This window comes from Mauremys reevesii, linkage group 3, assembly GCF_016161935.1.
Source record: "Mauremys reevesii isolate NIE-2019 linkage group 3, ASM1616193v1, whole genome shotgun sequence".
Lineage (NCBI taxonomy): Eukaryota > Metazoa > Chordata > Testudines > Geoemydidae > Mauremys > Mauremys reevesii.
Window position 1 is genome coordinate 156,604,544 of NC_052625.1, and position 72,089 is coordinate 156,676,632.

The following is a 72,089-nucleotide window of genomic DNA, read 5'->3' on the forward strand; positions in this document are numbered from 1 at the left end:
CTCTGTGATTTTGACCAGAAATTGCATCCTAAAATGGAGAAAACTTTTCTGAAGAAAGTTTTGTTGAAACTGTTACATTTCTACTAAAAGCTTGGGTTTCAACAAATTGTCTTTGTCTTACACACACACACACACACAAAATTGTTGCCAAGAAATCCCCAACTGGCTCTAATCTGCACCCTGTAAGAGATTAACTGCACTGGGGGGGAGGGAGAGAAATACATATTCCCAGGCAACTGACATTCTCACATCTTCTGAATTTTTCTCTATGTTTCACAGGATATTTCATTTCAGACTGTTGTCAATTTCACTGCTGCTATTATTAATTATTTATTTTATTGCTCAGTTGTATTGTTAGAGCTCCTAAGAGCTCTAGTCATGGACTAGAACTCCACTGTGCTAAGGGATGTGCAAACACAGAACCAAAAGATGAGCGCTGCCCCAAAGAGTTTATAATGTCAGTGTAAGATGAGAGACAACAGATGGATACCAACAGATGGGCAAGTACAAGGAAATAGTGAGGTAATATTGGTCAACATGATAGACAGTGGTCGTGGCACACCAGTCACCTAAGAGAACTGGATTGACTTTCATAATATATGCATGTTTAGCAACTACTGTCAACCCACTTTAGAGGATGACTAATTTATTTGTGCTGCTCCACAAATACACACTAGCCAGTATCGTTATTGCCTGTACTCACAGCAAGTACTAATGGTAATTTGTCATGTTTGGAAAGGTAGACTGTTATTTTGTATGGGACAATGAAGTTGGAACTGGGTTTCTCTTAGGCTGGACAATGAAGCATGAAATTGGACAGAGATGCCAGTGCAATCAATGCAATGCTTACAGAAGACAGTGATTCTTTACTGAAAGCTGTTCTAAGATGGTTTTATAGCAATGGAGAATTCTTTATATAAATAATAACAAACAAACATTGCACTGATATTCACATGAAATTTTGGGCCCAGATTACGTAAAGCTTGGGAGAACCATATAATCTCCTTTTTTTCCCCATCAACAGGGCATTCCAAGTTCATAATCACCTTACCCTATCTCTTTTTCTTTCTCATCTGCAGAGTCACAGTCACATCCCTTTCTTCCTGATGTTTAGTTTCCCCCATCTCCTATTCTTGCAGAGGAACATAGATCACATGGCCATTATCTTTGAAAACTCATGGCAAACAGGGGAGGTCCCGGATGACTGGAAAAAGGCTACTGTAGTGCCCATCTTTAAAAAAGAGAAGAAGGAGGATCCGGGGAATTTACAGGCCAGTCAGCCTCACCTCAGTCCCTGGAAAAATCATGGAGCAGGTCCTCAAGGAATCAATTCTGAAGCATTTAGAGGAGAGGAAAGTGATCAGGAACAGTCAGCATGGATTCACCAAGGACAAGTCATGCCTGACTAACCTAATTGCCTTCTATAAGGAGATAACTGGGTCTCTGGATGAGGGGAAAGCAATGGATGTGTTATTCCTTGACTTTAGCAAAGCTTTTGATATGGTCTCCCACAGTATTCTTGCCAGCAAGTTAAAGAAGTATGGGCTGGATGATTGGACTATAAGGTGGATAAAAAGCTGGCTATATCATCGGGCTCAACGAGTAGTGATCAATGGCTCCATGTCTAGTTGGCAGCCGGTTTCAAGTGGAGTGCCCCACGGGTCAGTCCTGGGGCCGGTTTTGTTCAATATCTTCATTAATGATCTGGAGGATGGCGTGGACCAGGGCCGGCTCCAGATCCCAGCGCGCCAAGCGCGTGCTTGGGGCGGCATTTTGCCGGCAGGGCGGCAGGCAGGTCCGGCGGACCTTCCGCAGTCATGCCTGCGGGAGGTCCGCTGGTCCCGCGGCTCCGGTGCACCTCCCGCAGGCATGACTGCTTGGGGCGGCCAAATTCCTAGAGCCGCCCCTGGCGTGGACTGCACTCTCAGCAATTTTGCAGATGACACTAAACTTGAGGAGTGGTAGATACGCTGAAGGGTAGGGATAGGATACAGAGGGACTGGGCCAAAAGAGGACTGGGCCAAAAGAAACCTCATGAAGTTCAACAAGGACGAGTGCAGAGTCCTGCACTTAGGATGGAAGAATCCCATTCACTGTTACAGACTAGGGACCAAGTGGCTAGGCAGCAATTCAGAAGAAAAGGACCTAGGGGTTACAGTAGACGAGAAGCTGGATATGAGTCAGCAGTGTCGAGGGATGTGATCATTCCCCTCTATTCGACATTGGTGAGGCTTCATCTGTAGTACTGTGTCCAGTTTTGGGCCCCACACTACAAGAAGGATGTGGATAAATTGGAAAGAGTCCAGCGGAGGGCAACAAAAATGATTAGGGGGCTGGAGCACATGACTTATGAGGAGAGGCTGACGGAACTGGGATTGTTTAGTCTGCAGAAAAGAAGAATGAGGGGGGATTTGATAGCTGCTTTCAACTACCTGAAAGGGGGTTCCAAAGAGGATGGCTCTAGACTGTTCTCAGTGGTAGCAGATGACAAAAAAAAGGAGTAATGGTCTCAAGTTGCAGTGGGGGAGGTTTAGGTTGGATATTAGGAAAAACTTTTTCACTAAGAGGGTGGTGAAGCACTGGAATGGGTTACCTAGAGAGGTGGTGGAATCTCCTTCCTTAGAGGTTTTTAAGGTCAGGCTTGACAAAGCCCTGGCTGAGATGATTTAGCTGGGAATTGGTCCTGCTTTGAGCAGGGGGTTGGACTAGATGATCTCCTGAGGTCCCTTCCAACCCTGATATTCTATGATTCTATGATTCTGTGGCTTTCCAATTCTTCTGTTCATGATCTCTGCAAGAATATAAGGTATATAACTCTCCTCCCTTGGTTTTCACACCTCAGCTGCTGGAACAGGGCCTCATCCTCCCTGATTGATCTAACCTCGTTATCTCTAGCTTGCTTCTTGCTTGCTTATATATACACCTGCCCCTGGAAATTTCCACTGCTTGCATCCGAAGAAGTGGGTATTCACTCACGAAACCTCATGCTGCAAAACGTCTGTTAGTCTATAAGGTGCCACAGGATTCTTTGTTGCTTCTACAGAACCAGACTAACACGGCTACCCCTCTGATACTAGGTATATAACAGAATGTGGAAGTAGAAAAGCCAGATTAAACTGAGAATATCAGATAGCTACCTGCCTACCTGCTAGCCATGGAAAGCGCTTCCAATGTGCTATACTGAATAGTCTGTGTAGCACAGAGAAGAACAGTGTGTGAACAGCTGTGGACACCAGAATGAGATGCCAAGTGAGATGCTGCTAATACCAATCCCAGCTGGTATTGGCTCCATATGAGTCCTATATTCTGAAGTGAAATTTAACATTTAAAGAGGGCTGACTATTTGCAAAGCACTGATGAATTCAGTGGCTAGGTTGAATTAGAAACAAAGTAGGTTTTATTGGAGTTGGGCCATTCGCTTTTATTGATGCACTTCATATGTGACTGAATTTAAAGTGCATCTACCTTTCTTCAGCTGTTGTGCTACCAGTGCTTTGTATGCTGATTTTTTCCATAAGAAACCACACTGGACACACTTTAGACAGCTAAATTTAATAATACTTATAGGAATCTCTTGTCCATCTCAACAGCTGAATGGGGTAGGATAAAAGAGAAGTCTCAGAAGGGAAGCAACAGAATAATTCTGGGCTTTGATTGCTTTTGCTGTTAAAAAGCTATAACACTTTTTTCCCCCCAAAAAAAATGTAGTAGGGGGACAAATCATTGTTTAAATACTATATATGTTTTACCATCTCACTTACCTAACAGATAATGTAATTATCTTACCTTCTATCCTTTTTTCACTTTTATTCGTATCATTGCATTGGTATATGACACATCTCTTTCATCACTCCTGCATTCCAAACTTTTTTTCAATCATCTATTAGCCTCTTGATCAGTACAGTTGATAATACATAGAAAAACAGCCTCAGGTAGATTCTTTGTGCTCTCTTTCTAATAATTCAGGGTGCTAGTAAAATATGGAGAGAAACACCCCGTACCCCCTAAAATCAAATTCGCTAGCTTCAATAAATCTGCTTCTGCTTATGTTTCACTTCAATCAAAATCATATCAAATTCATCTGATTCTAAACAATGTATAGTGCCTGGCACATGAACAGTGCAGTAACAATTTACTTTGGATAGAGAAGATGTCCTTGGATGGTGGTCTGTGAGCACCATACAAAAATCAACACAGGCAAGAGGAAAGGGAACTTCCTGTTTAATCACCAAAATAAAAAGTTTCATCTAGTTTCTGTAGAGACAGTTCTAGAAATACTCATTGTAGTGGAGACACAAGAAGAAGGATGGGATACATAAAAGGAAGAAAAACAAGATCAACCATCCTTTAAGCACCATGCAGTAAAGGAAAATCAATTTGCAGGGTCTCATGCTGAGTTAGGGCTGTTCTACACATAGTTTTTTGTACTGATTTAATTACACTTATTTAGAAAGTGCTATAGTTAAATCATGAAATACCTGGTGGGGAGCAGTTTTACCAATATAAACACCTTTCTATCAGTATTGCTTAATTACCCATAGGTTGTCTCAGAAACACCTAAAGAACAATATACATGTTTAATGACAAACCAATATTGAGATATTAATCAAGATGATTTCCATATAAAGCTCTAAACATAAATTTGAATACTCTCACCTGCAGCTATACTAAAATTCTTTGAACTCATCATTAAAATATCTTTTCTGTAACCTTACAAACTAACTAAAAACTACTGGTCACTGGCTGCTTAGCCAATTTTTTTAGCAGAGCCAGAATACGAACTATTCAAAAAAATAAACAAAACTCTGTTTCCTGTGGTGTAAAGTCACCATTCATCACACAGGCCCCAATTCTACTCCCCCAAAGTCAATAATAAAACTCCCATTAACTTTAATGTTTCAGGATCAGGTCAATATTGATTTTTAGAGACATTATTAATATTTATTTGAATATTCTCAAATATAGCAGTGACGGCCACCTCAGAAAAGTAATGCTAAGTAATGTCTATAGAGAGCAGAGCATCTCTGAATAATACACACTCCGATACTATTACCATACGGCCAAGCTGTTCTGATCTTTTGGTATTGTTACAATAATGTAAATAATGAGTTAAAGATCATCAGTAACTTAGTATGCTAAATAATTTATCCAAACTCAGCTCGTTAAAATTATATATGTAAAAGAATTTGCTCCTTATGTCTTTTATACATGCCTCAGAGGTAACTAACTGTTTTTAGTCATCATTAGTTAAAAAGCTACTTGTGGCCACCTAAACTATTCTTCCTTGTTCTTTTAATGAGTCATTTCTCCAGTACTTGTAATCATCATTTTTATGTGGGGTTTTGTTGTTTTCTAAATGTAGAGGCAGATGTATCATCACTTTCACTACAGCAATCAATCAGTCAATGACGTTCAACATCTTTTGAGAAGCATTTTTCCTTTCTTCACTGCAAGACAGGATAAAGTAGACACTGAAGTATATACAATACCTTGTCATCTCCTGGCCGCTCTCTTTTCATCTCCTTTATATCATGTATTCATTCTTTTCTATTTAATTTTGAATTAAAATAAATTACTGAAAAAGGAGGAAGATATTTGTGAGACCCTATAAACCAGTGATTTGTCCACATGTATTTTTCTTCCATTTCTGAGGCAAGTGTATAGAGAGTACTTACTCCCCTAGTGCCAAAGAAGTGCCACTAAATAGAGACCTGATTTCCAACAGGTAATTTTATCATATGAATCTTTTTGATGCTCTTTAATTCCAGGAAAACAAGGATCAGTCAAAGGAAATGAATGATGAATTAATAAATGTGGGCATTCACAGTGGGAACATGATTTAGGAAACGTATGGCTAAGCAAAACTTTTAGCTTAAGGATTCTGTTAAAGTAAAGAGCTACTGAGTTAGACCAAAGTTATAAGGTGATGAACATTAATGGCAACTCAAAAACGTATAAAAAATGTAGGTCCTCTGGTTTACAGCAGTATAAATGAGACCAGAATTTGCCTATTAACTCTTTGTGTGTGCATATTAGTATATTGTAAGACCAAATTTTGCTCTTACTTAAAATGATGTAAACCTGAAGAAACTCCACTGACTTTACTGAAAATTCCACTGAAGTAACTGTGAACAGAATCTGGCAAGAGCATCTATTTTTTCTCATCTCAATGTGTGAGAATTTGTTTCTGAATCTCCCCACGCATTGAAATGAGAACATAGCCCTTAGAATTTCAACAAGCTCTATTACAAAGAGTAGCTAGACAGAGTATAATAAAATGTGGGAAGTCTAAGTGTCTCACTTGTAATCACACACTATTAATGTCCAAAAAGCTAGTTTTATGTTCTTGTCATATTGTGAATGAATATGCAGCTGAGTTTACTTAACAGTAAGGGATCAAAATCCTGCTATTTTTATTTTGACTCAGAGCTTTGAAGACATATTACCATACAGTATGCTAACCAAAGCTAAAACACTTTGCTTGCTGAGAATAAAATAAAATGTGGTCATAGTTTGTTAATTACTTTTAATTCATGGCAAAAAAACTAATGAGAAATCATTTAGGATAATGCCATCCAATGTAGGTTTTCTCTTGAACAGTTTATCAAGGAACCTGTTTAAAGCTAGGTGAGTAACACATCTTACTTCACTGAGGGGAAAAAACAGACTGTCTGTGCATCTACAAAGGATCCAAAATCCTGCAATATTCACAAAGTCAAAGCCCCTTAGTGATTTTCTCTTAAGGCTGCCTTGCATTGCATGATATCCTAGTACATTTATATTTATAGAAATATTTCTTGGCTTATATGGTACTTACAGAATAGTTTAATTTTGTTTATCATAAAGACAGTCATCCATGCTCAGACTTCTCAATTATAATCTTCAGATCACTTCTTTTCTATGTTGTTTTCGGACAGTATTTTGCAGTAAAAAAACAACCCATTAATAATGAGTAGGTCAGATCAGTCAAGTAGGTTATGCCATGTGTTTTCTTTTCTGCATTCAGAGACGTCAATAATATTTAAAGTTGCTCTAGAACAATAGGACTATTAATTAATTTTTCTATCAGAGTTAACAATTCACAACATATTTAATGAATTTCACCACATTTTTGTTCTAAAATTGTCTACAATTAGTGTATTAGTTTCTCAAATATATGTGCTATCTGAAATGTACTGAATAATTCCAGTGAATAATTCTTGGGGTTGTAGATCATTTGAGTTCAGTTTAGTACTCAGAATTTGACATACATTGGCTAATTTGATTAGACATTAGGCCACGTGGCATATTTCTCTTCCCTAATTTGATTAGCATAACTCTTAGAAGGGAGTTTCCATTGCAAACACAAATTGATGAATTCAGTATTCACGTTCCTTGCACAATATTTAATAGTTGCTTAAAATTCACTATATCTGTGAATAGTCCTTCAAAAGGGGACATGGCCATTTACAAATTCATGCTAATACTCGCAGAAGACATTGTTGAATATGCACCCAATTCTATTAATTTCCAATTGACTAGATTGTGAGATTATAAGTTTTACAGTGAAAGGCACATCACATTTTTGCATTGTCCCCGGAACTGCCCAGGAGGGAAATTGTGACTTGAGATTTTGATCACTTTCCTAGCTGCTCTGTGGAGAGAGTAAACATGGACAGGTCTATACTCAACACAGTGTGTGCTCCTTGATGTGTCATTGCAGCGACATTGACAGGTACATTGGGGAAGTTACACCAAGGCTCTTCCCCACTGCTGCCTGCCACCTGCCCAGGGAGGGAAACAGAGCAGCTTGGCCTGTGTAGCTACCTGTGGACATAAGGAAGCCATGCTAGGTAGGCTAAAATTAGCACCACATGAATCAGGTAATAATAGCAACAAGTTATTCTCCATATCTCACCATACAATTTTTAAAATGTTCTTGCTTAAATTCAGTATGACATCTTTTGACCAGATTTGATCCTTTTGCTCATATTGACTAATATATTACATCAAGCAGCAGCCTGGCTGAAGTCAGGTGGATAATTTGTGTAGTAAAGTATCTCTCCTTGTAGTCTAGTCCAACCTTTACATTCTTCATGATGTTTTCTTGTGTGTATCTTTAACTATACAACATAAGCAGTGCATAGGCCAACAGGACTTCCAGAATGGTATAGTGCAGTTATAATCTAAAAAGGGACTAGTGCCTTAGTGACTTCCAGTCGACATTCTAGTGACTTTCCAGTGACTTCAGAATTTGCTGGGTTTTGAAGTACATCCCTTCCTTTTCAGCTTGGTTAACAGAGTTACATGTATTCACTTTTTGTAAATGAAATAAGAAAAATGAATATTCCACTTTCCTTTACTTTCTGCCCATATTTTTCTTTCTTTTTTGTACTCTCAGACCATTGCCACTTCCTTCTTTCCATCTTCCTCTTTTAGTTCCCAATCACTCTTTCTGTACTCCTACAAGTCTTCCTCCACCTCGCTCTCAGATTTCTCTTTCTCTTTCCATCCAGTTCTCCCCAGCTGTGTTTCTTTTCCCCATGTACTTTCCACACAATTCTACTTCTTCCCAGCCTACCTCAACTTCCATTGTAGAAGTTACTCCTATCATAGAGGGAAAGAATGGGGCCCCACATGCACTTTTCCCATTATGTCTCATGATCAGTTAAGAAGTATTTTAACATCATTCAGATACTGAAATGCTTCTGAATTTGTATAGACCATGAGATCAACTGTAAGCTCTTTGGAACAACAACTCTCTTTTGTACAGTGCTTAGCACAAAGGAGACCTGGTCTACAATGAGGGTGCTACTAAAACACAAATAATACATCATAAATTGAGAAACATTTTTAAGACTAGTTGTATTAACTCATTATATTAAAGAGCAGTTGTATGTTCCTGTTAATGTGTAGAGTGTCAACAATATGTGCTGCACGTGTCAGGTACTCAGTGTTACACTTTTGTACTATTTTAATTATTTTTTTCTCTAAGTCTTTGTAGTGGGAATTGTAACAAATATATTGTCAAAAGGAGACCCTGGTCAAAAGAAACTTAGGAAGGAAGAAATGCTTAAAGAATCAGTAAAAGTGCATTATTTTTCTCTGACAAGAGAGTATTAGTATGGTTTGAGAAACTGGGAAAGTCAGACTTTGAAGTTTTGTTTCTGAGTAAGTCTGACTTTGATGTGAAGATAGCTCTTAGATGATTCAGGATGGATTTGTAGCCTGCTTGAACAAGAAAAATGTGTCACAAACCCGTTTATATAAAGCTGAATGCAAGTAAAACATGAAGAAAAATATTGATCAAAAAAGTGAATCATTACCCAAGGGCAGGGATTGGAATAAATGCTTGCAATGAAATAAGTGATGATATTTAAGACATTCATAGTATACATAGTATACATTTATTTAATTTAGTGATGCTAACTTGTCTGTTTTCCATGATCAAAATGTTGCAGGGCACTGTTACTGTTGTCCTGCATGACTCATGAATGCTAATGTATTTTTGGAGGCATTCAGTTGCTTCCCACAGTTCCATGCAGTACATGTCACTTTATTAGTAGTTAATCCACTGTCCTGAGTTTTGATGACCTTACTTGCTGCTGGATTCTACTCTCAAAGACACACTGAGGATCTCTGAAAAGTATAATGAGGAAACATCCAATTTTTACTAGATAGTATATAGCTTCTAGTAATAGCTTACAGTAGCTTCTTTTTATGAGAGTCAGTTTAGGTGGCTAAGGTTAATGATTTTAGAATAAGGAAAGAAAAGGAAGACACCAACAGAAATCCAATTATAGAACTCATCTTCGAATAGACTCAAGACAAAAAAAGAAAATACCAAAAGACAGTTGAGAAGCATATAACAATGTTCCAGGCTCTTTTGAGCAGAAATAACATACAAGCATACATCTCTATGCATTAGCCATTTTATCAGGGCTATAAGCAGTTCCACATGCAAGGAAGTATTACAGTATTAGTTAGTTGACCCAGATGTTTCACAAAATCACCCCCCCACACACTGCTTTTTTTGTTCTAAAGTGATGCTGAGGTCCCAAACTTTCCTTAACTTTTTGCAAGGCTACAATGTACATTATACGTTTCATAGAAAAAATAAAAATGGGTTGTCAAATTTATTTTCAATATCTTCTGTAGCAGGGTTTCCTTTTCTTATGTAAAACTGGAATTAATCATTTCAAAATAATTTACTCCAGATCTATACTGATGTAACTGAGATTAAAATATGATCCAATCTCTCTCATCCAAATAATACTGGGACACTATTTTTCTCCTAAAGCATAATAAATGGCCATTTATGCATAATATCATTCATTGTTCCCTTGCTTAGTTACCTGTTATACAGAATAGGTTTGTTATTAAATTTAAGTCTGGAGAGTTCCCATAGTAAAACCCAATGAAATGTGAAAGTTTTGAAGTCAAACTGATTAGCTAATTACAACCCACTCTGGAGGTGCCCCATTAGTGGGGTGCATCAAATGTAGAAATGGATAAATAATTTATAATTTATCATTTATTCCATGAAATTTCCTTATTTTTCAGCTTGCAAACTGTCCATCAACAACTTGAAACAAATATATAAATTATTGACAATTATTTGCTTGATAATTGTATTATAGTATATAATAATATAAAAATATTTTGTGTATATTCAGAATTCAGGCTTCATTGATTTGTTTTGAGAGGTCACATGTTATGTCTGTGGTTCGACAGGGTGAGTTTACCCTTAAAATCAAATTTTCAGGTCCAATGTATATGGACTCGTGTCACTTTTCACAATGAATTTTCTCCAGTGTTTGCTTTCAATACCTTTTTGCCATGAACATACCCGTGAGTAAACTGTTTACTGGAGTACTCATGGAAAATCGATACAAAGGGATGTGAAAAGAAAATTTGTTTAACAAGCTAAATTACTATTTTTAGATTTTCTTTTTTCAGGCAAAGAAAGGACAAAAACAGACACAATCAAAATTAAACAAACAAACAAAAGTACTTTGCCCATTTAAAACCCCTTTGGAACCAATATTTTATAATTCAGACAACTTTGGTTTTCCAAGAGGAAGGCTGTCATTTTGTTAAAGTACATTTCATACCAGACAATTCTGGCAATATATCCCCATATCCACCCACTCTTCTAGAGTTTAATTCTGATATTAATTAATGAATTAAGTGGATATACTCCTGATTTACTTTGAGTTATGTTTGATTAGAATCAGAGTAACTAAGTCCAGATAATCACATACTGTGTATGCAAAATGAATTTGGTTTATTTGTTTTACTAGCAGCAAGTGTCCTAATTTATGTAATTTATAGCAGCATCCTATTAACTGCCAAAAAAGTTCTAATTACAAATTTAGTTGACAGACTACTTTATTATATATATATATATACAGAGAGAGAGAGAGAGAGAGATAACTGCCAGAACTAATATATTTAACCATACTATTAGACGGATGTCTTGGCTCATCAATGTATTTGTGTGATGGACGATAGAATAAGGTGAAGTTGGTTTACATTTTTGAAAACTGCAATTCAGACTTTTGAAGTTTAATCTCCAATCCTGTTATGAGCTCCATACAAAGAGCTGCCCACAAGAAGCCATTTGCAGTGCACAACAAAGTATATTGGTCCTCCCAACCCCTAGAAAAATACTACATATTCTTGAGCCCCATATATTGACAATTTAGCTGTTTACATACAGACATAGAACATCCTGTAACACCCCCCAAAAGTGCTAAATCATATAGATGTAGGTAGGTGAAGACCTGGCTTTCTGTCTGCTATTGTGGATTGGTGGATTATAACTGTTGAGAGTTTGCCATATATACACAATACATTGTACTCTAGATCTTTGTAAGTAGGGTGTTTTTTCTATAATAATAATATCTGCATCTAAGTCATGGCCAAATTTTCCTTTTGCATGTTCTTCACTTGTTTCAAGCTTATAACTCACGCTGACATCAGTGGAGTGTCCAACTAACATCCCAAAAATAGAAGCCCTGCTGGCATCGACTGAAATGGTGTATTCAGAATGAGCACAGACTATGCTCTACACACTTATAATAGGGACAAGAAATGCACAGTGTGGATCAGAGAAGAGGTTTGTTCCCATTGTAACAGATTCCGATTCCAGCTGTTTCTCTGCTCTCGCTTCAGTGGAGTTACCCCAGATTCATACCAATGTAATACAAGTCTGAATCAGGTCCAAAGTATCCAAACTATACAACTTTATTTTATATAGTGTCTTACACATAGACTCTGTAATAATATTCCGTACAGAAGTAGGTCCTTAAATTCAGGCTGTGTAAAACTTGCCAATATTTTCTGCATAACATCTTTAAGGTAGAGCCATCTTACTCTCCGCATAGCTAAGTCTCTCATCTAAGCTCTCATTATCTTGTGTCTCACTTAGTGCAACTCCTTCTCTCTGACCGTGGCAAAGGCAGTCTTGCTCTGCTGATATCCATTCAGAATACTGTTGTAATGATCATTTTCCTAAGACACCACTTTGACCATATCATCCCTCTTTTTGCATTCCTTCACTGGCTCCCTCTTCTCTATTGCATCAAACTGCTTGTCTTCACTTTCAAGGCCCTTCACAATCTGTCACCACTTTTACCTATCACCTCTCCTTGACTATCAAGTTGTCAGGTCTTGCCTGTGATGCCAGACTATCTCTGACTCATTAAATTGTCAAACAAGCACCTTTGTGTTTTCTCCCATGCTGCTACTCAAGCCTGGGAGGAGCTCCCCATAGACATCTGTGAAATTCATTCATTATCCTCCTTCAAAACCTTCTGCAAAACTCTCCTCTGCCATGATGCCAGTAGCGTGCTGACATCACTGCCTATCATGCTGACCAATATTGTCTCATTGTTTCCTCATACACCCCTATCTGTCTGGCTCATTTATTATTCTTATCTTATACTTAGACTGTAAGCTCCTTGGGGCAGGGACCATCTTTTTGTTTTGTGTTTGTGCAGCACCTAGCACAATGGGGTCCTGGTCATGACAAGAACTTATAGGTTCTATGGTAATACAAATAAATAATAAGTAAAATAATAAATAATGGCAGAGGAAGAGAGCATTATAAGAAGTATAGGTAAGTGAGAAACAACCTTTAATAAACTGTTATTGTTTTCTATACCCTATTGTGTCCCCACCTGATGATAGCCAACTAGAAGGGCATCACTTAAGTAGTTATAAGGATGCTCAGATAAATAGACAGGGAGATAGCTATTTAAACATGCTACAAATCATTTATGCAGTCGATGCACTTGAATTTTGCAATTAACTCCTATGGTAGCACAAAGGAACCTTAGAAGTGTCTGAGGATCTAGTCTTGGGTTTCTAAAAATAAACTGGAAGATGTAGGTAAGCCTGTGTGTGCAGTGAGTTCTTTTCTCCCGTGCTTTGCAAGTGATATAGGTGGTTAAAATATACAATAGTTTGCCCAGTATGTGTGGCTTGACCCCATTTTTCTGTCTCTGAGTGACTTCTTTGCAACAAATAGTTGCTGATAGTTAGGCTCAAAGGCCATCTTCCTTTATAGTCCCCAGTGCCAGTATATGTGAGTGCCTCACAACACCTCTGCGAGATAGGAAAGTACTATTATCCCCATTATACGGATGGATAACTGAGACACAGATAAAGTAAGGTTCAGATCCTCAAAAGTATTTAGGTGCCTAACTCCCATTGAGTTAGACCTAAGGAAGTGTGTGGCAGAACAGGGCCTAGTATGGGCATCTCCCAAATACCAGGCTAGCATTGTAACCACTGGACCATCCTTCCTCTGTGGGGAAAGCTGGGGCTTTCAAAGGAGCCTACTGGAATTAGGCTTGCATCCAAAGAAGTGGGTATTCACCCACGAAAGCTCATGCTGCAAAACGTCTGTTAGTCTATAAGGTGCCACAGGATTCTTTGCTGCTTCTACTGGAATTAGGCATCCAGTCTTTTTGAAATTCTATGGGAATGAAGCATCCAGCTCCCCTAGGCTCCTTTGAAAATTCCAGCCAAAATAAATGAACCCAATTGAGGAGCTCTAGTAGTCTCTTGTACTGCAGGCCAAATTCATATGTGGTGTAGTCAGGTGAAACGCCATTAATAGATAGCGAGTCTGAACTGGGACTTTTGTGTCTGCTCTGTAACTATCTTTAGGAAGAATGCTATGTTGAATGTCAATGCTCATTTGTTATTTCCCTCTTTTCTATGTAATTTAAGTTGAAATTAGGATTCCCATATACTCTAAAGTGAAAGAATGCTTTTGAACGTTTTGTTATTCTAAAAGAATCATAAATATCAGTCAATGTTGGACCTGATTAGTTAGTTAGTTAATTAACATCTACAAAGTACTAGAAATATGTAAAATTTTATGTAAATGCTAAATATTATGACATTTTACATGGCTGTATTATTAACTATAACAACAAACATATTTTGAGGCCTTAAAATGCTCACTACCATAAAGAACAGGAGTACTTGTGGCACCTTAAAGACTAACAAATTTATTTTAGCATGAGCTTTCGTGAGCTACAGCTCACTTCTTCAGATGCATAGAATGGAACACACAGACAGGAGATATTTATACATACAGAGAACATGAAAAGGTGGAAGTATGCATAACAACAGGAAAAGTCTAATCAATTGAGATGAGCTATCATCAGCAGGAGGAAAAAATTTTTTTTGAAGTGATAATTAAGATGGCCCATAGAAGGTGTGAGGAGAACTTAACATAGGGAAATAAATTCAATTAGTGTAATGACCCAACCATTCCCAGTCTCTGTTTAGGCCAGAGTTAATTGTATCTAATTTGCATATTAATTTGAGTTCAGCAGTTTCTCTTTGGAGTCTGTTTCTGAAGTTTTTTTGTTGCAAAATTGCCACCTTCAAGTCTGTCACTGAGTGGTTAGAGAGGTTGAAGTGTTCTCCCACTGGTTTTTTAATGTTATGATTCCTGATGTCAGATTTATGTCCATTTATTCTTTTGCGTAGAGACTGTCCGGTTTGGCCAATGTACATGGCAGAGGGGCATTGCTGGGACATGATGGCATATATCACGCTGGTAAATGTGCAGGTGTACGAGCCCCTGATGGCATGTCTACCATAAAGCTTTCCTCCAATAAAATGCTGATTTTCATACCCCCTCCTGTTTATTTGACTGCTGTTAAAAAAATCTTTCAAAATGACTGGTGCAAGCCAGAAAAGTTGAAGCTGGAGTCAAAAGTCCATGAACCAAAGCAGATGCCAAACTATAGGGACTGACTGTACACAAATGAAAAGAGGGGAAATATCAAGCAATCTGATCACCATGACTGCTAAGAAGTTATGCCAGGATATTTTCATTGGCATAGCTGTTGCTTTGTTGGCCCTCATACATGGATTCTGAATGAAAGTTACTTCAATAAAACCCCCATACATTTCTGTCCAAAAAAGAAAAGTGAATTGTCTTTGGCTATGATTGTGTCCCAAGCATATTACATTTCCATGAACATTCAGGAAGTCAAGTTCTTCTCACCGATATATAACCAGAAAGAAAATAGCACATTTGCACATGCAAATATTTTTTAAAAGATCCATTTGAAACAGATCAGTAAATGATCCAGAGAGGCATCTGGCTGTGACATTCCCAACTTAGGGAATACCCACTGTAATGGTGTACCCCATAAGACTTCATGGGAATATGCTTATGAATGTAATCTTGGTAGTCCATCGATCTGATGATGACAAATCTGTGCAGATCATCTATTGTTGGTCTCGTGGTGTGCCCTCTGATGACTGTACAAGCCATTTCTAGAGGTGCACATTTTGCTGCAGATGGTGCATGGGAAGTTCACGGTCAGCGGATTGTGCGCTGCTGATGCTCTGTGATGTCGTTCGCGTGCCTCTTGTAGACGCCAGCAGCGGTCTTCCTCAAAGGCGATGCAGGTATTTCTAACTGTTGCACGCCACTGTGTTCTGTTGCTGGCAGCGTCCTCAAGGTCCCTAGGTTTGATACTGCTGTGCTGCAGATTGGCTTTGATGGTGTCCTTGTAACGTTTCCATTGACGACCTATATGCTGGATGCCCTGGGAGAGCTCACCATACAGAAGCTGGCGGGGGATTCTGTTGGCATCCATGTGACTGACATGACCAGTCCAACGTAGCTGGGACTTCATGATCATCATTTCGATGCTTGTCATCTGGGCTCTCTTGAGGACCTCGAGATTGGGCACTTTGTCTTACCAGTGGATCTTCATGATGTTGTGGAGGCAGCACATGTGGGATGCTTCAAGCTGCTTGATGTGACACCTATATAGTTTCCATGTTTCACACCCGTACAAAAGAGATGAGAGAACAACAGCTCTGTACACGAGTTGTTTTTGAGAGATTGATGTGTGGTGGTTTAAAAAAACTTGCAGACAGCCAAGTGCCTGGCTTGCTTTGGATATTCGTACGTTGATCTTATTATCCATTGATCCATCTGGATATGACACTACCCAGGTATTTAAAGTTCTCCACTACTTTAAGCTGAGTGCCGTCAATGGAGATACTCGGGACAGAAGCATTTGATCCAGGTGCAGGTTGATGAAGAACTGTCTTTCCGAGGCTGATGGTTAGTCTGAAGAGTTGCGAGGCCTCAGCAAACTTGTTGATAATGTGCTGAAGATCATTTTCAGTGTGAGCCATGAGGGCACAGTCGTTGGCAAAGAGTGCCTCAAGAAGGAGTTTCTGCACTGTCTTAATCTTTGCATTCAGGCGACGGAGGTCAAAAAGTGAACCATCGTGCCGGTATTTCAAGTATATACCTTGGTCCAGATCTTTCATTGCATGGTTAAGGACACATGCAAAGAACAGGTTAAATAGGACAGGAGCGAGAACGCATCCTTGTTTCACGCCATTGGTGACGTTGAATGGGGCTGATGTGGCTCCATCAGACAATACTTCGCCTGTCATGCTGTCATGAAAAAGGCGTATAATCTGGACAAATTTTCTTGGGCAGCCAAGTCATGTTAGAATGGTCCAAAGGGCTTCCCTGTTGATGGTATCAAACGCCTTTGTCAGATCTATGAAGACAGCATACAGGTGCATATTCTGTTCAATGCACTTCTCTTGTATTTGTCTGACAGCAAACACCATGTCAACTGTGCTCCAGCCAGGTCAGAAACCACATTGACTTTCAGGTAGATTTGCCTAGGAAATACTGGTTATTAGGCGGTTCAAGATGATGCGGGCGATGATCTTCCCACCAACGGAGAGGAGGGATATGCCTCTATAGTTTCCACATTCTGCTTTGCTGCCTTTGTTCTTGAAAAGAGAGACAATAGTAGCGTCACGGAGGTCCTGTGGTATGTTTTCCTCCTCCCAGATGCTGATGATCACTCTGTGGAACGCTGCTAGTGCTGCTGGATCTGCTGCTTTGTATATCTCTGCTGGTATCCCATCTTTTCCAGGAGCTTTTCCTGAACTCATCTGGTTAACAGCTTTCTTAATCTCATCTGTAGTGGGCAGAAAGTCAAGATCTGTCAGAGCAGGTTGTTGTGGAATTTCACTGAGGATATTATTATTCACGGTTGATGGTCTATTGAGAAGGTTGCTAAAGTGTTCTCGCCATCTTTCGTTGATGCCTTCGTTATCTTTAATCAGCGTTGTGTTGTCTGATGAGAGCAATGGGGTGGTCCTTGGTTTAGAAGGACCATAGACAGTCTTAATAGCACTGAAGAACATCTTTGAGTTGTGAGTCTCAGCATAGTGCTCAATTTCTTTGGCTTTGCTCTCCCACCAGTTGCCTTGTATCTGACGGAGGTCTTTCTGTGTTTTGCTCTGAAGGTACTTGAAATGGTCCCGTTTAGAGACTGAGGAGGGGTCATTCTGCCATTCGATAAAGGCTTTTCTCTTTACTTCCAGTGCTGAGCATATTTCTTCTTGGTTCTCATCAAACCAATCCTGATATGTTCTTTTCTTTGGTCCAAGAGATGTTATTTCTGTCTCAGTCACTATCTGCTTGAACTGGTCCCACTTTTCGGTTACAGTACCGATCAATTGTCTGTGGGATGTTAGTTTGTCATGAAGATTCCTCTGGAAATTGTTGAAACACTGAGCATCCTTCAGTTTGGCTATGTTGAAAGCAGGTCGCACATGCTTAGGGCGTTTGTGCCGAGAGGGAGCGATGTGAAGTTGAAGAGACATCCTGACTAATCAGTGATCTGTCCAGCACTCTGCGCCTCGCATTAGTCTGGTGATCAGTACGTCTCGGATGTCTCGCCTTCTGACAATGGCATAATCTATCAGATGCCACTGTTTGGACCTAGGGTGCATCCACGTCATTTTGTATTTGTCCGCTTGTCGGAACAGAGTGTTGGTAATGGTCAGGTCATTTTCAGAACAAAGGCTCAAAAGGAGTAGACCATTGCTGTTCATTTTGCCTACACCATGTGGCCCGGTTACTCCTTTCCAGTTCTCGCTGTCAGCCCCGACTCGGGCATTGAAATCTCCAAGTAGGAGTAGTTTGTCTGTTACAGGTGTGGCCTTGATCAGTCTGTCGAGATCTTCATAGTATTGTTCCTTTGAGTTGTCAGAGCATGTTAGAGTGGGTGCATATGCACTGATGATGGTGGCATGACGTTTGACATTTAGTGGGAAGCGTAGTTTCAGCAATCTTTCATTGATACCCACAGGAAGGTCTGGGAGTTGATGCATCAATGAGGTTTTTATTGCCATACCAACTCCATGTATTCTGTCCTCTGTCTCAGTCTTACCCTTCCAGAAGAAGGTGTAACCACTTCCTGGTTCACTCAAGGAACCTTGCCCAGGCAATCTTGTTTCACTTAATGCCGCTATATTGATGTTGTAGCGGGCTAGTTCTCGAGCAATGAGAGATGTCCTTCTCTCAGGTCTTGCAACAGCTTCTCGATCCATGAGGGTACGAACATTCTATACCCCAATGGTAAGTTTCCTCAAATTTTTCTTTTGGTTTCGGCCGCAGGTTGGGTTAAACTGGCAGCCGCGGCTTGCTGGCCAGTTGTTGTAGGGCAGGCAATTTTTAGGCCACCTTTTCTAGGCCCCTCCTTTACTAGGGTGAGCAGTGCTGTCCTGAAGAGGGCTGCTCAGACGCCTGGGATGCTGCCAGGCAACTCTGCTGCCCCAGGTACAGAGCTGGATGACCACCTACCCACAGGCCGCCTGCGTGCAGGATTGGGACTACGACTCCCAGTGGTAACCTCCACCTGTCGCTTTTCCCCTCCCCCATCGCCGCAGGACTTGGGTGGTATGATGATGACGTTTGATGATTTGCACAGGATTGTGCGTGAAAGCTTTTTAAGTAGTAGAGCCGTTGCACGGGAGCAATCCCACTCTCTCGACCTTAGAAGCCAGACACCAATGGTATGAAAAATCATCACGACTGGTAACTTCTTTGGTTGCAGTGGATGGCCTTGACATCTTTCATGCCTCGTCAAGCCCTTCACTGTCCACAAAGCGTTGCAGAACCGCCTTCTTGGCCGTTGGATCTTAGTGATCTCTTTCACCCAGTCCGCCGGAGCTGACGTTGCATGCAGGGTAGGCATATCCCTAATTCACTGAGGGTTTGAGTCCCATCAGTTACACTCACCTGGTTTAGCCGGCCTGTCGAAGCCGTTGCCTGGGGTGTGGCCACCGCGAATGCTGCAGCTACTTGGAGCCACAAGTGAGAGCTGAGTGACAGGTGGGGACCAAAGTGGATGGACCACCCCCAAAGGGGTACGACAAGTCCCCCCATCAGAGGTACTATCCCTCCCTGGGCACCCCATACACCCCGCTTATGAATGTATATATAATATAACTGGAATATGTTTTATGCTACATATACCATGTAACATATCTATGTAAAGGTTATGATCTACTGAATATATTCCTCCCATTTGTATGCATGTATCATTTTTGTACTTGAAGTTATGAATATTGGCTGTATACTTGCTTGATTTCTATTGAGAAAGGAATGTGCAATTTAAATGCCCAATCAAGAACCACTTAAGCCAATAATTAACTTGAAGATGCCAATCCACATCTGAGCTTTCTCAGGAATGTGGCTTGGCTGGTAAGAAACTCAGTCATGCATGGACATGTGACTTACCCATGTGACTCCAAAATTCCATCTTGAAGCTGGACTTTGCATAGGAGAGAGGAGAGAGTCTTCCCCCACAAGAGACCCCTGCATTTTGTCTTCAGCTGGCTAAAGAGATAGCCTCTCCACCCCAAGGATACCTGAAAGAAACTGGAACAAAGGACAGTAACTACAGGGTGTGAGTGATTGCTGGACCCAGACTAGAAGAAGACTAGTCTGTAAAAGGAAGCTTACTGGAACTAGTGAGGTTTTATCTATATTCAGTTTTCTTAGACATAGACTTGCGTGTTCTATTTTATTTTGCTTGGTAATTCATTTTGTGCTGTCTGTTACTACTTGGAACCACTTAAATCCTACTTTCTGTTTTAAATAAAATCACTTTTTACCTATTAATTAACCCAGAGTATGTATTAATACCTAGGGGGAGGGGACAAATAGCTGGGCATACCTCTCTATCAGTGTTATAGATGATGAACAATTTATGAATTTACTCTGTATAAGCTTTATACAGGGTAAAATGGATTTATTTGGGGTTTAGGCCCCATTGGCAGTTGGGCATCTAAGTGTTAAAGACAGGAACACTTCTGTAAGATGCTTTCAGTTAAGTCTGCAGCTTTGGTTCAGTGGTTCAGACCCTGGGTCTGTGTTGGAGCAGACCGTGTTGGAGCAGGCGTGTCTGGCTCAACAAGACAGGGTGCTGGAGTCCCACGCTGGCAGGAAAACCAGGGGCAGAAGTAGTCTTGGCACATCAGGTGGCAGTTCCCAGGGGGGTTTGTTATCCAACCCATCACATCCACATGCAATTATTTTATGAGAAAGCCTGTGATAGTGTGACGGAGCGGTTCTGGCGGGACCCAACTGAGAGTGCCAAATCAGGACCAATTGCTTAAACAGGGCAGTAACAGCCCTAGGCTGGGGTTTTTCCACCTCTAAGGCAAACCAAACCAGCCAGACAAAAGGGACTTTGGTCTCACCCCACTGGCTAACCACAAGTCACACAAGCAATTTCCTTAAACACTCCAGTCTCCCAGTATCACCACCAGTGCACTCATCCTGGGGATAAATGGTTATGAAAACCAACACCCCAATAAAAGAAAAAGGTTCTCTCAATCCCAAAGGACCAAGCCCCAGACCCAGGTCAATATACACATCAGATCTTACCCACAAATCACGCTGTTGCCAATCCTTTAGAATCTAAAATCTAAAGGTTTATTTACAAAGGGAAAAAGGTAGAGAAGAGAGGTAGAATTGGTTAAATGGAATCAATTACATACAGTAATGGCAAAGTTCTTAGTTCAGGCTTGCAGCAGTGCTGGAGTAAACTGCAGGCTCAGATTAAGTCTCTGGAACATCCCCCGCTGGGATGGGTCTACAGTCCTTCGTGCAGAGCTTCAGTTTGTAGCAAAGTCCTTCCAGAGGTCAGAAGCAGGATTGAAGACAAGATGGAGATGATGCATCAGCCTTATATAGACTTTTCCAGGTGTAAGAATCCCTTTGTCCTCATGGTGGAAACTTACAGCAAAAATAATATGGAGTTTGCAGTCACATGGACAAGTTTCTGCATACTTTGCTGAGTCACAAGGCGTGTCTGCCTTCTCTCCATGGGTCAATTGTGTAGCTGATGGCCCTTTAATGGGCCATCAAGCCAGCTATGCCGGGCTAACATCAGCTTTGTCTGGGACACTTCCCAGAGGCAGAGCATAATACAAAATACAGACAGTATAGAGCCAATACTTATACTTAAACTACAAAATGATACACAGACATACAGACAGCATAATCATAACCAGCAACCCAGAACCTGGTCTTAGACACCTTATATGACCCCCTTTACTTAGGATTTGGTGCCACCACAGGACCTTGGTTGCAACCCATGTTCTATATGGTTCCCATTTATATCAATAACGTCACAGATAGTGACAGAAATTTACAGACTAATATATGTAATATTTCATGGAGTCTGGGATCCTGCATGGTACCCCTCACCAGGGCTCTGGCACAGAAGAATTTAAACAAGCAATTTAATCGTACTGCACGTTCATAGCTGAGAAAACATACGCATAAACTATTACTCTGTAAATTGGATTAGACAAAATTAAATGTATATTATGGTCTCAGCCAGCAACTCTGGACAATAGCTCTGGGATGGGGTATACAAACCCCATACTGGGCCTGAAGGGATTAAAGCAGCGGTCCCCAACCTTTTTGGCACCAGGGACCGGTTTCGTAGAAAAAAAAATTTCCGCGGACCTGTGGGATGGTTTTGGGACGATTCAAGTGCATTACATTTATTTTTGTACTTTTATTTCTATTATTATTGTAATATATAATGAAATAATTATACAACTGACCATAATGCAGAATTAGTGGGAGCCCTGCCCCCTATCTGTCCCCCACCCACTTCCTGCCCCCCCAACTGCCCGCCCCTCAGAATCCCTGACCCATCCTGCTCCTTGTCCCCTCATCATCCCCCAGAGACCCCCCACCACCCTGGGACCCCACCCCTGCTCCCTGTCCCCTGACTGCCCCAACCCCTATCCCCCCCCGCTGAATCCTGACAGACCCCCCCGGAACACCCACAATCCAACCCCCCCATTCCCTGCCCCCTGACCGCCCCCCCAACCTCCGCCTCCTCTCTGTGCCCTGACTGTCCCCAGGACTCCCTGCCCCTTAGCCAACCTCCCTGGCCCCAGCCTCTTACCCCCGGCTCCCTCCTCACCCGGAGCCTCAGCGCCTCGCCCGACAGCTGTAGCGTGTCTCCGGCGGGGCCTGAGCTCTGTCCTGCTCAAAGCCGTGTGGGGAGGGGGCGGGGCTGGGAGCTCCATGCCGAGTGGAGGCAGCTGAGCTCAGCCCGGAGCTCACAGCCCCGCCCCCTCACCACGCAGCTCTGAGGGGATGGGGCTCAGGGGCCCCGCCAGAGACACGCCACTTGATGTGCTAGGGGTCGGTTCGCGGCCCGGTTCCTAACACCGGTCCGGGCCCAGGGGTTGGGGACCCCTGGATTAAAGGACAATATTGGGCCTAGGTAGACCTTTCCCTATGGACCTGCACAGCATGCTCTGACTGGAAGAGCAGGTTAAAAGAAGCTCAGAGACCAGATGTAGGGGAAAAGAGTGAACAGGCTTGGGGAGAAGACAGGCCTTTCTCCTGAAAGCCACATGTAACATTGAGCCAGAGATGGGATCATGGTGCTGATGAGCCCCATAGGCAGTGCTTTATCCATGCCTGCTCCCTTTTTTTTTTTAAGAGCTGGTAGGTCTGTGATGGGGTGCGACTCACCACTGTGGCATCTCCTGCTGCCTATCCTGGGGATTAGCTCTGTTCACCAATGCCCCCCCTCTGGTGGTGTCTTGCCGCCATCACTTTTGTATCAGGACCCGCACCACTCCCAGGTCTGCAGCATCCTCTTCAGCGACACTGCCCTCCAGCTGTTCTCCCGTACCTGGGGACCTCAGTCTCCCTCCAGCAACTACCTCAATGGCAATTACGGGCCTTTGTCCTGAGGCCACTTCCCATATGGCTCCAGCACCCTCTTCTGCCCTTACCTCAGGTTCTCAGCCTGCAGGCCCTAACAACCAGCCAGGAGCTCTCTCTAGTTCCCCTGGTCCCTGCTTGCAGCCCTGCTTTGTCCCAAGTGCTGGCACTCCTTCCTCCTGGTAGGAGCCTGGTCTTTTCCCCTCAAGCTCCAGTCAGCTATTGAACCATGCTCTGCCCTGCCACCCTTCTTATATGAGCCTGCCAGGCCATGACTGGATACTCCTATAAGTCCTTCTGTGATTGACTGCCTTCTGAGCAGCCGCCATAGGGATCTGTTAACCCCTTATGGGCCAGATGCCCCATCACAAGGTCCTGAAAGGCCCCTTCTCATTTGAACTCTGTTAAACTCCTGATTGTTTGAACTATAGGGGATCATACCCCAAGCTGAAGGTGAGTATAGGTAAGAAGTGGCCCAGGGTAGCAGACCTGGATTCTTGGTATGAAGGACATGGGTGGTGCTGCTTTCCACAGGGCCCTGGACTGGGAATGATGAAGAAGGTAGGTCCGAGTCCTTCCTACCATGCCCCACTTGAGAGCTAGGCCCTGAGGTGGGCCAAGACAGTGATGCCTCTGGCCTATGGGTGGGGCCAGGTACCTTTATCCCCATTACCTTTTTGGGTGGAGAGACTGGAAATCAGATATGCTAACCACAAGCCATTCTGAACCTCTGAACGCCCTATAAGCCCCTTTTATTGTAGAAATGATTCCCGGTGCTAGGGCTGTATGGGCCAGAAAGAAACAGATACATTTTTCTAAACATGTCTAATTATGTCTTATCTGTTACATCTTTATGAAAGATTCAAAGTTCTTATGGCTTCTTTACGTCTTCCTGATTATAAAAGTAATGCTCAGACCCCACTCCAGCAAAGCACTTAAGTATGTGCTTAACTTTAGGCACATGAGTTGTCCCATCAAAGACAATGAAGGCACAGGGACTAACATGATTCAATTTAAGCAAATGCTTAAGTGCTTTGCTACAAGGGGCCAGCCAGGGAATAGAAAGACTAACAACATTAATTGAATAAACTATTCATTGTGAATTATGCACTCAGCTCTATTCATAACTCAGCAAAAGCCAGGCACTTTTACTTAACTCTATATACACAGCGCCTGTTCCATACTTTCCTGCTAAATTGTACCACATCATAATTTTGATGGGCAAATCACTTGAAGTAATTCAGAGGTTTAGTTCAATTCCCATAATTCTCACAAATCTGAGATATCAATCTGTATTTTTGATAATGCTTCTCTATCACTCCTACCTCTCAGTTTAATCTGTTTTCTTACTCTGACTCTAATAATTTCAATTCCCACAACTCCTCCTTCATCCCTGAAATTTATTTTTCTTCTCTCCCTCAATATACTATAATTTATAGTTTCCAGAAGAGACCATTGTGAGCATCTAGTCTGACCTCCCGTATAACACAGGCCATAGAACTTCCCCAAAATAATTTCTAGAGCATATATTTTAGAGAAGCATCCAATCTGGATTTTAAATCTGGATTTTTTGGGGTGGAGAATCCACCACAATCCCTTGGTGACTGTTCCAATGGTTAAACATTTTCACTGTTAAAATGTACTCCTTATTTACAGTCTGAATTTGTCTAGCTTGAACTTCCAGCCATTAGATTATGTTATGCCTTTCTCTGCTAGACTGAAGAGCTCATTAATAAATATTTATTCCCCATGTACATGTTGATAGACTGTAATCAAGTAACCCTTAATTTCCATTTGTTAATCAAATAAATTGAGTTCTCTGAATTTGTCACTATAAGGCATGCTTTATATAGTAAACAATAGAATTATCACACACCAAGATGAAAATGATAACTTGGAAAAGAGTCTACACGGATTTTGTGAAAAGAAATCATGTTTCACCAATCTATTAGAATTCCATATGAGGACAGATTAAGAAGACTGTGAATGTTTATCTTAGAAAACACACAACGAAGAGTGGATATGATACAGGTGTATAAAATTATGAAAGATGTGGAGAAAATGAATAGGGAAATGTTATTCACCCCTTAACACAACACAAGAGCCAGGGTCACCTGATAAAATTAATAGACAGCAGGATTAAAACAAGCTTCAGGATGTACATCTTCACACAACACATAGTCATCCTGTGGAACTCGTTCCCATGGAATGAGGTGAAGGACAAAAGTACAACTAGGTTAAAAAAAGAATTAGAGTATCAGAGGGGTAGCCGTGTTAGTCTGGATCTGTAAAAGCAACAAAGAATCCTGTGGCACCTTATAGACTAACAGACGTTCTGCAGCATGAGCTTTCGTGGGTGAATACCCACTTCTTCAGATGCAAGTGGTGGAAATTTCCAGGGGCAGGTTAATATATGCAAGCAAGAAGCAAGCTAGAGATAACGAGGTTAGTTCAATCAGGGAGGATGAGGCCCTGTTCTAGCAGTTGAGGTGTGAAAACCAAGGGAGGAGAAACTGGTTCTGTAATTGGCAAGCCATTCACAGTCTTTGTTTAATCCTGAGCTGATGGTGTCAAATTTGCAGATGAACTGGAGCTCAGCAGTTTCTCTTTGAAGTCTGGTCCTGAAGTTTTTTTGCTGCAGGATGGCCACCTTAAGATCTGCTATTGTGTGGCCAGGGAGGTTGAAGTGTTCTCCTACAGGTTTTTGTATATTGCCATTCCTAATATCTGATTTGTGTCCATTTATCCTTTTCCTTAGAGACTGTCCAGTTTGGCCGATGTACATAGCAGAGGGGCATTGCTGGCATATGATGGCATATATTACATTGGTGGACGTGCAGGTGAATGAACCGGTGATGGTGTGGCTGATCTGGTTAGGTCCTGTGATGGTGTTACTGGTGTAGATATGTGGGCAGAGTTGGCATCGAGGTTTGTTGCATGGGTTGGTTCCAGAGCTAGAGTTACTATGGTGCGGTGTGCAGTTACTGGTGAGAATATGCTTCAGGTTGGCAGGTTGTCTGTGGGCGAGGACTGGCCTGCCACCCAAGGCCTGTGAAAGTGTGGGATCATTCTCCAGGATGGGTTGTAGATCCCTGATGATGTGCTGGAGGGGTTTTAGCTGGGGACTGTATGTGATGGCCAGTGGAGTCCTGTTGGTTTCTTTCTTGGGTTTGTCTTGCAGTAGGAGGCTTCTGGGTACACGTCTGGCTCTGTTGATCTGTCTCCTTATTTCCTCGTGCGGGTACTGTAGTTTTGAGAATGCTTGGTGGAGATTTTGTAGGTGTTGGTCTCTGTCTGTGGGGTTAGAGCAGATGCGGTTGTACCTCAGTGCTTGGCTGTAGACAATGGATCTTGTGGTGTGCCCGGGATGGAAGCTGGAGGCATGAAGGTAGGCATAGCGGTCGGTAGGTTTTCGGTATAGGGTGGTGTTAATGTGTCCATCAATTATTTGCACCGTAGTGTCTAGGAAGTGGACCTCCCGTGTAGATTGGTCCAGGCTGAGGTTGATGGTGGGGTGGAAGCTGTTGAAATCGTGGTGGAATTTTTCCAGAGTCTCTTTCCCATGGGTCCAGATGATGAAGATGTCATCAATGTAGCGTAGGTAGAGAAGGGGCGTGAGTGGACGGGAGCTGAGGAAGCGTTGTTCCAGGTCAGCCATAAAAATATTGGCATATTGTGGGGCCATGCGGGTGCCCATAGCGGTGCCACTGATCTGGAGATATATATTGTCATCAAATTTGAAATAGTTGTGTCTGAGGACAAAGGCACAGAGCTCAGCAACCAGTTGTGCTGTGGCATCATGAGGGATACTGTTCCTGACAGCTTGTATTCCATCAGCGTGTGGGATGTTGGTGTAGAGAGCCTCTACATCCATGGTGGCCAGGATGGTGTTTTCTGGAAGGTCACCAATGCATTGTAGTTTCCTCAGGAAATCAGTGGTGTCACGGAGATAGCTGGGAGTGCTGGTGGCATAGGGTCTCAGTAGAAAGTCCACATATCCAGACAGTCCTTCAGTGAGAGTTCCAATGCCCGAGATGATGGGGCGTCCAGGATTTCCAGGTTTGTGGATTTTGGGCAGTAGATAGAATAGCCCTGGTCGGGGCTCTAAGGGTATGTTGATTTGTTCCGGTGTTAGTGTAGGGAGTGTCCTGAGTAGATGGTTCAGTTCCTTAGTGTATTCCTCAGTGGGATCTGAGGGCAGTGGCCTGTAGAATTTGGTGTTGGAGAGTTGTCTGGCGGCCTCCTTTTGGTAGTCAGACCTGTTCATGATGACAACAGCACCTCCTTTATCAGCCTCTTTGATTATAATGTCAGGATGGTTTCTGAGGCTGTGGATGGCATTGCGTTCTGCACGACTTAGGTTATGAGGCAAGCGATGTTGTTTTTCCACAATTTCTGCCTGTGCACGTCGGCGGAAGCATTCAATGTATAGGTCCAGACTGTCATTTCGACCCTCAGGAGGAGTCCATGTGGAGTTCTTCTTTTTGTGCTGTTGGTGGGAGGGTAACTGTGTATCAGTGCGCTGTTCAGTGTTGTCCTGAAAGTATTCTTTGAGTCGGAGACGGCGAAAGTAGGCTTCCAGATCGCCACAGAACTGTATCATGTTGGTGGGGGTGTCAGGGCAAAAAGAGAGTCCCCGAGATAGGACAGACGTTTCTTCTGGGCTGAGTGTGTGGTTGGATAGATTGACGATATTGCTGGGTGGGTTAGGGGTACCACGGTTGTGGCCCCATGTGGCAGGTAGAAGTTTAGACAGCTTGCAGTCCTTTTTCCTTTGTAGAGAGGTGAAGTGAGTGATGTAGATCTCCTGTCTTATTTTAGTGAAGTCCGTTTGTATGGAAGTTTGGTTATTGATGAGAGTCTCCAGGTTGGAGAGCTCTTTTTTGATGTTTTCCTGTTTGCTGTATAGGAGGCTGATCAGGTGGTTCCTCAGTTTCTTTGATAGAGTATGGCATAATCTCTCACTGTGGTCTGTGTAGTATGTAGATAGCAGTGGATTTTTTACCTTTAGTCCATTTGGTATGATGTCCATCCGTTTGCATTTGGAAAGGAAGATGATGTCTGTCTGTATTTGTGCAAGTTTCTTCATGAGGTTGATGGATTTCCACTCCATACGGCTAAATGCAGTGCCTTGCATGGTGTCAAGTATCAGAGGTATAGCCGTGTTAGTCTGGATCTGTAAAAGCAACAAAGAATCCTGTGGCACCTTATAGACTAACAGACGTTCTGCAGCATGAGCTTTCGTGGGTGAATACCCACTTCTTCAGATGCAAGTGGTGGAAATTTCCAGGGGCAGGTTAATATATGCAAGCAAGAAGCAAGCTAGAGATAACGAGGTTAGTTCAATCAGGGAGGATGAGGCCCTGTTCTAGCAGTTGAGGTGTGAAAACCAAGGGAGGAGAAACTGGTTCTGTAATTGGCAAGCCATTCACAGTCTTTGTTTAATCCTGAGCTGATGGTGTCAAATTTGCAGATGAACTGGAGCTCAGCAGTTTCTCTTTGAAGTCTGGTCCTGAAGTTTTTTTGCTGCAGGATGGCCACCTTAAGATCTGCTATTGTGTGGCCAGGGAGGTTGAAGTGTTCTCCTACAGGTTTTTGTATATTGCCATTCCTAATATCTGATTTGTGTCCATTTATCCTTTTCCTTAGAGACTGTCCAGTTTGGCCGATGTACATAGCAGAGGGGCATTGCTGGCATATGATGGCATATATTACATTGGTGGACGTGCAGGTGAATGAACCGGTGATGGTGTGGTGATGGAATTAGATAAATTCATGGTGGATAGGTCCATCAATGGCTATTTTCTAAGATGGTCAGGGACACAACCCCATGGTCTGGATGTCCCTAAATCTCTGAATACCAGATGCTGGGATTGGAAGATGGAGGATCATTCACTAATTGACCTGTTCTTTTCATTCCTTCTGAAAAGTCTGGCACTGGCCAATGCTGTAAGACAGGATACAGAGCTAGATGGACCATTGGTCAGACAGCACTTCAAAGCACTTTGAAGCGCTAAGTGTAGTCAAAGCACCAGTGCTGGGAGAGAGCTCTCCCAGCGCTGTCCGTACTCCACCTCCCTGTGGGGAATAACGTACAGCGCTGGGAGCCGCGCTCCCAGCGCTGGGGCTTTGACCACACTGGCGCTTTGCAGCGCCGCAATTTGCAGCGCTGGAGAGGGTGCGTTTTCACACCCTGCTGCAGTGCTGCAAATTTGTAAGTGTAGCCAAGCCCCCAGTATGACCATTCTTGTGTACTTATGTTTCCAGTACTTTAATCATTTGCATGGCTCTTCTCTGAACCCTCCTCCACCATGCTTCTTGAATTATGAACAACAGAACATTATCCCAGCAGTGGTTGCTAAAATAACCTCTATTTTCCTACTCGAGATTCCCCTCTTTATGCACCCCATGACACATTAGCGCTTTTGCCAGAGTCTCACACTGGGAGCTCATGTTCAGCTGACTATCCACTACAACCCCCAAATCTTTTTCAGTGTCACTGCTTCCCTATTTAGAGTCCCCTGTTGTGTAAGCATCACCTACCTTCTTTATTCTCCTAGATGTATACGTTTACATTTAGTCATATTAAAATGAATATTGTGTATTTGCACCCAGTTTACCAAGCAATCCAGATTGTTTTGAATCAGTGGCCTCTTCATTATTTACCACTCCTCCAATTTTTGTGTCATTTGCAAACTTAACAGTGGTGATTTTATGTTTTCTCCAGGTCACTGATAATTTAAAAAAACAACACCACAAAAAACAACAACAACAACAACAAAACATTAAATAGAATAAGGCCAAGAACTGATCCCTGTGGAACCCCAGTGGAAACACACCCGCTCGATAATCTCTCTAGAACAGGGGTCGGCAACCTTTCAGAAGTGGTGAGCCGAGTCTTCATTTATTCACTCTAATTTAAGGTTTTGCTTGCCAGTAATACATTTTAATGTTTTTAGAAGGTCTCTTTCTATAAGTCTATAATATATAACTAAACTATTGTTGTATGTAAAGTAAATAAGGTTTTTAAAATGTTTAAGAAGCTTCATTTAAAATTAAATTAAAATGCAGAGTCCCCCGGACCGGTGGCCAGGATCAAGGCAGTGTGAGTGCCACTGAAAATCAGCTCGTGTGCCACCTTTGGCACGCATGCCATAGGTTGCCTACCCCTGCTCTAGAAGATCTCTACGGCCTGTAATAAATGAATCCTCCTCTCCCTTATGCTTCTCTGTTCTTGTACTTCTCAGTAAGCAGAAACTACAGTCTCATAGAACTGATATAGCCCCTTCATCTTTTCTGATATTCCACAAAGTCTACTTTCTTTGATGTTAGAGCCGCTACTCAGAGTGGCCAATAGGATATATATAGTAAGACAGTAAGTCTATGTAAATAGGAATTAAAGACAGTCTGGCCTACACACCAAGTCCAACTACCCTTTCCTTGGTCTCTGTAATCTCTGCTGTTTCAGCATGCCTGTCAGTGTTTGCTGGATTATCTGTTTTCTACCAATCTCATATTTGGCCATGAAATACAACAACAACACGGAATGTATAAAGTGCCACTCACATTTTGTGCCTTGGAGCACTGCATAATGTAAATTGTCAGTGATCAAGAATACTTCAATGCAATAGTAAACATATCATTCTAACACAGACTGGAAATTACAGATAATAAGAGAAGTCTGTTCCACAGCTGATGGGCATATTTACAAAAAAGCCCTTGCGTCTGCTGTTAGAAGTGCTTCAAGATTATATTCAGGGCATATTAAATAGCCAGTTAACTCAGACCATAGCAATCTTTGGGAATCTCTCTGAAAAGAAGCTCAATCAAATATGATGGGTTATTCCACTAAGGGTCAACTCAAAACATAAAGGCAAATTGCTAGCATGGCCTTTACCATCTGAGTGTGATGTGAGTATTTGCTAGTACATGATTATAAGAATACCAGTGCATAAAGAAGAGGTTTTTGGAACCTAGGGAAAGAGCAGGCATGAAGAAGAGTATATGTGATGGAATAAGAGGAAAATCAGAGTCTGTGGGTTTGGAGATTAGACAGAGAACTACAGTACTGCAGGAAAGAGTCAGAATGGCTAGGTGACTAACCATAAGGGCATAGGTGTAAGAGAGGAAGGGAAAATTGGGATTGGGGTGTAGCGGGATGACCACCCGCTGCAGCCTGGAAGGGGTTGGAAAAACCCTGCAGAGGGCAAGGTAAAACCCTGGCTGATTGGGGGAAGTGGCTGCAGCTGGGGCCACGCCCCAAACTGAGCAACAGGGCCTTATAAGAAGGCCAGGGAAGCAAGGAGCAGGCAGTTTCTCTCTCTGTTTGTAGAGGGAGATGGGCCTAGCTGCAGGGAGCTAGATACAAAGTACCTGAGGGAAGTAGGGCTGGGGAGCTCTACCCTGGAAAGCCCCAGGCTGCAGTCTAGTGGAAGGCCAAGGGGATACTAGGGGTTGCAGAGGGCAGCTCAGGGGTAGGCCAAAGTAGCAGGTCCAAACCCAACCTTGCCAGTGATGAGTAGGCTGATACTGCAGTCTGCCCCAGGGTATGGGGGCTAGATAATGACTGGCTGTAGCCATTACTGAGGCAGGGTGGGGATAGAGGGTGGGGGTTCCCTGGGGAGGGGAGACCCTAAGACTGAGGGGTTACTGGCAGGGGAGGGACATGGGGGCCAGAGGACAGGTGGATCATTGGCCTGCAGAGGGTGCTCCAGAGCTGGAAGGGGCTAATTCCCAGGAGTCACCAGCAAGAGGTGCCATGGGGGTGAGTCTGCTCCTCTACATGGGGTAAGGGGAAAAGATGTTCATATGGAATTATGGGCAATTGATTAGGCTGGATCATTAGATTAATCCAGCTCAAACCAGTGACATTCAAGTCAGCAAAGCCCAAACTCTGTGGGTTGGGGACTGGGGTCAGACCTGTCCATGCTCTAGGGTCATATCTATGGGAAAGCAGGGTGTAGTGAGGCTTCATCATGGGCAAATAGCCCAGAGAAGTTTGCTACCTGTGAGTCCAATGAGGGAAGATTCAGGGGACAGCTTTACAGAGTTGCAGGAAGTTTACTTATGAGAAGAGGCTGAGGGAACTGGGATTGTTTAGCCTGCAGAAGAGAAGAATGAGGGGGGATTTGATAGCTGCTTTCAACTACCTGAAAGGGGGTTCCAAAGAGGATGGATCTAGACTGTTCTCAGTGGTGGAAGATGACAGAACAAGGAGTAATGGTCTCAAGTTGCAGAGGGGGAGGTTTAGGTTGGACTTTAGGAACAACTTTTTCATTAGTAGGGTGGTGAAGAACTGGAATGGGTTACCTAGGGAGGTGGTGGAATCTCCTTCCTTAGAGGTTTTTAAGGTCAGGCTTGACAAAGCCCTGGCTGGGATGATTTAGTTGGGTTTGGTCCTGCTTTGAGCAGGGGGTTGGACTAGATGACCTCCTGAGGTCCCTTCCAACCCTGAGATTCTATGATTCTATGATACTCATCAGTAAAAGAGGAGCATTGAGTTTCCAGAACCTATGAGTAGTGGAACTGTGAAGAGTAGGTGCAAATTACTAAAAACAGGGCACATTTCTCAGTATGACTTATTACTACAGGGATAGAAAGCAAAGACAGAAGGGGGATGGGGGAAAAAGAGGATGAAAAGTAAGGAAGGGAAACAAAGAGGGGTGGGGGGGAAGTGCTTTTTATTATACATTTTCAAATAAATTGAATTGCTTCTTTAATTTCTAATTTTTGCATAGTATTTTTCTTTAAAGTCAATACAAGAGCTACAAGATCTCAAATCTCTTCCGGTTCACTCACCCTGATGAACATTTTGATCAGCATTCACATTTTCTGGGGGTCATTTGTTTCCTATTGCAATGCAGCCATTACTATTTAAAACACATGTTGCTAGTTATGATCTCATTACTGGGCCTCCTCTTTATGGGAAGTCTCATTGATGGCCTTATGAGAATTACACTCTTGGAATCAAAAGGCTATTGGATTTTAACTGTTGATAAATATCCTTTTGTAGTTACTCCATTAGTATTCAGTCAATAGATTTCAATAAAGAGTTTTCAGACTGAAGAAAATTACCAACTAGAAAGTACAGTTGTGCTAAACCTGGAAACTATAGTTCACATTAACAAAAGGAGATGCACAGTAGGAGACTGTGGCATTTTTTGACAGATATTACACCTCTATAACAGATTTCAGGTGGAAAGGAATTAAAAAAGACCATGTTTAAATTATATAATATTGGATATTGTTATCAGAACAAAAACTTTACTGAATAACTGTCATAGAATAGGTCTGGCTGAAATCCACCAGAGCAAAGACATCTGATGTTATAGTGTAATTGCTAAGCACAAAGGAATGGAGTAAGGATGCAATGGGAATTTGAAAATGTTGCCATATTAATTTTGTGGATTCAGGCTCCCTGTTTTCTGGAATAGAATATGGGTGTTCATATGGAAGGCTTTAATAGTAGTTTAAAAAAAGATTTCCAAAGGCACAGCATGAGACACTGCATGATCTACAAATCATTTACATAATATAGCATTTTGTCAATTGAAAACTGAATATTTTTAAAGTAGTACAATATGTAATCAGTATAGTACATACAATAGTGCATGGTGCTGTATATACAGAGGAATTATGATGTTGCCCAACTGCAAAGAACATCAGTAGCTGGGGGAGAGAACTGTGTTGATCAACTCCTCTTTTTAACTCCACGAAGTGGAGCTTTCAGAGGCTTCCTGGGACAGTGGATCCCAATGACCTGACCTTCTCACTCTATGAGGCACCTCTCCACTTCCAGCAGGCTCTGGAGAGGCCAATAAAAGTGTCCACTGCTCCTTTCCTGTGGAAGCTCCTGTGTAGGCACTCCGTGCCTGGTGAGGGACTGAACCTGGGGGCTGGCCATTGCCTGCCATATTCATCTGGCCCTTGCAAAAGCAGTGGCGCACAACCAAGTCTGCAGTAATTTGTTCACCTTTGTTTCTGGGCTAAGGGAGCCAAGATTGGGAAATGGGGTATACAGTGCTGTCTTACAGAGACCCAAGCTCATTGCAATAATTTACAGTCTTTGTTAATTACAGGTGTGATTAAAGATTTCTTGTGATAAAGCCATCCAAATGCAATGGTGGTCAAAAAGAGTAGTTTTAGTGGGGGAGAGGATTACCTAAGGTCCAGAAATATCCTGTGTTTTACATCAGTCATTTTCATGTTACAAAAGCACCAAAGAAGTGTGTGCAACAACACAATTAATTCCTTCCAACAGCATATAAATTAAACTGAAATTAACCTGCTCACATAGGAAGATACTATTCACGATGAGTAAGTGTGTAAGATTGGGCCCTAAACTAAGAAATGTAAACCAATTTTAGTAACATCAGCAAGAACAAGCAATTTCCATACATATTGAGGCTCTTTAAGCCAAGTTTCAACTTGGAATGAATTTATACAGCTGAGTCATAAACCCCAGGAAGGATGTTGGTTTCTGATGGCAAGACTGAAAGACCCTGGAATACAGCAGTGCTAATGGGCATCAAGATAAAGAGTGTTTTGTGTAGAAGAATGCATCACAAGAGAACTTTAAAATCCTGTAATTAACAAAGACTGTGATGTATTGTAATACTTTCAGTTCTATATAGGACTGTACTATGTAAAGTACCTCTGTTGAACACAAAACCTCACTAATAGTTTGATATATGGATAATAACGATTGTTACATATTTGCATTTTATATTGTTTCTATCACTACATCCTACAATTGATAGTAATTCCCCCACCAGGGTATGAGAAAAAAATAGTAAGGAGGAGGATAATTTTATTGCAGTATAGGAACAAAGAACAACCTCAAACCGTCAGTTTTCAACAAAATGTATTCTAGTCATTCAGATACTTGGAATAGGTCTATTTTTGTAGGTGGATGTAATGTAAAATACAATCAGCCTTAGTCTGCATTTAGAAAAAATTGGATGATGAATATATATTATAAATAGAAAAGAGCTATGTGAGATGAAGCCTTATATTCCACTGACCAAATAAAGGAATATAAGATCTTAAACCTGCAAATGTGTTCATATGCTTTAAATTTAATCATATGAGTAGTCTCCAACATCAATGGGACCACTCACATGCTTAAAATGTAAGCATATGCATAAATGTTTGCGGGACGAGGGTCTAAGTGTGTATATTCTATATTTCCTATGAATGCACAAATTACTATTTGGGGTCTAATACAGAGCCAACAGAAACTATTTCTGCTTTGCAAACTCAAAACTTGTGCCTCATAGCAAGGAAATGATGGAGCTAAAAGTTAAAAGAGAAATTCCACTTGCTGTGACAAGGTTTCTTGAGCAGAATCACCCACTTTCACAGCTGAAATAATGTGGAAAGAGAAATAAAGCGTAGATGCTTATTAAGAGCTTTGAGAAATACCCAGAGATAGTTTGAACACTGCAACCTTGGTTCCGCTGCCTACATTTAATATATGTACTTCATTCTGTTTATAAATGAATATAGCTGTAGTCTATGCCATTTTCTGTTTTATTTTTATAGAAATTTAGGAGGTGCCTCCTTGAGAGAAGCAAAAGTTAGATGTGGAGTACTGTGATGGGAGCAACTGGTTGTCCTTGAGTTTCTAATACAAGAATAATCATCCAAAAATAGAAAGGAACATCAAAATATGTGATAGACTACCAATTATGGGATAACATAAAGGCAGAAAACTACTCATTAAACCTCAGAACAGGTTCTCCATATTTGCCTTCCCATAATGTGCAACAGCTCATATTTTGGCAGGTCTTTGCACTACTGTGTAACCCACACACCTCCTGGGTGTGGTGTTCTGTACTATCTAGTGGCACTGAGACTATTTAGAGAGAAAAAAAATGAGTCTGCTCTACAGCCTTAGCTAACAGGCAGTTGGCTTTTAGCTCATGCAGTAGAGGCTCATGCAGTAAGCTCTAGAGGTACCAGGTTTGATCCTACCCACCAATGACCAGGGTCTATTGGTGTTATATATGCAACAAGTCTATTTGAGGAGGCATACACATTTTTAAAAAATAGGTCAGAATTCTCTATTATTTTATACATACCAGCCTGGAACTCTAGAAATCCTTTAAATCACATGTGTTGCAGTGGTAATATAAACCCTATAAATAAAATATAGATATTTCCTGAATACATTATGTTTCCAGAGGGTATTTTCCTCTCTTCTTTCTTCCTTTGAGCATAGTATATCTTGATTCAAACTGGAAGAGTGAAATCTACTTATCCATCTCAGTGTTTGTATAGTACCTATCACCATAGAATATAAGCACTGTAAGATTTATGTTGGAAGCTACCACACCCTTCATGACCACAAACATTGCATCATGAATTAATACGTTTTTTGAAGATCTGCTGCTTTCACTGCAATAGTGCTATGAAAACATTAGTCTAATAATGTTTTCTCTCAGAAGCAAAGATATTTGGACAACTTGAGATCAGGACCAGCGAACAAAGCAGGTGCTTCTGGTGGCCAACGGAAAGGAGCAGCACATCTGGGTCTTCGGCAGCAATTCGGCAGCAGGTCCTTCAGTCCGAGAGGGTCTGAAGGACCTGCTGCCGAATTGCTGCCGAGGAATAAAGTGGCACGGTTCAGCTGCTGCCGAAGTGCCACTGATTGTGGCTTTTTTTTCCCCCTTCGCTGCTTGGGGCAGCAAAAAAGCCTGAGCCGGCCCTGCTTCAGGTGCATGAATATAGCTTTAATATGTGTAATGCTTTAATATGTACAAATACTGCTCGGGAGTCTCTCTTGTAACAATTATTAGGAGCAAAATAGCTGAAGAAACTACTCATTGTCATTAAAATGAATGGTAAGTTGGGCTCATAATTACTGTAACAAAATTTGAATACACGGAGCCTGATTCTCCATTTCCCTCCACCTTGTTTGCACAGTGAATGTAAATTCTTACCATTCTGATTTAGTGGAATTTAACATCCTCTTCTCACTCACTTTGCAATGGAGAATCAGGTCCATTGACTTTCACTAAGGGAAAAATCAGGTTTCCTCAATCATGTATGTATAGCATTACAATAACTGATCAAGTAACCCAGCTCACCTAATGCTTAAAAAAAGTGTTTGATATTCAGACTCAATATCTATAGAAAAGTCACATGAAAATAGAAGGGAGGGGCCATTCTTCATAGCTAGAGTTTGTGTGACAAGTACAGATGTATTAACAAACTGATTTAAATAATAGATGTGGTTCTGTGCATAGAATGTGCTCACAAGTGCTGCAATGATGGGTACATTGGAAGACAGCTGGATATTCTGTTCCCAGAAACATTCTGCAGCTCCTGGGTCAAATATTCTGCTTTCTTAACTTTCTCACTTCAGTAGAGTTACACCATCAAAGAACATGACTCTCTAACTTTGACAAGAGTTATGCATGTACATCTAAAAGCAGAAGTTTGCCCCAGAAGATTTTTTGGTAAGGATTGGAAGTCATTTAGAACATAATTAAATTTCAGATTATTTAATCACTCCTTCATTCTGTAACTGGAAACAATGGGCCAAATCCACTGTGTAAATGGTGGCTTCTGTAACTTTGTCTTTAAATCATGATTTGTGGCCTCCAATAACTCATCCAGAAGTTAGGAGTCTATTGCAGGAGCTGGCAACCTTCAGCGTGCCACACATCAGGGTAATCTTCTGGTGGGCCGCAAGACATTTTGTTTATATTGACCCTCACAGGCATGGCCTCTGGCAGCTTCCGGTGGCCGCGGTTTGCTGTTCCCAGCCAATGGAAGCTGCGGGAAGCAGTGGCCAGCACGTCCCTGTGGCCTGTGCCACTTCCTGCAGCTCCCATTGGCAGGGATGGAGAACCACAGCCACTGGGAGCTGCGGACGGTCAATGTAAACAAAATGTCTTGTGGCCCGCCAGTGGATTATCCCGATGTACCTCATGTGGAAGGTTGCTGACCCCTGGACTAGATAATCATGACGGTATCTTCTAATCTTAAAGTCTATGAGTCTAAATCCCCAACTGATGTAAATGTCATAGCAACATTGGAGTCTACTGTGATTCACACCAGCTGAGAATCTGGCCCAGTGTTATAAAGTTAAGAATATGAGTGAAAGAAGTTGATGGTGATACATCTGGGTGACAGTTTCTTGAGGCAACATAGATGTCCTAAGTGTGTATAATGGAGAGTTTGTTTCTCTAATTGAACAATGAATCTAAATTTTCAAACTGCTTAAGTCCATGACATCTGTCAAGGCTAATTCCCCACTCTGGCACTTTGAGTGCAGAAGGTGGGAGCCCACAAAGATTTTAAAAATTAATACTGGTCATTCCAGGCTTGTATTGAACTCCAAGGTTACAGCTTTTCTCTGAGATTGGATTGGTAGATGCTGCCACCCTCAAGTGCAGAACCCCTTTGAGAGCCCAGGAAGGCGCATTGGGGAATTCCTTCCTGTGGGGTACTTTCAAGTCCTTCCACCTCTTCCACCTTCTGGGAAAGAGCTGAGAAAGGGCGGTGGGGGGGGGGGGAAATCAGCTGTTGCCACCAGCTAATTAAACAACATATGCACAAACCTCTTAAGACACAAAAATCCAATTCTGTTCGTAAAAAAGGTACATTTTATTAAAAAAAAAAAGAAAGAAAATACATCTGGGAACTCAGGCTATTGCTAGATTTTAAAAGAGAAACTACAAAGGTTAAGCACCAAGAATAACTTTCTTGAGGTCCAGTTTAAAGGTTACAAGCAAAACAAAAGCACTTGGGGTTAGCACAGAGGAATCCACAAGTCATAAAGAAATAAAAGAGAGAAACCTAATCGTGTCTTCCTAGACATTTTCTGATCTACTTACATATCTGGGGTTTTAAATGAGTAGTTTCTAGGTATGATACTGATGATTTTGTCATATCCGGCCCAAGCTTCTTACAGCATAGCTGTTGCCCTGTCTGCCTCTCCCCGGGAGAATAACAACAGACAGAAAAAAGGGGAGTTTTTTCTTAATTTTAAAAGGTTCTAGCCTTTCATTGGATCTTTTGGCCAGGTGCCCACTCACTTCCTTTTACCTATGCATAGCAGTGAGACTTTTTAACCTTTTACAGGTAGAGCAACTAGAGAACAGCTCCTAAGAGAGATTTTATAGCTACTGGCTGGCTATGTGTTCATAAAAGGGAGCTCCCACCCCCTTCATTTATTTCACCATCTTTGAACATGGGGTCTGAATAAGACACAGTGGGATATGGTTATTTATTTATATAGAACAGAAATATTTAGTCTCCTCAAATTACGTTCTCCAACAATGTGTGCATATAAACCACATTAACATTAATAGGAATTATGCATGTGCATCAAGGGGAGAATGGACTCTTTAAGGAGTAAAAATTGAGCCTTTGAGAGATCTTTCTTTGACTGATCTCTGTGTAATGCAGTGTCAGCTATCAAAGAAGGATTGGGATCAAATACCAGATATGGGATTAGAACTATTAAATGCCTTTGTACAATATGTCTATAACTCTTTCAAATGCCATGGTGCTGACAGCTTTTCTTTATCATGAAAAATGAGTTCATCGAATGAATCGGCAAACAAAACTAACAACTGGCTTTGAAGTGATCTTATAAATAACATCCTTTTCACTTCACTATTATTACATTTGTGTTGTGTAAGCACTTTCCTTATGTAAATCCTGTTTTCTGGAGGTTGTAACTCAGCCATAAATATTGTCTCTTAGCTGATACATCACATGGAGTTTAGATGGGTCAAACTTCTCATTTGCTATTTATCCCAACGGATATAGCTAATGCACTGAATTCAGACCTCAGGACATGTAAAACTTTCCCTTTCTCCCCCTCCTGCAAGGGTTGTAAAACTTTCCTCCTGTCTTCCTCCCACCTGTTGCCCATTCCTCGCACTTATAAAATAGGGGCCCAATAAGTTTGGAAGTTTCTCAGCAGATCCCAAGTGTACCACTCACTAACAGTCTCTTGGAATGCTGAATTCCCTAATAACTGATCCCCACAGAGCATATTTTTGCTTCTGAGAGGGAATTCTACTCTGTACAAGATTTCCCACTCCAGGGATTCTTACCAGAGTGGGACATTGTGTAGTCTTGGGCAGAAGTAGTAATGAAATCCAAAGTGCTAGTAAATTTAGAGTGAGTGGTACACTGGGGCCTAGCAGTGTAAAGTTTCCAATAAATCTCCTGGGCAGCCATCATAACACATAGCGGTAGGGGGAAAGAAGTAAAAGGGAGAGTTCTGGAATAAGGTCATGTATGGAACCAGGAAGTAGGTTGGGACTGAATAAGAGAATACATGCTCACCTCAACAAAGGGTTGGATTCCGTTCAGGTGATGGGCAAAAGTATTTGCTGTGTCTGAATCCATTTATTCATCCCTGGTAAAAAGAAGGCACAGATGTTTCTTCATCAGAGATACCCATATCAGAGTTATTCTTTTTGAGTGACAAATCTGAAGTACTATCCCAAATTGATGAATCAATAGAAGAGGATTTAGAACAAATTGATAAACTAAATGGCAGGACCAAATGGTATTCATCCAACTCAAATATGAAATTGCAGAACTACTAACCGGGAGCGATGAACTGCAGCCACTGGGAGCTGCGGGGGGCTGTGCCTGCAGATGGTCAATGTCAGCAAAATATCTCACAGCCCACAATCAGATTACCCAGATGGACCACAAGGGTGACTGGGCAACAAAATGGCAGATGAAATTCAAGCTTGGTAAGTGCAATGTACTTCACATTTGAAAAAAATAATGCCAACTATACATACAAGATGATGCGGTCTAAATTAGGTGTTAATATTCTGATGTCATAATGGATAGTTTTCTGAAAAATTCCAGTCAATGCACAGCAGCAGTGAAAAAGGCTAACAGAATGTTAGGAACTATTAGTAATGGGAGAGATAATAAGACAAAAAATCATAATATATAAATCCATGGTGTGCCCACACCTTGAATACTGTATCTAGTTGTGGTCATCCCATCGCAAAAAGGATATCGTGGAACTGGAAAAGGTTCCGAGAAGGGCAACAAAGATGATCAAGAGTATGGAATGGTTTCCATACGACAAGATACTAAAAAGATTTAGGCTTTTAATCTTACACAAGACGAGACTAAGGATAGAAGTGATACATGTCTACAAAATCATGAATGATGTTGAGAAATTGAATAGAGTAGTGTTATTTACCCTTGTACACAATAGAAAAACCAGTGGTCACCCACTGAAATTAACAGGCAGCAGGTTTAACAGAAACAAGAGGAAATTGTTTTTACACAACACACATCTAATTTGTGGAACTCATTGCCATGGGACATTGTAATGGCCAAAAGTATGACTAGGTTAAAAAAAAAGAATTAGATTAATTCATGGAGGATAGGTCCATTGATGGCCATTAGCCAAGATAGACAAGGATGCAATCCTATATTCAGGACAATCCAAACCTCTGACTTCAAGAAGATGAGAAGGGAAGATGAGTGGATCCATAATTGTCCTGTTCGGTACACTCCCTATGAAGTGCTGATATGGGCCTCTGTTAGAGACAGGTTACTGGGGAAGATGGCCTATAGCTTGACTCAATATAGCAACTCAGGAAAAGCAGGGATGCTGTCCCTAGCCTCTGATTGCCAGAAGCTGAGATTGGGTGACAGGGGATGTGTCACTTGACGATTACCTGTTCTGTTCATTCCCACTGAAGCACCTAGTTCTTGGCCACTGTTGGAGAATAGTATACTGGGCTTAGATGGACCATTGGTCTGACCCAGTATGGCCATTCTTATGTTCTTGTGTTCTTATATTCTTACTGTCATTACTTCATATAGCACCAAGGGAAGACATTTTACTGTTGGGAAATCCACAATTAAAGGCTGAGTATGGCTGTATTTAGAGATAATCTATATATTTCACATACAAAATATGTATGGTGTTAGTAAAACATTATATTACCAAAATGCTAGACTCTGATTTGGGCTGCACATTCATGCTGGGGAGACAGAGGGAATAAGAATCACAATTATAGCCTCAGGTCAAGGTGTTCAGGAGTCACTGGGACTATCACCCATTTAATCCCTCCCTCAAGCAGGCAGGTAGGAAGTGGGTGGGGAAAGGGAGATGCATAGGCTCCACCCTCTCTGCTCAGGCCAGAGTAAGGGAGACAGTATATTTTGTGTGTGTGCTTGGGGGGGAGGGAGGTATTGGGGGTTGGTAGTGATTTACTGCTGGTATTGGCCAGGAGTAAATTACTACCCCTTGAGAGTAATGAGGAAGCCTAAGAGGAATTCTGACACAAAGGATATTTCTGAGTCAAAATGCCTCCTGGGATAGTTCAAAAAGTCAGATTGTAACTTTAACGAATTAACAACCGCCTTGATCACTGCATTCATAGCTTATTACACTTTCTCCTCCCCTTTGCTGTTTGCATAGGAAGTGAATTCTTCATTACAGAAACTACAGCTTTTTTGTGTTTGCTACTGACAGAAGAAAGTAATACTAATAACATTATTACTTGAGAGCAAAATTGGGTGAAAGATGGAATGGTAGCCTCAGTGTTGATTTTTTTGGCACTTGCCAATTCATTAAAAGCATACTTATGTCAATTGTTTTGTTATTTAATAGAGTTATTAGTAAACAGAAAGAGTCAGTAATATACATTATTTTTGCATGCAACTATGTAACACTGCTTGCTGTTTAACTATTCTTATTCCTTATTGCTCCCTTGCATGAATGTGCAGCCCAAATCAAAATACAGTTACTGTACAACTATGCAGCACTCTGTACAGGAGGGGGAATATTTTGGAGATGCAAGAAATAATACTTTGGGGATATGTTAAATGAAGTCTCAATTCCATCTCAATTATATTCCACTTAAAGATTTTCTCAGACTGATCATTTTTCCCAGTGGTGTTCTACAAAAAATGATTCAAAGACACATCTGAAGTCTTTTGAACAGGAAAAGACTACTCAGTCTGTCATATCTTACAAGCAGGCCAACCTCAAAAGGAGATGGGAATCTGAAGAACTGGAGGGACAATGTAGATACACCTAACTCCTTGATGGATACCACAAGTGTCAAGGCAAGGACTGTTTTGAAAAGAGCCTAGTGACAGCTCAGTTCAGAAAATAGTCTGACACCAATCTGAAGTGGAACATTTTGGAGTTACCTGGAGTAAAATGCACAGTACTACAGAAGCCTTGCTTCCACTGACCTATGTACCTGCACCTCTGGAGAAAATAGTGCAGGGACAGACACTACTATAATACTGTGCCAAGAAGCATTAATTTAGGTGCAGATATCCACCAGATTATCTTCTGCAAAAAAAAAAGGGTGAATGCTTGGAAAGTGATTTCTTCTCAAAGTCTCTGGATCCTGATCTTACATTGTGAACTTGAGGAGGGAATTCTGAGTGCATGTGGAAAAGAGGCAATGCAACCTGTTTTCTTCTTACTTGGGAAAAATGTGCTTGAGGAGAATCCCCTTTGCTTGCAGAAGAAGATGGAATAATTAGGACCACAATGCTTAATGGGCATATACCACTTTAGTTCTCTCCCCTGGTTCTTAAGAATTCATGTGAAGGGTTTAAATGTTTGAAAATTAAGGCAGACAACTTAAAATTTAGTTGTCTGAAGAATTAGAATGCCCCTCTAAAGGTACAGTGAACCCCAAACCTGAAAAGGATGATCTCTAAACAATACAGTACAATTCTGTTGCTAATTTCATGAAATTTCTTTGAAGCCCCCTTCTTTTCCATGTGCACTTTGTGAGGGTATGAAGGGCAGAGTCAACCAGCCACAACCAGTTCCTTCACCACCATGTGACATCAGGACTCTAAAGTAGCAAAACTGGGTTGTGGTATATGTATGTGGACTACACATCTCAAAGCACAATCATTACTGTACAGGTAAATAACCTATTTTTCTTCTCTGAGTGCTAGTCTCTATCATTTCCCACAGCTGGCAACATCTAAGCCGTAGCCCACATTGAGGGTAGGTACGAGGAGTCTCTATGAATATGGATTGTAAGAAACATCTTCCATCAGCCCTGACTGCTTGCACCAATGTGTAGAGCATTGTGAATGTGTGTATGGACAACCAGGTTGCTGTTTTGCAAATATCTTGGATTTGTAGGCTCTGTCGAGAGGTGGACTGTGCCCTGCTGGGTGTGCTCAGACTCTGTCGGAGGATGCCTGTCCACTAACCAGTAACATGATCTGACGCACTAGGCAAACCAGTTCAATATTCTTTGCACAGACACAGCTTAACCTTTGTTAGTCTACATGTAACCCAGAAACAGCCAGGAAGTTTTCCAGAAGAGTCTTGTCCTGTCCAGGTAGGAAAATATGGCTCTGTGCACTTCCAGCATGTGCAGCTTTTGTTCTGTTCTCTGCACTTGAGGCTTGGGAATTCTGACACCACTATGAGAAGTAATCTGGGATGTGGTCTCAAGGATATTTTGTTTCCATGAATGATTGTATAAGGTTGCTCCTCCATCAGAGCCTGCAACTCCCCGACTCTCCTGGCAGATGTGATTGCCAAGTTTTGAGATGACCAAGGTAAGGTCTCAAACTGGGGCCAGGTCCCTGACTAGTGGGTACAATCTAGATATGCTTTTCAGGAACCTCTTTCCCATGGATGGGAGAAGACCAAGGACTGGTCAGTCAGTGGGTGGATCATGGAAGTTTCTGTTAGCTGAAACTGGAGTGAGATCAGTGAGAGGCCAGAGTGCTTCAGGTGCAACAATTAGTCCAAGACCACTTGTATTCCAGCATGTATGGTAAATATCCAGTGTTGTGGTATCCAGTTTTGTGAGTCTCATCCATTTACTGAAGTAGGATGACCTAGTAGAATTTTTCCTGCTACTGATAAGAATCTGATGAACATCTCACGAGCAGGCCCTGTCTACTTGTGTCAACCAGTGGGCATCTGCTCTGTGAAGTGGAAGGAGTTCAGGTTCAGGTGCAAGACTGAGCCCCCATTTTAAACTAGGAGGTGAGGGATCAAGGGTATGTACTGCAGAGAGGTTGTGGGGACCCCTGAACCAAGTTTGCCTCAGCCAGAGAAGGACTATGAGGATTACTCTGGCTTTCTCCTGCTTGATCTTCCACAGCACATTGGGGAAAATGGGAAAGGTACTGAATGCACAGAACAATCGGTCCATTCATGGGAGGAGAAAGGCACCAGAGAGAGAACAATGATTTTACCCCACCTATGAACAGAAGTGGTGAGACTTGATGTTCTCCACTGGCATGAAAATGTCCATGTGGGGAACCTCCATCATTGCTGGAGAATGTCTTGAAGGACTCTCAAATGAATTAACCACACATGATTGTTGTAAAAATGTCTGCTCAGGTCATCTACATTCACACTGTCCACCACAGAGAGACAGAGCATTGGTAAGGTAATATGGTTCCGTATGGCAAAATCCCAAAGCTGGATGGCACAAGACACATGATATGGCTCCTCTCTGCCTGGGTTTAGGTAGAAGACTGTTGCCAAATTGTCTTACCTAACCAAAATTATCTGGCTGCAAATGTCTGGAAGGAAGTCTGCACATGCCCTGTATATGGCCTGAGATCTAGGACACTGATGTGTAAGGCCTGTTCGAGTTTGGACAAGCCCTGAGCTGTGAGATTGCCAATTTGAGCCCTTCATCCTCACATGGCAGCACTGGAGATCATGGTTCTTTATGGTAAACTGGGCTGTAAAGGAACCGCTTGCAAATATTGCCCAGGTCCTTCCACCAATCTAGCAACCAGTGGGCTACTGGGGTGGAAGACGCACCACCTTTGTTGAGGTGGGGTCTTGTGGCATGGTAAACTGAAGACAGCCTTGCCTGAGAATGGTGGAAGTGGAGCCTTGCATATAGCATAACAAATCTACATGCTGCCATGAGACCCAGCAGCCTAAGGCAGGATCTCACTTGTGTGAGAGGATGGGATTACAGTTAGTTAGAATCTCCTGTGCCTAGTGGCACATGAGTTAACCCATTCTTCCCCACTGTCTGTCCAGAGCAAGATGTCTGATTCCAACATAAGTCATCTCCATGATGGCAGCACCCTTTTCCACTTATCTTGTGATAATTCAATTCTTTGCCCTCCAAGTCTTTTCATCCCTCCAGGGGGAATCTAGTCTAAGATATACCTTGTGCTTCTGTCAAGGGGAGGGGGGGTTAACCTGATCACATGACTGAGCCACTACAACTGTGCCTCATTATTGAGAGTGCAGTCTGCTGACCTGTGTGACGCTGTTAAGGGAGACACTGAAAACACAGCAGAATGCCTAGGCCACTGCCAGTAAATATCAATGATTAAACTTATTGCCAAAAACAGCTGTAAGGCCTTTGTAGCAGCCTTAGCATAACTAGCCAGGGCAAGAGAGGAGTGGGAGTGATCACAAGAATTGAACATGATCCTGCATCATCCTGTCTTGCTTCTTTAAAGCTGCTGAAATGTGTGTGTGTGCGTGTTTGAGTGTGCTGGGGACCCATGAGAATTCAGACTCTGCAAAAACACATATGTATAACTAACAGCTTGAAGCTTCTTGCTTAAGAAACTGCTTCCTCAGTAGTTATTGGTGATTGACAAGCTATGTGACATTTTGAACATAAAAGTTAAGAGGTCTGAATGGTTTGGATTTTACCTTTTGGAAATCTCTTGTACTTCTCTGGCAGATAGCTGGCCACTTGAACCTTGTCATTTGATCACTCAAGACCCCTCCAGATTATGGGTAACTATTATCTGGAGGCGGTCTAGCCCTTTTGCATATCTGTGTGTGCTTGAGATCTAATAAAATAGTAAGTTTGGATGAAAGCACTTTGGGTTTGTTGCAATCCTTAATCAAACGGATGTGTTGTGTCTCCCTTTGATTTATTCCTGACATTGCCTTGCAAAGAGTACAGTTACCCTGAGCTTTGGGCTGAGAGAACAGAGCATTTCCTTATTGGTTACAGAATCTCTCCAATAAATTCCCAAGATTTGTCTTAAAACAAATCTGGTGAAATGCATTCAGCTTCCTGTGGTATACTTCCACCATCTGCCATGAAACATGTCCAGTGGTAGATGGGCAAGAACTGTCTCCACATTGAATATGACCCAAATGAACTCCATGTGCTGCACAGGGTTTAATGTGGATTTCTTCTTTTTTGCCAGCAGGCCTAAAGCATATGAACAGCTGGAGAGCTGATGCAGTACTGGCCCGGACATGAGATTCTGAGTTGATCCCCACCACCCAGTCATCAGGAAGATCTGCATTCTTAGAACTTCATAAATACATGGGGAGCTGTAGAGAGACCAAAGCGCAAAATGCAGTATTTGTAGTGATTGTTGTCCAACACAGACCTCAGGAAGCATTTATGTGACTGGTGAATTGTGATGTGTAAGTGTGCACTCTTGAAGCCAAGCACAACATACCAATATTTCTGGTCTCGGAAGGGGATGATGGATGTGAGGGAGACCATCTTGAACCTGAGCTTAGATTCTGAGGTCTAATATGGGAAGAAGCCCTCTTGTCTTCTTGGGAATGAGGAAGTACGTTGAATAGAACACCCTTCTCTTTTTAAGGCACCTCCTCTATCACACCCACAGCAAAGGGGAATTGCACTTCTTGTTGAAGCAGGATCTCAAGAAAGGGGTCCCTCAAGAGGGATGGAGATGGAGGGTGCGGGGAGAGGGAAGACAAATTAACTGGATGGCATAGACTTTCTGAACCACCTACAATACCCAGAGGTCTAAGGTGATGCATCAGGTCTGTTGGAAGTGAGCCAGATGGTTGCCAAATGGAAGGGGGGCAATGATTGGGGAATTAATGGTATGTTGTCCTCAGGCACCAAATCAAATCTGCTGCCTGGTTGGTGCCAAAGCAGGGTGGTGCAATTGAGAGGTAGACCCATAGATGGACTTTCTTCCTGAAGACCTCTGCCTGCAGCTCGGGGCTTAGGATGTCTATACTGGAAGAATTGCTGTTGTTGATGGGGTTGTGGTCTAAAGTCCCTTCTTCTAGTGGCCTGGGTATCAATCCCCGGGAATTTAAGGGTGGCTATAGAATCTTTAAGGAATCTCATTGCCTTCTCAGTCTTCTCATGGAAAAATGAGAAACCCTCAAATGGTAAATCCTTAATAGTTGTTTGTAATTTCCAAGATATGCCTGCAGAACCCAGCCAGAAGAAGTGGTGCATGTGACCACTGTAACCATCACCTGGGAGGCAGTGTCTGCTGCATATGAGGCAACCTGCTGTGTGGTTCTGGCCACCATGTGATCTTCCACCATGATGATCTGGAAATCATGCCTGCAATCTTGTGTCAGCTTCCCAATAAACTGTTGTAAAACACATCAACTAATGTGGCTATATTTTGCCAAGACTGCTTAGTCGTTTGAGATCCTCATCCAGAGGCCCAAAGTGGAGTAATATTTCAAGCCCACTAGATCATGGCACTGTACCTCCTTGTCTTTGGGGGTTGATTTATGGCGACAGTGACAGAACTAGCCGGGATCTGGTACCATCTATCTGCCTGTTTGGACATTGTTGCCCATGATGCTGGTCTGTGCCATAGGGCTTTCATGGGCTCCAATAGCCCATCATTGATCAAGATCAGTGAGTACCACAGAGTGCAGGATGTCAAGGAGCTTGTATGACATATCCTGCATCTCCTCAGTAGTATTGCCAAAGCCTCTGCTACCTTTCTCATGAGATCTTGGAGCACCCTGTAGTCCATAGGGTTAGTAGTTAGCTGATCTGGGGTAAGGGAGATGACAAGATCATGCTCAGTACTATCTTTCCCTCATCCTGGACCTTTTGCACTGGAGCAGCCTGCTCCTGGTTCTGATCCGGGGGAAGCAGCAGGGAAGTACCCAATCTCTGGTGCAGGTGTGAGGTGCAGGTGCATGCCACAATTGCAGTGGAGAGGCTGGTCTTGGGTGGCACTGATGTCCTCTGGGGGCACACATGCGCCGCATACTTTCATCATATGGCACCAGACTGTCCTTGTACCAGACTGGGTCAGTATCACACACTGCCATCAATTATGGGTATGCATCTCTTATCCCCCAGCACAAGACTGATACCACCAAGCCCTGGGACCTGGATGGGGATAGCTGATGGGTTTCTTAAGAACATAAGAACAGCCATATTAGATCAGACCAAAGGTTCATCTAGCCCAATATCCTGTCTTCCAACAATGGCCAATGCCAGGTGACCCAGAGGAAATGAAGAGAACAGATAATCATCATCTTGTGAGTCAGAAGACATGAAAGAATGTGGGAAGGGTCATGTTCACCCGGTGGGTGTAGGAGGAGCCTGACTGGATGGTAGGAGAAATGAAATTGCTGGGCCCATGAATCTGGGAAACATCAGTGATGAATGCCGCTCCACTAGCTGTAGGGGCACTGGTCCTGATGACATGGTCCCAGGCAGTGGAGCACCTGCAGACTGGTGAAGGGGAGACTGCATTGGAGCTGGTGCCCGAGGCAATAGAAAGACTAGTACCAGAGGCAATAGAAAGACTAGTACCAGCGGCAGACTTCTACCCAATGCTGAACTAGTCATCGGTCTCTCAAATTGCCTCAGTATAGAAGCTGCTAAAACAGCCAGGTTTGCATCACATGGAGCCTCTATTATGGTGAGGTTCACTCAGCTGGTACCAGCTCCAGTGTTCAGGGAAGTTTTCCTAAGTTTTGAAGTAACTTTATAGTCTAATAGCCTGATAATCTTATTCAGCCTCAAAACTGGATCTGGGGAATGCAATCTTTGCCTCTTCTCCTTCGAGGATTGTGCTGAATCCATGTTGTGTGTGTGTGTGTGTGTGCTTCAACGACAAGGAAGCTGCAGGCCTGAGTGATCTTTCAGCTGGTTTTGATGCTGAAGCAGGAGCAGATTTCAAGTCTCCAATCTCCCAAGGAGTCTGATATGTGGATCCCGGGGCCAGAGACTGGTCTGATTGGGGGGGGATAGCTTGGTGGTTTGAGCATTGGCCTGATAAACCAGGGATATGAGCTTAATCCTTGAGGGGGACATTTAGTGAACTGAGGTAAAAATCTATTTGGGGATTGGTCCTGTTTTGAGCAGGGGGTTGGACTAGATGACCTCCTGAGGTCCCTTCCAACCCTGATATTCTATGATTGATTGCCTGCTGCATGAGGATAGTCTCCCTCAGGTGAGCCTCCCTTCAGCATTGGGTCTGCTTCAAGACGGACCTGTAGATTTCACGGTACTCTGGCACATGCCCCTCAGTGAAGCAGAAGAGACACCTCATAGGTCTATCGTTCAGAGAGACAACCACCTTGCAGGATCAGCAGTTCTTAAAGCCTGGGGACTCACCAGTGATGATGGAGGGAAAAAGCCCTTCTCCCCCTGTGGTGTCCATTAGACCTAACTAACCAAGTGAACCAAACTGCTAACTAATAACACTAAAGTAGATGCAAACCCTGAAGATAGTTGCTCCAATACATGGGTGGGAGAGAAGGAACTGGGTGAAGCAGCATAGCTTCACCCTTTATACCCTAATGACGTGCACAAGGAAAAGAAAGGTGCATGCACTGTCCTGACAGATACTGCTGACAAGAAAATTCTATGTGTGCACACTAGACATGCGTTCACCAACTGTGGAATAAGTATATGGGCAAGCACTTCATGGGGAACTTTCAGATTGCAAAAATATTGTTGCCTAAATTATGTTTACATTTCATACTGAATCAGCCATCACAATTAATCAGTCTTTTTTCAATATTTGCTTTAAATCTCTGATTCATCATTGCAATTCTTCAGACTAATTTATGTTTGCCTTTTACTTTCGTTTAAGCAAATTGATTTTCCTATAGGACTTTAAGCTACAGAAAAGTTTAATGCCATTGGAAAATACCTGGGAAATGAATTAGTTATGTTTAAAAATCTGTACAGAAGCTGTGGGAATAAAATGAAAACCGAAAATATCAAGGTCATCCATGAATCTGCATGTAAATTTCATTTTAAATAAAGGTCAAGATATCAGATCATGCTGAAAAAAAATGTTGTTTTTACTGTTCCAAATTGTAGAGCTTTGGGCGATGGGGCTGGGTTTATAGTGTGGGATATTGTCATCAGCCTGTAGATTTGAGGGAAAAATAAATACTGATGAAGACAGCCATGCACAGAATGATTCTTCAGTGAACAAGATGCCACGTATTTGCTTATCACTCATATCAGCATGTCACGATGACTTGAAGAAAAAACAGTTTTACAACCTTGCTTGGCACAAAGGTTAGACACTAATCAAAGTGCAATGCAAACGGTTTAGCTGAGAATTTTATAGATATAATTCTAGCCAGTTTGGTTATCATATTAGCATAATTTGTATAGATCATATTATCTTTCATAGCTGCCTTCAAAAAAACAAAACAAAACAAAGCAAAACAAAAATACCCCTTCCTACCACCATCAGATACTTGAATGCAAAGGATGAGCCCTAGCATTCGATCTTTTCTGTAAGTGAGAATCCAATTATTTTTATGTCATTTTCAGACACTCCTTTTCAATGTTCTGCTACTTTCTGATAGCAAATCAGTATTGCAGCCATGTGATGTATGAAGTACAGGCAGAGCAAGATGAATGTGGCCATTCTCGCTAAATGGGGCACTGTTTGCTATATGGAAAGAAGATGTATTACTGGTGCTGAATGATGTATATATTCTTCAACATCTTGTAACCACAGTCCATTAGAAATGATTTCCATCATAATACAGTATGGTCTGAATTGGTTCATATTTCTTTAGAGCACAAAGGTAAGAAAGAGGCCAGCTGACCGGATGACCTGACCGTGGTCTACTTCACTGCCTGACTTGTGTCAGTAGTAATCTAAATCAAACCTGTAGACACCCAAATATCAAGCAGGGCACTCTTAACATTTGTGGCTTGTTGTTACAGCACAAGATCTAAAAATAAAGACAGTATATCAGTGTCACGGCATGAAAAAATGTGTTTTGCCAGAGTTTATATGAACCAGGGGTCTGACTAATGCTTTACAGTAAAGTTTTTCTGCTGCCATTTGTTCAGTACATTGCGCAGTGTTGGCAACATTCTACTCCGATAATTTGTCTCTTTCTTTAGTACTCGTGACAAATGGCAGAGGAATAATTTTTTAAAATAATGTTTACATACTTTGATTAAACAAATGCTGAATATGCACAAAAGAACGTTTTAGGAGAATATTAGTCGGATATATTTATCTGTTGGCTATGGTGCTTTCAGCATATAGGTAGGTAGGTAGATAGATAGGTTTGATTTCAGTAGAAATGAGTAAACCTCAGTTTATGCATTAAGTTTACATTAATATTTGCCCTAGATTAGACTAAATTTGTATCCAAGCATGCAGAGAAAAGTTTAATTAAAAACAACCCAAAAATATCCCAACTACAAAGTACACTGGGCAGCTGAAATGTTCAAATTTTTGAACTAATCAGAAGCTATAGTCAACGGGCTGCAATATTCAGTTAGTCCAACATTTGAACAGATTAGCTGCCTAACATGTGGTAACTTTTTTCAGTAGTGCCCATGGCAGAGCATTTCAAAGTTCAGTGGATAGGGTGGGAATCTAATTTATAAAAGGGACCATGAACTCTCAAAAGTCAGAGCTCTGACTATGCAGTTGGATGAGTTCAGAAGGTGGTAGATTTCACTTCCTCAATTAACTATCTGGCCAGTCATACACGTGTGGAAAACTAATATTAATTCACTAGATTTATACAACCATTATTGTTCTGAATGACATATTATGATAATTATTAAAAATATTATGCTAGTTTTTATTAAATAGCAACTATTTTTCTGTATCTGGAACATACTGGGCCTGATCCAAAGTTGTCTATAGTCAATGGGAATATTTCTATTGATTTCAAAAGGCTTTGGGTCAGATAGGCCCACAGACACTGTTATATCTTCAAAGTAAAGGGAAGGGAGACAGAGAGAGGAAGAGGGAGTTCTTAGTGACTGAACACATAAAGCGCTGTAATTAAAGATTGGGTAAAAAATGTCCAAAGGATCAATCACTTTTTTTTTTTACATCCAGACATTACAAATATATTACTGAATCAGGCTCTTGTTAGTTGTATGAGATATTTTTGTGTGAGGATGGGTGGGAGCTGGAGATATTGCAATGCTAATTATTTAATTTTATTTAAAGACTTACTAACACATAATATTTGCAAATGAAAATACATCATTTGGATTAAATTCCTGGTAGAGAATTGCAAAGACCATATATAGTACATTTTTAGTTTTAATAAAATATTTCAGGAAATATTGATAGATATACAGTTTAATTATTGATAGTTAATAGCAGAATTTTACAGAATGAGGGATCGTTTTCCAGGATAGGTTATAGATTGTTGAGGATGTGCTGGAGAGGTTTTAGCTGGGGACTGTACATGATGGCCAGTGGTGTTATTTTCCTTGTTGGGCCTGTCCTGGTAAAGGGTATAAGTTAATTTAGTATAAATTTTGCATGTACTGTAATTCAATAACTATTAATTTTAATACATAAAATATAAGTATTTAGTAAACAGGCCTTCAGACTGTGGAATAAAGTGGGTGATCTGAAAAAGGCTTCCTTTACTATCTCCTGACTTCATGGTCCTTGTCCCATCACCTGGCAAAGATTTATGGACACTGATTTAATGGATTTCACCAGGCAAAAGTGGATATTTCTAACAGATCACAGAGGAACTTAAATTTTGTTCTCAGCTCCTCAGCCTGCATTATTAGAGATACTTGGGAAAGAGGCAAGGCATTCAAGAACATTAACCATAACCTCATCTGTGTGAGTGGGAATAACAGCTGTAAAATGAGTTCCAGGACACCTAGACAAGTACACAATAAACATTTCTAGATGGATCCTGCCTGCACAGTGATTGGGCAAGAAAGTTTTATTCTGATAGGTTTTATAGTGAAAAAAGTCCTCTCACTGAATCTTGAAGATTCTTGGAGATGTGTTTATTAAGAGACTGGATAAACTCACTGTACTAGACAAGAACATTAGAAAAAAGTAGATTTGGCAAAATTTGATTCTGCACAGCAGCACATTGATATCAATCAATAACTCTTCAGCTTAAAGTTAAGCACACACTTAGATGCTTTGCTGGATTGAAGCCTTAAAGGTTTTTTCAGGCATAGGTGAACAACCTTTGATGAAAAACATCTAGCATATTCATATTGAATAATACTGGCAAATTGGCTTGATCGTTTGTTCTGATTACCATGTAATCCTATATATTGAAATTTCTTTGAATGAAAAGATATAACGTACTAGTGTTTTCCAGTTTTGGAACAGGCCAAGCATATGAACATCATTCTTGAACAGAGAAGCCAAATTATTTTTTTTCTTATGGTATGCAATATTTATTGTTCATTGTATCAAATTGAATTTATTTTAATGTTTATATTTTGATTTTCTCCCTCAGAAATGCCGTCAATCAGATCTGGCAATGTACTCAGGCCTATTTCTCATTGACCTTGTGCTTGACCTTGTTGAGATTTCAATCTTGACCATTAATTGTTGTGGAAATAGTTTTTGTCTTGTGCATTTTTTCAATAGGGCAAGACATTCATGAGGGTTCAACTCATGCAGGCTTTCCTACTTTCCCTTTCAACGATTGTGGAAGCATGTGGAAGGCAGATACCACTCCATCAGTGTGGACCTGATCATTGTGGTCCTAGATCTGGGACCTGATCATTGTGGTCCTAGAATCAATCAATAGTATGTCTACTTAGAATAATTTGAAGATGGTTCTGACTTTGAAGTATATATTTTTAAGGTAATATATGTGTCTCTTTACACAGAAGTGGTGGTGTGTGTTTTTGAATGGAGGGGTGGATTCTTCAAATGGCTCTCAAATGCTTGTTTTTATTCATTTGTGCAGGGAGAGGCAATTGTTATTGAAGAAGTTGCCAGAGGTTGAGTATTCAAACAATGTAATATTGGCAGCTCATCCTTCTGCCCTCTGGAGGGACTGAGTCTGCAGGCCTTGTGGCCTTATGCTTTGAGGCTTGTGTCACATTGGTTCTAGCAGGTATTTGCCTGAGTGTGGCTGCAGAATCAGGTCATGTCTTTGAAAAATGTTAAAATTTCCTTCTCACTGTCTTTCTTCTCACTGCCCTGCTGTTGGCATTGATCATACAAAACAGGAAAATTAACACTTTTATATCCGAGAAATTGATTGAAAAATCCCTGCGATGAGGTCTGCTGTCTCTACAGTATGTAAAGTCATAAATAATTGAGAAGTGTCTACATTACTTAGGATGAATAAAAGAATAGCAATCTTAAATACTGGCCTCATTTTACTGTTTTGTAAGTTTATATTACACAAGTGGCATTTTAATGTATTTTTCCATTCATAAACTTATCGAGGCAAAGATGATTCTTTCCCACAATGTCAGTTAATAAGTGACATTGACTATAAAAAGTTAATGCACTTCCCACCCTCACATTGTTAATTATATGAGATGAAGAATATATTAAAACCTGTATTGTTTATGTGTACATAAAAAAGAAAGATTGACTATGGCAAATTGATAAAACTATTTGTCAAACACTGTGATCTTGTGCAGAATTAAAAAAATAAAATAGGTCTATTCTTCATGCAAGGCAGCCATGTTCTAAGTAGAATACCAAAATTGGCTCGGTTCATCTCTCAGTAAGGGAACAGTGGGAGAAAGTTAATATTTAAACACACAAATTGTAAAAACTTTTGGAAGGATATTAATTGTTTAGTTGTAGCCATATACAAGATTGCAGCTATCATCACACACACTGCTCTGATACAAGGCCCACAGGATTATTAGTGATACCTTACTTTACACTAGTTACTCTTTCTGAACATTCTTTTGTTTAAGAGTTTAACAGTGAACTGGGATCAATGTGATCTCTGTGGGGATTCAAATTAATTTGTGTCAACTATTGGTCACAACAGAACAACAAATAGAAGGCCGTCGGATAGTGGGCCAAACATTTCTGGAAGAGTAAGGTATTATCTTTGGGTTTTGTTTCTTTATTTGTAATGGTGGTGGACATTTACTGAAATATCTAATCTGTTGAAGTGCCAAAAATTACCTATTGGTATTTTATGTGTTACCCCAAAAGTACAAAAATGAGTTTACTGAAATACACTCTCAATCCTGCAAACACTTACACATGTAAAAGTATTCATATACATGAGGAGTCCCCCTGAATTCAACAGGACCAACCCTATAAAGTTACACATGGGCATAAGTGTTTGCAGGACAGGGGTTTAAGGCCAGGTCTATACTAGAAAGGGATTACCTGTATATCTATACAGGCAAACTCCACTGGTAGAGCTACAACTTATATGGCAAAGGGTTCTTTTGCCTGTATAGCGGATACCAGTGCCCGGAACAAAAACTATATCAGAAAACTATTTTTGTTGGTATAACTGTGTTTATAGTAGGGTATTTTACTGGTGTAAATTTCAAAAGAATCATACCCCTAACTGACATTCTTTTATCAGCAAAATTTCTGTTGTAGACATGGTCTCCATTTGTATCATTAACTTCAGTCAAACTCCAAAGAATGAAAGAGAAAAGCCATACAAGGAAACAAAAATAAACATCAAGAAAAGAGAATTTCAACTATATGTGTTGCTCTCTCTCTCTTATTAACACCCCGCCCCCCCCACACCCCCTTCATTCTAAGTCAAGCAAGTGGCATGCCACAGCATATTCTACAGTCATATTGGTAAAGGCATCCATAATGTAATAAAGCTATAATGTTTGCCTCAGCCGTATTTTAGCTAGAGAGAATCTAGATTTTCATGTGTTGGAGGGAGATCATCTACAATGGGGGCTGGAGAAAACACAACATTTCCTTTTCATGGAAAAGTTTGAGGATTTGGAATTTGTTTCATCCTGGAAGAAAATGGAGTCCTTTACAGAAGGCAAAGAGGGCCCCACCCCAAAGTAGCCACTACTGTAGTGGTTAGAGAACTGACCTGGGATGTAGGAGACCCACATTCACATCCTTGCTCAATATCAGACAGAGCAGGATATTGAACCTGCACATTCCGCATCTCAGATGCATACTTTCAACATGAAACGATTGAATCAGTACCTCTCTCAAGCTCGTCTGTTGGAGCTGTTCCATTTTGTATAAATAAATAAATAATTATTGGGCCACAGCACTAGAGACAGACTCCATAGCAAAACAATGAGTGCATGCAACGTGGGTGGGGGAGATCCAGGTTGTGGTACCTCTTTCATCCAATTCAGAGCAGCCACTTGAACCTGGTACTCCTACGTACTAGCTAAGAGATTTAACCACAGGGCTACTGGCTATTCCAGAATGGGCTTGCCTCTGGTGTTGGCCAGAGATTCCATTCTGACCAGAAACACCTTCCGGATTAAAGTTTAATTGAAAACAATGAATTTCCACAAAAAAAGTTTCAGTATTTTCTAGAAAAAACAAATACAAAAATCCCAAACACATATCTCACCAAAAAATTTGCCAACCAGCTCTATGAGAGCACGAGTTATTTTCATAGACTACTTGTTTGTTTCGTCTTCTGACGTGTAAACTGGAAGGACACCTGAAGGACTGCTCAGGAAGTTTTCCTGATTTTTCTTCTGGAAAGTGAGACATCACACTTATGGCAAAAGAGAACATAATTGCCTTTACCAGCACTGAAGATACATGCTGAGTAGCTGCCGGTTAGTGGATGATTCAGGAAGAGTAACAGTCATTGTCAGATGGCTCATAGCCAGCTTTTTAGCTTCCAATACACAGGGCTATCCCTGACACCATTTACCCCTTTCTTTCATTACAGAACTATAGACCCATATTAGACACAGTTGGAGTATGCCTAGGTAGTTCTACCGCCCCCCCCCCCCCCGTGAGGTACGGCAAGACCCCTAAGATATCCATATTGCTCTCTAAAACTCATCAGAATTCTCCTGGAAGCATTAAGTTATTGAGGGTACGTCTACACTATGGGACTATTCCGAATTTGCATAAACCGGTTTTGTAAAACAGATTTTATAAAATCGAGTGCGCGCGGCCACACTAAACACATTAAATCGGTGGTGTGCGTCCATGGTCCGAGGCTAGCATTGATTTCTGGAGCGTTGCACTGTGGGTAGCTATCCCGTAGCTATCCCATAGTTCCTGCAGCCTCCCCCGCCCCTTGGCATTTCCAGGTTGAGATCCCAGTGCCTGATGGGGCAAAAATCATTGTTGCGGGTGGTTCTGGGTACAGCCTCACCCCTCCCTCCCTGAGCAGCAGACAACCGTTTTGCGCCTTTTTTTGCTTGGTGAACTGTGCAGACGCCATAGCACAGCAAGCATGGACCCTGCTCAGCTCCATACCGCAATCGTGAATGTTTTAAACACCTCGCGCACTCTCGTGCAGTCTATGGTGAACCAGGACCTTGAATCCGAGGCGAGGAGGAGGCGGATACGGCAGCGCGGCAATGACAGTGATGAGGACGTAGACACAGAATTCTCTCAAACCGCGGGCCCCTGCGCTTTGGAGATCCTGATGGTAATGGGGCAGATTCTATCCATTGAACGCCGATTTTGGGCCCGGGAAACAAGCACTGACTGGTGGGACCGCATTGTGTTGCAGGTGTGGGACGATTCCCAGTGGCTGCGAAACTTTCGCATGCGTAAGGGCACTTTAATGAACTTTGTGACTTGCTTGCCCCTGCCCTGAAACGCCATAATACCAAGATGAGAGCAGCCCTCACAGTAGAGAAGCGAGTGGCGATAGCCCTGTGGAAGCTTGCAACGCCAGACAGCTACCGGTCAGTCGGGAATCAATTTGGAGTTGGAAAATCTACTGTGGGGGCTGCTGTGATGCAAGTAGCCAAAGCAATCACTAAGCTGCTGCTACGAAAGGTTGTGACTCTGGGAAACGTGCAGGCCATAGTGGATGGCTTTGCTGCACTGGGATTCCCTAACTGTGGGGGGGCGATAGATGGAACCCATATCCCTATCTTGGCACCGCAGCGCCAGGGCACCCAGTACGTAAACCGGAAGGGGTACTTTTCAATGGTGCTGCAAGCACTGGTAGATCACAAGGGACATTTCACAAACATCCACGTGGGATGGCCAGGGAAGGTTCATGACGCTCGCGTATTCAGAAGCACTACTCTGTTTAAACGGCTGCAGCAAGGGAATTACTTCCCAGACCAGAAAATAACAGTTGGGGATGTTGAAATGCCTGTCGTTATCCTGGGGGACCCAGCCTACCCCTTGATGCCATGGCTCATGAAGCCATACACAGGCAGCCTGGACAGTGGTCAGGATCTGTTCAATTACAGGCTGAGCAAGTGCAGAATGGTGGTGGAATGTGCATTTGGCCGTTTAAAGGCACGCTGGCGCACATTACTGACTCGCTCAGACCTCAGCCAAACCAATGTCCCCTATGTTATTACTGCTTGCTGTATTCTCCACAATCTCTGTGAGAGTAAGGGGGAGACCTTTATGGCGGGGTGGGAGGCTGAGGCAAATCACCTGGCTGCTGATTACGCGCAGCCAGACACCAGGGAGATTAGAAGAGCATACCAGGAAGCGGTGCGCATCAGAGAAGCTTTGAAAACGAGCTTCATCAATGGCCAGGGTACAGTGTGACTGCTGTGTTTGTTGATGAACACCCAACCCCCTTGATTGACTCAGTCCCTGTAAGCAACTCCCCCTCCCTCTTCGAGTACAGCTTACTTATGCAAATAAAGTCACTCTCATTTAAAAAGCATGAATTCTTTATTGATTCATTATAAAAAGAGGGAGAGAAGTAAGGGTGTGGTTTGGGAGGCGGATAGGAGGGATGGAGAAGGCCATTAAAAAAATTCAGAGTAACGGCATCCTTCTGGTTGGGCTGTCCACGGGGGTGGAGTGGGCGGGTGCACGGAGCCTCCCCCCACGCGTTCTTACACGTCTGGGTGAGGAGGATGTGGAACATGGTGAGGGTTGAGGTGGTTATACAGGGGCTGCAGAGGCACTCTGTGATCCTGCTGCCGTTCCTGAAGCTCCACAAGACGCCGGAGCATGTCAGTTTGATCACGCAGCAGCCCCAGAGTTGCATCCCGCCACCGCTGATCTTCCTGCCGCCACTGCTGATTTTCCTGCCGGTCTTCATGCCGCCACCTCTCATCTCAGTTGTCCCTCCTGTCCTCACGTTCATCCCTCCTGTCCTCATGTTCACTGGCCTCTTTCCTGTAATTTGAAACCACATCCTTCCACTCATTCAGATGAGCTCTTTCATTGCGTGTAACTTCCATAATATCCGAGAACATCTCATCTCGTGTCTTCTTTTTCCTCCGCCTTATCTGTGCTAGCCTTTGGGATGGAGGAGGGATGGTTGAAAAAATTGCAGCTGCATGAGGGAGATAAATATTTAGAAAGATACATTTTACAGAACAATGGTTATACTCTTTCACAGTGAACATCACTATTCACCTAGCACATGTGATTTCCCTACAAGGTCGCATTTTTCATCTTAATAGTGAGTGCTTGCAGCTCTGGAGTTACAGATCTCACAGACACAGGTCCAGGCATCAGAATTCAGCTTGCATGCGGCCATGGTAAGCCACTGTCTCAGTGATTTACCCCTCCCCCCCAACGCATGGCTAATACCACGCTAGCTCACTGCTAATCAACAACCTTCCCCCTCCCCCCCCCACCCACTGCGTGTCTGGTAGCTTGGGGAAGATTGCCGGTGACCAAACACAAAAGATCATCGGCATTTCACTCCTCCCCTCCCCCCGCTTCGCTACGTGCAGGAAAGTGTTTTTTTTAAGCTGCTGCATTCCACGAACCCAGTAGAAAAATGGCCACCCCCATTACTTAAATTCCTGATTTTTAACCAGGTTATCCTGAACGATATCACTTTGCTGAGGATAACAGAACAAGATAAAGAGCGGATGCTTCTTGAATGCCAGCAGTCACCGGGACCATACGCTGCTATGCTTTGCCACGCAATGATACCTGATTACTTGCTACATGCATGGCATGGGTAAAGTGTCCTACCATGGTGGGCGGAACAAGGCTGCCTTGCCCAGAAACCTTCTGCAAAGGCTTCTGGAGTACCTACAGGAGCGCTTCATCGAGATGTCCCTGGAGGATTTCCTCTCAATCCCCGGACATGTTAACAAACTTTTCTAAGTAACTATACTGTCTGCGAATGCATCCCAAGTCCTCAGGGCAAATCAATCATTAAAAAAGGCTTGCTTAAAAAACAATGTTTGCTATTTGCAAAGGTACACTCACCAGAGCTCCCTTCCATGGCGTCATTGTCTGGGATAGTGGCTTGTGAGGGCTGGGAGGACAGTAATTCCGTCAGGGTGATAAAAAGCTCCTGGCTGCTGGGGCTCACGGAGTGCTGTGTGCTCTCTGCTAGGTCTTCCTCCTCTTCTTCATCTTCATCTTCCCGTCTGCATAATCCTCAGCCATGGCAGAGATTACAACCCCACCTCGGAATCCATGATCAGGGTGGGGTACTTGTGCGCAGCCCCTAAAATTGCATGCAGCTCAGCATAGAAGCGGCATGTTTTTCGACCTGCCCCTGACCTTCTGTTTGCTTCTTTGGTTTTCTGGTAGCCTTGTCTGAGCTCCTTAACTTTCACTCTGCACTGCACTGAGTCCCTGCTGTGGCCTTTATCCGTCATAGCCTTAGAAATTCTTTCAAATACTTTTTCATTTTGTCTTTTGGAACGCAGTTCTGTTAGCACTGAATCCTCTCCCCAGATAGCGATCAGATCCAGTACCTCCCGTGCAGTCCATGCTGGGGCTCTTTTACGATTCTCAGGAGACTGCATTGTTAACTGTGCTGATGAGCTGTGCGTGGTCACCTGTGCTGATGAGATCTCCACGCTGGGGAAGCAGGAAATGAATTTCAAAAGTTCGTGGGGCTTTTCCTGTCTACCTGGCCAGTGCATCCGAGTTCAGAATGCTGTCCAGAGCGGTCACTGGTGCACTGTGGGATACCGCCCGGAGGCCAATACCGTCGATCAGCGGCCACACTAACCCTAATCCGATATGGTAATACCGATACTAGCGTTACTCCTCTCGTTAGGGAGGAGTACAGAAACCGGTTTAAAGAGCCATTAAAATCGATATAAGGTGCCTCCTAGTGTGGACGGTTGTGGCGTTAAATTGGTTTTACGCTCCTAAAACCGATTTAAACGCCTAGTGTAGACCAGGCTTTATATAAGGTTTCGGTGGTTTCCGTGAAATTATGTTTCACTAGTTTATTTTGCCCTCACTAATTTTCCTAGAGAACATTTCATTTTATGAGGTGTATCTGGCTTGAAAGCTTCAGAAAAAGACTGAGAGGATGAGATACTTCCCCACACTTTGTTTAAAAGAACATATTTCAAATGATCAATATAGGATACAAATTCTGTCCTCCAAGTAATATTGTCTGCTGTGGTTAGTGGGGGCTTTATTAAAAAAGAGGAAAAACAAAGGAGGCACAACAAGGAAAAAACAGAAAAACCATTTAGGGATTTTTATTTTTTAATTGGGGGGTGGGCTGGGGGGTGGGGGGATGGTATTTGCTGTTGGGCTGTACAAACAAACAACAACCCCCCAAAACACAGTACCAATCACCACCCACAACACACCACACCAACACACAGACACCAACACACCACACACACAGATACAGGTCAATCAGGCACAGAGCCTGGTGCAAACACAAAGAGAAAGAGAGCCACACACCCCTGCCACCCACCTGCCAACCACACAGGGTAACAGAGCAGCAGGCAGGCAGGCTGCAGCCACTCCAGGCACTCCTCACTCCACTCGGGGGACCCCTCTCCCCCCAGACCAGCCTCCCTAAGTAACCCAGCACAACACACACACACACCACACACACACAGAGCACAGAAACAAACACATAAAACAATTTACAATTAAAAAACAAAACAATAAATAAATAAATAAATAATAAAAAAAGCACAAAGCTAAAACAATGAATAAAACTGAGCTCACTAATACAATCCTGGTGGTGAGAAAAAAAGAAGGGAGAAAGTAAAAAATCAAAAATAAATATCAAAACTGAATAAAAAAAGCAAATACCACACAACCAGGGCAGCAGACCAGCAGACAGAACACCAGAAGCATGACAGGCTGACGGGATCAGAGTCAGCGCGACACAACGATGACGACACGAGTGCAGAGTGCACAGGAGACCTGACCCCACCAGTGCAGGTGATCAGGTCCTTAACACGCGGATGCTCCACACAAATTTTTTGAAAAAGGGAAAACTAGTTTTATAGTCTCCTCTCTCCTGTCTGATTGGCTCCTCCTCTCCCCTCCCCCCTCTTCCTTCAGGTTTTGCCACAGGCCACCCCACGTCAGAAGGCTTTGCACACGGCACCGAGTAAACAAACCTGACCCTTACCTGACTGGGTCCAAAGCGGAAAAGTGAGGAAAGTGAGTCTCTCTGCAGAACTAAGGCTCTGTCTACAGTACTCTGGAGTTACTAGGCCTGACTAGCCTGACCTCAGACAAACCGACCCAAAAAACAGGTTGCAGGAATCAGGCCTTCATACATAATACTACCCTTACCTTTTAGATGGCCCAAAAAAAAAAAAAAAAAAAAAACACAGGAGAGCACAGCTGACTTGGTTGTGGATTCCTACTCTACTACAGTTTTTTACAGAGTTTTTTTTGCTCTCATACAACACAAATCTGGTCAAAAAAAATGCTGCCTCCTCCTTTTAGCAGGACAAGATGGCCGTGGACCAACAATTGGCCATACAGAGCCATAACTATGAATCGGATTGCGACATTGTCAACATATATTCTTCCACTCCAAGCATTACACTAATTCTGCAATCTGAGGATAACTTAGAAACTAGCAGCCAGATTTTCAAACCCCGTACACTGTGTACCTAAACTAGCTGATTAGCATATAGATATCCATGAATCGTCCCGGGTAGGAACTTGAAAGGATTTTCTGAAAATCCAATCACACAGTTGTGTACCTAGATACTAGCAGCTGTCCAGTCAAATGCTAAGTGCCAAGGGAATAGTTCATGTGCAAGATATTCCTAGGGTAAATGGAAGCACTTTGTAACCCATGATTTAATGTTATTTGTAGGAGCACCAAGATGGTCAGGAAGTGGCACGTTATAAATAAGCTTCTATGTGCTATAAGTTTACATTTGCAATTCTCCATCCCCTCTTTTTTCTATGTATACAGTTTTGCACTTTACAATCACACATCTTTACCTGTATTTTCTTGGGCTAATTCTTCCCTCCCCTCCTCCAAAGAGATGTCTTTGGCATATTCCCACACAAAGGCTTTCAACACTGTTCTTTTCTGTCATTGCTCTGTATTACTTACAGTCAAGGCAGACATAGCCAATTAGGCAAACACACCCCAGAAATCACTAGTGAATTACGTTAAAAACCTCTTAAAGGGATTCTCAAGGTCCAAAATTGACTGTGCTCCAAGGCTAAAATTATCTCTTCTTTTTTCTTCAGGAGAATATGAATACTATATAAACAATACAATTATTATCCATACTACTGGCTGGTCAGAGGCAATTACCACATGATCACATCATATCTGAGCAGGGTATGGTGTGCAATGGCTGCAGACAGCAGGTAACCAGTGTTAAAATGTATGGACCACATCATGTCCTTAGATCCCTAAGTTACATCATTTATAGCTTAATGTGTGAAGACACTACAGAGTATCAGTTCAACAGGTTTTGGGGAAGCCAGTATTGGTAACAATACCCATGCCTCCCTTCCCGCCTGTGGTCCTGCAGTTATATAGCTAGGGAAGCCAGCATTTGGTCCTTAAGATATTGTCACTCAGTTGGGTATATTGTCCCAAGTCTAAATATCTGTATTGTAAAATCAATTTGATCAATGTAATGTTTTTGTTTTACATTGCTACTAATTTGGTGTGACATACAAAATGGCTGTCTTCGGAGTTGTCTGTTTCTGGTCTGGGGGAGACCCAACACAAGGCTGGTTGCACCACTGAAGTCTTCCATTACCCCTGTTTTGAGGTCTGTGTACTGGCCTTGCACTGACCTGCTGGCAAAGGGAGGAATGTCACTCTATCAGCAGCAATTAACTAAGAAGCCTTTATTTTTTTTTAAAGAAGATGGAATATAGTGCATCAAGCATTTCAAGTACGCAAATAGGTTTCCAGAACATTTAGCTTCACTGGTGAAGTTATAAGGTTGTTCACAGAAAAGAGGGAAAGCACTTTTTTTTTTTTTGGCCGCAGCAGTTCTAGCACAGCAGACAATTAAAATGTTTAGTGAAAGCAAAATAAACTCTTGCTGAAGGAGTGAGTGTGAATGAAATGTTATGTAAGCTCCAGGGGCCGGACATATGGTACTGGAAAAATGAAGAGGACAAAAAAAAATTAAAGAAATCTGTGAAAATGTAGTTGACATTGTGCTACCAAAAAAAAACAACAACAAAAAAAAAAAAAAAACCCTCCAAAAAACAAAAACCAAGCACCTTAACTTTATTCTATTAAAGTCATACATCTTAAAGCAGCCACCTATAAATAATACTTTTAAAGAAGATTTTGTGACATGATTTAATAATTCTTTAAATTCTGAAGGAGGGCTTGAGTGATTCTTATGACTAACACATCAGAACCTGTATTATTGTCTCTAAATCAATGAGGAAAATGTAGAATCTCCTTTGTTGTTGAGACATCACGTGAAATAATGAGAGGATTAGAAAGAGTGGGCCTGATTCTCTTCTAATTTTACATGGGTTTTACACTATGTAAATCAATTGACTTAAAAGGAGTTTTTTCTTATATAAGAGTAACACTGAGAAATGAAACAGGCTCGGTATCTCAGAACTAAGTGAGTCTATAATTGATCCTCCCACACAACTTTCTATTTGCTACACTCTTTGAAAAGTACAAGATAATTTTCAACACATTTCTAATTTAATGATGTCTTGACCTTACCCATACAAGAATACTCTGTAAAGGGGGAAAATGGCAGCAGCTATCTTATCACAGGGACATTGGCACCCTCTCAAAACATTTTATTTAATGAAGCATGGTTGATAGAGGTAAATAGCAAAGGACAACATTAGGTCACAAATCTTAAAATGTCTTCTTTAAATATAAGTTCTCCAGTCATCAGGTAAAGAGCAAGAGCATCAGCGAGGCACCCAGGCTGACATATAGTGTTAATTAAAATATTCAAAAACATTTTAATGGCATTTCTGGAGGAGAGCTAAGCATACAAAGATACAATATGAGAATGAGGGAAGTTTTCCCCACTTTATTGCCCTGAAATATACAAGAATAAAAAAAGGATAAAAAACATACTTGTGTGTGTTCGGAATAGTGTTGGCCATTTTCCAATCACGGTCTAAATCACCATTATTTCCTGGTTCCATATATCTTTAATAAATCTGGATGTGTTTACTAATGGGGGAAGAATGGTCTTGAGGGAAGAAGATTTTGTGATTAAAGCACAGGACTAGGAATTAGGGGATTAAAGCACAGGACTAGGAATTCAATTCCTTGCTCAGCCACAGAGTCCTTGCATGACCTTGGGCAATTCGTGTGGGGGACTTAGGCATGCTGCTACCAAGTGGAATTCACAGCCTTGAGTCAGGAGTCCAAACTCCCCTATTCAGTGCATGGGGAGAGAGAGGCACCTGAGAATGGGATCTACAAAAATACAGTGTGCTGAGTGGGAATCCATCTAAGTTAGGTAGTAGGAAATGCTGAGGAGAGAGGTGTAGCTTAAACTTTGCATCTTCAAGAGAGTTAGGTACCTACATCCAGATTGGAGGGAGACACCTGTTGCTGCTCAGGATTCACAGCTGTGCCCTCTCCTGAACGTAGGCACCTAAACCAAGTTATTTTCTTCTGAAGAAAACCTGAGGCAGTGCTGGTGCTGTGCCCCTCCCACAATAACCTTTAGCCTGCTGTTATAGCAATCATCCAGGATGTAGTTGACATGGGCTCAATTTCCCTCTCTGCCTGATGGGGAAAAAGGATTTGAACTTGGGCCTTCCACAGCCTGGGAATGTCCTAATCACTTAGTTGAAAGACTAAGGGTGTGTGTGGGGGAGACACACTCTACCACCTCCGTGTCCAGACATTTTGTGTGGGTTTAGACATGTTTTGTGAATACCTACCAGATCAGGGTAAAAGGCAAGATAAAGGGAATACCAAGTTTGTAAACTGGGGCTTGGGCATGAGTTAGGTGTCAAACTGGTAGGCACTGTCATCATAGAATCATAGAATATCGGGGTTGGAAGGGACCTCAGGAGGTCATCTAGTCCAACCCCCTGCTCAAATCAGGACCAATCCCCAATTAATCATCCCAGCCAGGGCTTTGTCAAGCCTGACCTTAAAAACCTCTAAGGAAGGAGATTCCAACACCTCCCTAGGTAACCCATTCCAGTGCTTCACCACCCTCCTAGTGAAAATGTTTTTCCTAATATCCAACCTAAACCTCCCACACTGCAACTTGAGACTCCTTGTCCTGTCATCTGGTGCCACTGAGAAAAGTCTAGATCCATCCTTTTTGGAACCCCCATTCAGGTAGTTGAAAGCAGCTATCAAATCCCCCCTCGTTCTTCTCTTCTGTAAACTAAATAATCCCAGTTCCCTGCCTCTCCTCATTCCTTCCTTAGAGGTTTTTAAGGTCAGGCTTGACAAATCCCTGGCTGGGATGTTTTAGTTGAAGATTGGTCCTGCAGCAAAGCTATGCATGTAACATATTCCTTTGTATTTAAATATGTTATGAAAAAACAATAATTCTTTGAACTTATATAATATAAGTTTCATTCATCTAATGATCTCAATCAATTATTAACATTAGTTAGTCAAACCTTCAAACATCCCTATGGACTAAGTAAGGGATTTACAAGGTTCACTTCACTTATTACGAAGTGGCCAAATGTGGGATGGTGTAAGGATGTTTTATAACTGCATAGAAACACCACACAATAGTCAAGGGCAGGAACTCAAGAAAACCATGTTCCATGTAATGGAAACGTTAGCCAGACAATAACAATGTGATCTATTGTTTTGCCAGGATACCATGATCAACACACTGTCCCTACAACAGTGCCAGTGGATCACAAGACTTCAGATTTAATTTTATCCATAGTATAGTATCTTGAGGAGAGCAGTCACCTGTGACATCATGCTTATTTAATAGGATGAGAATGATTCTGGAGTATTCATATGATTAGGTCCCTACCAAATTCTTGGTCCATTTTGGTCAATTTCACGATCATAGGATTTAAAAATTAATAAATTTCATGATTTCAGCTATTTAAATTTGAAATTTCATGCTGTTGTAATTGCGGGAGTGCTGACCCAAAAGAGGGTTGGGGGGGTCACAAAGTTATTGTAGGGGGGTTGCAGTACCGCCACCCTTACTTCTGGTTGCTGCTGGTGGCGGCACTGCCTGCAGAGCTGGGTGGCCAGAGAGCTGCTAGTTGGGTGCTCAGCTCGAAGGCAGAGCCACTATCAGCATCAGCACAGAAGTAAGGATAGCATGGTATGGTATAGCCACCCTTACTTCTGTGCTGCTACCTGCTTAACTTCGTCAGTGGAACTTAAGCATGTGCTGAAATGGTTGGCTGATTACAGGCCATGGTGCATGTATTCACAATAGCTGTTTTCTGGATATGGAGATATATATGTTGTGGAATAGAAATTATTTGTGTGTGCAATCTTGTAGTCACTAATGTCTTACGATCCTTATATAAATACATATCTTCATTCCTTTTTGGAACCTTTGTTGGACTCTGAGACATATGAACATGAAAAACTTTGGGATCATATTTGGTTTATTATTTAACAATTTCTTATTTAATCAAGATTTGTTCACAGATGACAGCAGTATTCCAGATGGTCTAAGCACAAAAATAGAAGAGAATCCTGGCCTGTACACTGACTCCCTCTCTGTATCAAGTTTCCCTACCTATAATATGGGTCTGCTTACCTAATTCACAGGGTGGGTGAGAGAATTAATTACTCACTATTTGTAGAGTCGCTTGAAGATATGGCAAATACAATAAACTATGTGTTCAAAACTGTGTCCCCACTACTAGAGTTACTAGTTGTCATTCTTCCTTTGGGCAAAGTCCTGTTCACCATTCTCGTGCAAGAATCCCATTCACAACCAGCATTTGGCCTTCTACCCTGCTTTCAATTGTTTTGCTCACTGAAGCAGTGTGTTTAGAAGATCAATTTTTGTCATTATAAATAAAATTAATAATTTTCAACCTGACTCTTCAAACCTAATAGTCCCAGCAGGGAATCATTTAATATTCTGTAAATCAGTGCACAGCCTGATCAGGTGAACTGTGCATTGGGGTTTATTGCAATGCCTAGGAGGTGGGGAAAGGAGCAAGCCCTTGGAGCTATATGGTGGCAATGGTGGAGCTGGAGATGGATGAGCTATCTTTGCTAATACAGAGAATTCCACCTCCCAGGGCTAGTGGAGCTTTGTACCAACAAATCTACCAGACTCTTCTCTATACCTTTCCTTCATGACAGCACAAAGGGAGCTCCTACAGATCAGGGTACTGCAGTGCTTTGCCTGCTTAGTGGCAGCACACAGGTTCACCTGGGTCCACAGCCTTATGTGGAGGAGGGGGCAGGATTTTCCCATGAGTGCAGCCCTTGTAGACTACCCTGTTTCAAAACTGGTTGTTAAAAATGACATTTATACCCACCCCGAGGCTGCTTAACATTGCCAGAGTGGCACAGAGCAAAATTACCAATATGGATCAGGCTCCGGGGCTGTCCTAAAATTTTGTTCTTAATTTGTCTTTTTCACAGGCCTGGAGCGGTCAGGGGCTGATAAGCAGTCCATCTGTATATAAGAGATCAGTCTATAAAAGCAATACAATCTGTCCAGCATGAAGTGAAAACACATGATCGTCTCTTCAGAAATTGAAGTTGGGTAGTTACAAAAAGGGCAGGAACTAAAGGCCAGTTCTACAGGGTGCAGAGAACCTCCTATAGGAAGCTGAGTGCCTTTTCCTCCCATTGACTTTTATAGGAGGGGAGGATCATCAAAACCTTGCAGGAAATGATCTGTACTTTGTAAGAGGGATATTGCTTTCACAGACAATAATCTAAAGACTTGATAGTTTCATGTATTATATAGATTGTGTTACCAGAATTGATAGGGACAGGGAAACAATTTTACTTTCTACAATAAGGTCACTAGCAATAGTGTGCTCAGAGGCCAAGTGGCCTAGCAGTTAGGGCACCTGGCTTCCAGCCCCTTGCTTCTCAGAACAGGTGGCAGAGGTGGATCCTTCCAGACCTTAGGCTCAGCTCTTCTGGCCTCCACCCACATGTGGGCCTCAGCACTTAAGTAGTGTGGTAGGAGGTTGCAGGCCTTCCTTCTCCACCAGGACCCAACCCAGAGACCTGTGGGAAGCAACATCAGCTGGGTCTTCCCAGCAGAAAGTCTAAGCCCTCTGCCCTAGGCTACCTCCTACCTATGTGCCTTCAGTTTGGGGCATGCCCCCTATAGTCCAAACAGTCTGTACTGGCTCAACTCAAGTAGTACTCCCCTTGTGCACCTGTTGCAGCATCTTGCCATGGCCTCAGGTCCCCCTGGGCAAGGGCAGATAAGATTGGAGGGGCCTAGCCCCACAATGTCCTTGCAGTGAAATAATAGTACAGTTCACTCACTGCTGAGTGCTCCCCAGTCTTCCTCTCTCAGACAGAGATGCAGTGCTTCTCCCTCAGCAGAACCGCCTCCTCCCTCTTCACCAGTCAGCCCTGAACTGACCCATGTTCTCTCCTTTTCTTCCCCCTCAGGTCTGGCATTGGCTGCAGGCAAAGGACAGGTCTAGCTGGGCCCATAGGCTCCCCTTTCTGCTAGTGAGAGATTTCTCTGCTCCACCACATTGTCATCTCCCTTGTCTGAAATATTTTTGCCTGCTGAAAAGTAGCCAATCAAATGCTAGAAAAGCAACAATCATGATTGAGTTAGCTTAATCTCTGAAATCATAAAAAAGTATTTAACATTAAATACGGTCATGTCTTGTCTGAGATATTTATTGGCACTGGAAATACTTTAAATCTTTTTTTTACTAGCATGATGCTTGATTGACAAATAAAAGGTGTACAAGCTGATATAATGTATAGTTTTATCAGTTTATGGGGATAGCCCAGCAGTGTTCTGAAAACATCATGTCAGTGCAATGGAAGGCCTTTTGCAGCAGTCTCACATTTTTATTTATAATTTTAGACATCGATCAGGCTAAGAGGCCTGCTGTAAACATGCTATTCAAGCATGCATCAATTTACACAAGAACCACTGAATTAATCCCAAAATATTTAAGGTTTAAAGCAATATGGCATATTAAAGAATTAAGGCCCACTACATAAGTTTTTACATTAGGATACGGAATGCATCATGTTTATATTACAAGTAAGCATAGGAAACAGCCCTGCTGAAAGCAACACTGTTTATTTGTTCTAAACATAAATATACAGAATAATAGGTCCGCTCTTTATTCAAATTGATATGCAGCTGTTGATGTTGGAAGGTAATTAAAAGTATAGTATATT

The 72,089-nt window shown here is 42.0% G+C and overlaps 1 long non-coding RNA gene across 1 annotated transcript; it reads right to left on the reverse strand.

Annotated features, from left to right (window-relative positions):
• Positions 1-9,408: 9,408 nt before the first annotated feature.
• On the reverse strand, positions 9,409-40,923 carry LOC120402265. The gene is made up of 3 exons (XR_005597092.1): positions 40,862-40,923; positions 20,087-20,227; positions 9,409-9,618 (listed from the first exon to the last, which is right to left on the reverse strand). It is a non-coding gene; the product is annotated as an uncharacterized LOC120402265 (long non-coding RNA).
• Between the last annotated feature and the right edge of the window lie 31,166 nt (positions 40,924-72,089).